Below are 54,667 nucleotides of genomic sequence, written 5' to 3'. Positions count from 1 at the left end.
TTTACTATAGGTTATTATGCGTGCACTATGAAAGGTTACTATTGACAGTTCGCTCGATGAAAGGAGTATTGAGAATTATTAGTAAAAGCAAGTCAAGCATGAAATTTATAGGACCTTATGAGGTCATAGAGAAGATTCAAATTGTCCTATTCTCTAGGTTAGATGAGTTACGGGGTCGTAACTTACTTTTAAGAGGGGTAGAATGCGATAGAATTTCACGCGTTTTCATGAATTTCTCCTCGATGATATCAACTAATTAAGAATTTACATGCTTTTGATCGGTTGTTAAATTAATTTGTGTGATTGTAAATACTCGAAATGAAATATGTAAGAAAATTTTGGTAGATTGAGTATCCTTTTGTTATTGGTGTCAATAAAGTCACGATCTTTGAGTTAATTCTTAGGCTTAACATAATTAAAACACCTTCTTGAGTTATTAGAAATGCAAAATTTCATGGTTAATGTCCTTGTTACTCTAGTTTCAGGGACGAAACTTCTTTTAAGGGGGTAGTCTGCAATACCCCGTGATTTTTTTTTATATAACGTCATTATTTAATATTATAAAAATTATTAGTGATGTTATAAATATATTAAATATTAAATTATATTGAATTAGTTTAATCAATTACTTATATAGATAAATTTCAAAAGCATAACATATTTATAATAGAAATAGATTTGTAAATACTAAAATAAAGAGTAGCAAATTAAATTAATATTTGCATTAAATTGTGAGCACAAAATGACTTTTCTTAGTTGGGTCTTACTAGAAGGTTACACTAATAAGAGATGGGTTAGGGTTTTTAAGGGGAAACCCCTCATCGCCTCACTTCAAAAATATCACGCCTCTCTCTCTTCCTCACGTTCCCTCACCCTCACAAATAGTAGGTGGCACACCAAAGCCCAGTAGCAGCAGCCATGACTTCCTCCACCAGTCCAACTGCGTTTTCCCTTCCTCACGACAGGCACCAGCAACACCGGCTCAACTCCTCCCTCCAAGAGCAGCAACTGTTGTGTTTACTTCCCCTAACCAGTAGTAGCGGTTGTTTTGCCCCCCTACCGTCACCGTGCTCCATCTACGCCACCATCACTACAACAATTAACTATAGTTTCACTCCTTTTTCTAGTCCCACCATTGTAAGCCACCTCTTCTTCCCTTGTTATGATTTTTACTTGTTTCTAATTGAAATTTTAACAAGTTTATGAGTTTTGTGTTGATGATTTTTTTTATTCTAGTAAACCTTATTATGGGTAAGAGTTTGATGGTGTCTTTATAAATAATGATTGTGTGCTATTTTGATGGTGTCTTTGTAACATTCCGGGCCCTCGGACCGCTGGTGACTACTCATGGAGACTGTAGACTGGCCCCACAAACCAACACAAGTCTTTTCAGGGCACTTTGGCCTCACTCTTGCGCACCCGGGAATACTTCCTAGGAGGTCACCCATCCTAAGATTGCTCCCACCAAGCACGCTTAACTGTGGAGTTCTTAGCAAATGGGCTCCCTAGAAAAGAAGATGCACCTTTTTAATATGAGTAGTCTGTCAATTCTTTTCAAGCTAAGTCTGGGGTATTACAGTCTTAATACATGAACAACCTTATTTGTGTTGAATGTGGGAGTTCTGTTAGGCATGGTAATTTCAATTGGCCTTGTTGAAGTTTGTAAGGCTATGAACTTAGTGTCAACTTGTTGATAGACATGATAGTTATTAAAATTACTTGTTATGATGTCTTGATTATAGTTCTTTCTAATTTTGGAGAATGTAATAAATGATATTGCGATGTGATAACTTTAAGATTTGTCATTATCATCATATTAGCACTATATTAACATAGTAAGATTCAAGTGTGATTTGTTATTTTTTTAGGTAACGTTAATTAATATAACTCGAAGATGATTGATTTAAAGGAACGATTTACATAATCCTTTTAATCTTAAATTGATGGAAAGACTTGTGTTGTTGTTGAGTTAATGATCATGACTTGTATTGAACGAAATGTGTGCGTGCTAGAGTAATCGGAAACTCATATTGAATGAGTAATAGTGGTTACTTTAGCTTTTGGTTGGTATGACAAAGTAGATAAATGGACTTATTAGTTCTACTCTTAACTCATATAGGTGCCACTTCATAAGAGGAAGGTAGAACTTTAGTTGGTGATTTTTTTTTTGTGTGACTTTTTGGTCGCGGGGACGCTTACAGGTACGTACACGCAGTAACTAACCCTTATATGTAATTTTCTTTAAGATATTATCATTTATTGTGATAATATGTATTGCATTGAAAATATGAGGTACTAGTGAATACACTGTATATGACGAGTTATTGACTATGAATTCCATGCGCTTAGAATAGTTTAGAAAATGAGAGTGTTAGTAGAAGGCGGGGACCACCCCCTTATTTATTTAAGACTTGGATTGTGCCTTACTTGGAGTTAGAATGACTCCTTTATAGGTGAATTTCATAATTTTCTTGAGTTGCTCAGTGGATTTCGGCGTTCTGCTATCCCAGGGCACTCATTAATAGTCGAACGCGGGAGTTATTCCCATTTGATAAAATATTAGTTTATGATTAGCTGGCGTGATTCAACTGGATTATGTCCGGTTGATTTAATAATCCACTAGGTGAGATCCGACGGGATCACCGTATGAGGGGTATGAGCATACTTTTGTCATTGGGCGTCGGGTGGCCGATACCGCCCTTTGACCGAGGTGTTACCATACGAGCCTTGCATACCCCAATATATAGGCCTCTTCACTGGATTAGTATCCCAGTGTGTTAGTTTTTCCTGAAGGTAGGACCCAAGAGGGTCAGCTAGAGGGGGTATGAGCTCATACTTTGCCATGGATGCTGGGTGGCCGATAACACCCTTGGCCGTGTCACTATGCTATGAATTGGAGAAAAGATCCACTAATAGAATGTTACTCATTGATAGAAAGTTTATTTATTCATAAAAAGCTTACACATTGATAGAACGTTTACTTATTGATAGAAAATCTATTCAATGATAGTGTAGTTTATGCTAGTGGGAAGTGCACCTAAGTTAAGTTACCTCAAGGGAGTTACCATTCCAAAAGATAGACTATGATCACATTTACTTTATAATAGACAAGCTCTATAGGGTCATGTGTTAGGTAGTTTGTTAATGTCTTGGTTAAGTTGATACAACCCGTGTTTTACAAGAGTTTATGTTTTGAAAAGAGGAGTGTGAAGACCTGCATTCTACCAAAGAACACATGGTTCGGGTTGGAAAGGACGTAATGAGATTAAGAAGTATAGGTGGATGATAAACGATTACTATTTGTGCTTGTGTCTTATGAAAATATCTTATGTTGTTTTATAACATAATGTTATCTAGTAGTTGGCCTTATTATATTTGATGCTAGTTTTTGACGCGAACGTGGTTGTGTTTATGTTTGATTGTTTGATGTCTTTCTATGATTGTCCTGCTATGACACATTGGCCTTTGGTTTGATGTCGAGCAGCAGGAGGATCATAGACAGTTGTAGCAGGTATTGGAGCTTCTTTTGCATTGCATTATGAGTGCGAATCATAACCTGTGTCATACCGTTATTTTTTGATTTTGTAGTTCTTATTTATCTTTTGTAAATTTTGATTGTATTTGTTTTGTTATGAGGCCTTGTGTCTTTCTTTGTATATTTGTATTTTCGCAGCGTAATTTATAACTTCATATGGTTCTAAAGAGTTAAGTCATTTTAAAACGCAAGTGTTGACATTGGAACCACGATCCATGCTTGGCATGTTAATCTAAGAAGCCGGCAATGAATCATTCCGTTGTGGTGTGAGATTTTACAAGCAATGATGCCTTAGATTAGTTTAATGTTTTTTTATTATGCTAATTGCTCTACCACATGTTCGAGTTTTAGCAGAGATGCTGCCGAAATTTTCACTCCACCTTTTTAAAGTTAATCTTTAACATTTATCTAAATTCTTTTCCTTTTCTTTTTATGTAACACCCAAATTTCTTCCCGTCCTTCACAATTTTAGTTTCGTTTAAGGGGTTGAAAATTCAGGGGTGTTACATGGGCCCTGGGCACAGGCCCACTTCGCTCCCTCACTAGACCGACCCTGAAACCATCTAATGCTCATGTTTAATAAATTAATAGGTTGAAACAACTTATTGTTATGAATAAACTATTTTTGAACAAACTACTTATAACAAATTTAAAATCTGGTTGTCAAAACAGTTAATAAAATCAGCTGGTTAAATTAGTTTGCCAAATACCTCCATCCATTATATGCACTTTTTAATGTTTTTCTCATTTATCATATCCTACCCTAAGTAGAGAAAAATATAAATAAGGTCTTGAATTATTTTCAAAAGCCAATCTCCTAATAGACTTTATGAGAGACGTTTCTCGAGCCGAGAGACTCTTTGACTGCACTCTACTCTATGAGTATGAGCTATCGTCTTTATTTCCTCTCTAGACCCAACCATAGTTTTTTATGAACGGGATACATTAAATATAATAATGATGATGACTACTCAAGTTCAATCCAATCAAAAATAATCTCTCAAAAAAACCATGTCTCACAAAAAATTTTGAAATTCTAACTTCCATTATCATCTAGCCATTTCTTTGCGTGAGTCACCGTATAAATTAAAAAAAATTCCATCAAATATAATTAAAAAGGTAAGATATTAAAGAAATTAAGAAAAAATAATAAAATAATAAGAATCCCGTTAGATTTCAAAAGAGTCAGGCTCCTATAGTAATACGTGTTAAATTTTCATTGGCTAAAAAAGTTGGAAAATGGAAAATTGACAAAATATTTAAGATAATGAAGACTATTGTTTCTTGTTAACTGTGCACTCACAATTTAAATCTCTCAACTCTCATTACTCAAACCATTACAACACAACCTGCATTCAACAGGTAAGAAAAATAGACAGATAAAAACAAGAATATTCAATCAAGAACACTCTTTTTGCACTTAACAAATTCAAATTCAGGTTCTTAATTTCCTGTGTTTTTCTGGGTTTTTGTTTAATTTTTTTGGGTTTTGTTTTAATTTATGTTTAATGCTTTATATCTTTGATTATTGTTTATTTTGATAAATCTTCCACATACTTTATGCGTATGGTTTGTCGTCTTTTATTTTCCCTACTCTTATCATAGTTTTTATGAGCGGTATATCAGAGCTGATAAAAAAATGATTTTCGATGAGTTTTGTTTGAGGAATTGATGCTAATTAGGGTTTTTTTTATTTTTGTTGATGATGAAATTTGAGGAAAAAGAAGAAGAGAAAAAAAATGGAGACAAAGAGTCAATCCCATTGTTGGTGGTTTGATAGTTACAACTCTTCTAAGTGTTCTCCTTGGCTTGAATCTACTCTTACAGGTTTTTCTCTCTTTCCTTTTTTTTTTTCCTTTTGTTTTGGGAAAAAGAAATTAACTTTGATTATATTACTAATTTAATTGAATGCTTCTATATTTTTCTGGGGTTTAATTTCAAGAATGTATAATTTTTCTGTAGTTATTGTGGAGTGTTGGACTTTTAAGTCTCTGTTTATTCAAATATCGTACTAATTGAGTTTGAAGATGTAGAATGTAAGCAAATTTAAATATAAAAAACTCGTGTAGGATTTACAAATTAAGTTGGTATTCAAATTTATTTGTTTTGACTTGGTGAAAGCTTTTCATCATCATCGCTAAGAGTCTCCTCTAAGATAAAGTCTTAAAAAGGATGAAAAGAAGGCATATTAATACCCTCCACTTGATAAATGAAAGATTTTGTGTTGCAATTGTTGAGAATAAAATTTGGGAAATTAATTTCTTTGATTTTTAAAATTTTGATGAATAAATTTATAAAGCTAAACAAGAACAAATAGTCAATATTATAATAAAAAGGGTGGGAATAAATAGTCTATGCAAGTTTAATTTATTTTATTACTTTAATCACCTACATATATTATTTTTAATGAAAACCTCTAATTTATGGCGTCTTCAAATTTAGTAGTTATAAAATGGAGTCTTATCTACATCTTTTTATCAGATAAGATTTTAAATTCGATTCTCACCTAATTCTTCTCTTTTTATCTTATTCTGCAATAATAGAATAGAATAAAAGAATATGATCAATCAATATTGAATTCACCTCATTAGATGTGATTAATTTCTTAATGGATAATTATGATTTGTGTTCATTTATGGAAAATAATCAAAGTTTACGATATTGAATAAGACAATTAATGTTAATGGCACAATTAATGTTGATTTCACAATCAATGTGTCACGTTCATAATCCTTAGTGGAAACTGAAAAGAGACTAAAGTGTGGAAGAAAAAAGTGAAGTCGACCGTTGAAGAATTTAAAATTTGTTCACTTGTGAATTCAAATTGTGTTGACTTTCTAATGACTAATGAAACTAGTTCTTCCTCAATTCGTCACAGATTGATAATTTTTTTAATTTTGGTCAAGTCTCTTTAATTTTACAATATTTATATTTTAACTTATGTGTCTATTACTTTCTCAAATTTTTATCTATATATATTCTTTTAGGGAAATTTCACATAATTACATCTAGTTTTCATAAAACGCCAGTGGTAGCATTTTTATAAGATTTTTCCACATAGTAGCATTTAGTTTATGCACTATCTAACTGTCATAGCATTTTCTGTTAAGTTCTTGTTAATTTCCGTTTAATTCATCATTTTGTATAATTTTTTCACATGGTAGCATTCAGTTTTTGCTCTCAAATGTTTAATTCACCATTTTAACTTTTAATTCACCGATTAATTTATCAATGCCCTTAAATGCTGTAACAATTAAGTAGATATGTATAAGTGCTTGGAATGTACCTTTTGAGCTTATAAAATGTGCATTTTGAATTCTTTATTAGTGTTTGTAATGCATCTTTTGAACTTTGTAACGCCAATAATTTGATTAAAAATAAAATTGTTACAACATTTAAGGGCGTTGATAAATTAATCGGTAAATTAAAAGCTAAAATGGTGAATTAAACATTTGAGAGCAAAAACTGAATGCTACCATGTGAAAAAATTATACAAAATGATGGATTAAACGGAAATTAACAAGAATTTAACAGAAAATGCTACAACAGTTAGAAAGTGCATAAACTGAATGCTACTATGTGGAAAAATCGTACAAAAATACTACCATTGACGTTTTATGAAAACTGAATGCTATCATGTAGAATTTTCCATTTTTTATTTGCTCACTTTTGTTCCTATACGATTACACGAACAATTGAGTGATTTCTATTGATTTTTTAATGCTTGTGCCAATTGTTATTAGTACAATATCTTAGAAACAAGTGTAGTATGAGAAAATTTAGAGGTGTTCAAAACAGACAATTTAACACGACTTTAAAATGAATTTAATATTACGTAAAAATTAATGTGGACACAATAATCAATTTTAAATCGACTCGAAACACGTAACCCAAAATCGATCCGAATGAACAACTAGACAAATTGAATAGAGCCATATAAAAAATGACGTGGGTTGGCCTTTTCTTTCTCAAATTTGGATGATTTAACATGGAATTGTCTTGCATATATGCTTTTGAACAAGGATAGCAGTACCCCATTAAGTGGGCCACTCCTTTTGTTTGCTTTGCATGTTGTTGCACTTTTTGATGTTATCACTTCTAAATGAGCAAGTGGTTCTTTGTGCTGTACAGTATAATACAGGGATAATTATGTTCTCTACGTTAGATTTTGAATTTAAATGTAGCATTCTTAATGAGACAGAATAGAGAATTACTAAGTGCGACACGATAAATAAGTAATGTTTTTGAGTTATTTCTTATTGATCTTGTTGAAGGTTCAGTAAAATGACCCTCTTTCGAATGCCCCATTGCTAAACTAAATTAAATTGAATGTATTTGATCAAGTAATAAAATCAAATGACAAATCACTTGAATATGACTAGAAATTAGAACAATGTGAACATCCCATTAAAGATTTTATTTCATAATTGTATTTAATGAAAAAAATAAAATTTAATGAGGTTTGACAAATTATTTTTGGTTAAATCATAGATCATAGAGAAATAAAAAGTTCAAAAGCAATTTGCAAGTTTGATTTGTATCGACTAAAATTAAATGATCAAATGATGTTGATTTGGAGTATATTGATTGGCCCGATAACCCGATATGTAGTTTTTTTGGGTAAGCTACCTATCAGGTTGTTCAAAACAAACCCGATAACGAAATATTTACCCGACCTTATAATTGAATCTGACTTGACCCGACTTCTAATTGAATTTAAAATTACGTAAAAATTAATGTGGTCTTAAACCCGATTTTAAACCGATCTGATGACCCGAACGAACACCTCTCTATGCTATATTTAAAAAGCTCTTACTTTAATTTACGTAATGCCTCGACGACAAAAGAGCATTTCTGCTTTAAATTGTTAAGATTTGTCATGATTTAGTTTTTTGTAAGATAACCACTCATGTACTCACATGTGTTTGATATCGTTTTACTTATGTATTGATTGTATTGCTATGTTGTAGAATAGAACTACATATGAAAAAAATAAGCTCTAAGCTTGGCTACTCTTATGATTTAATGTGTCACATATAATGGCAGAACTTAATGAAAAGACAAAAACAATGTTGAAGCTGATTGAAGAGGATGCAGATTCATTTGCACAACGAGCGGAGATGTATTACAAGAAAAGGCCTGAACTTATTAGCATGGTCGAAGACTTTTATCGCGCACACAGATCATTAGCAGAACGATATGATCTACTTAAGAGTGATCGAGCTGTTCGTGTTAAGTCCGCTTTGAGTCCCTCCCTTTCTTTGCCAAACGAGGAATGTGTGTACGTGCTTGAGTCCATGAACTCTGTGAAATCGTTTGATAGTTTCACTGAGGCAACCTACAGTTACGAAGAGGTAGCTGAGTCTGAGGTAGATGATCCGGAACAAGAAGAGGATGGTGCACAAATTGAGCAGGATGGAGAGGAGGTTGTTAAGTCGGGTGCTGAATGTGGGGCAAGTTATGATGAGTTGATGATGTTGAGGGAAAAATTGGATGAATTGAGAGAAGAGAATGAGATTCAAATGAAGATTATAAGGCGAATGGAGGAGGAGAAAGAGGAGCTAGTGACGCAGTTATCGATTAACATCGGTGATCTTAAGGAGCTGAGGAAAGAAATGGATGTTATTTGGGATGATGATTTGGTAGTTGTGGTGAAGGAAAATAATGAATTCTTGGTGTCATTTGATGAGGTTACGAAGTTGAAGGATGAGATCGAGAATATGAAGGTTGAGATGATGTATCAGAAGGAAGAATTTAAGAAGAAAGTGGATGAGGTAAGTTATATAAGGGAGAAGTTTGAAGATGAGCATACTAAAAATAGGTATTTAGAAAATGAAATTGTAAAACTGAGAGAAGAAATGAGAAGAGCAAAGATAGGTGGAGACGAAGAGAAGCAAGAAGTGATTAGGCACTTGAAAAACGCGCTTACAGGAAAAAATATGGAGGAAAAAGAGGCTATTGTGCAACAGAATAATGAAATAGTCGAAAATTTTCAAGACAGAAGCGAGGGAAATAGGCAGCTAATGGATGCACATATATGTGAAGATGAGGAGAAGCAAGAAGCAATTAGGCACTTGAAAGATGCGCTTATAGTTAAGGGTATGGAGAAAATAGAGGCTATTGTGCAACAGAAGGATGAAATAGTCGAAAAACTTCAAGAAAGAAACGAGGGCAATAGGCAACTAATGGATGCACATCTATGTGAAGATGAGGGGAAGCAAGAAGCGATTAGGCACTTGAAAGACGCGCTTACAGGAAAGGATACGGAGAAAAAAGAGGCGACTGTGCAACTGAAAGATGAATCAATCGTAAAAGATAAGGAGAAAAGTGACGCGATTAGGCAGCTAATGGAAGAACTAGCGGAAAAAGATATGGAAATAAGGCAAGTAAGTGTAGCTATGGAGAATAAAATGATGAACGCTCTTGCGGAGAAAGATGAAGAGAAACGCGAGGCGATTAGACAGTTAAGTGCAGCCATGGAGTTACTTAGGGAGGAGAGTAAGTTTCTTAAGAAGTCATTAGTGAGTATTTCACCTAAGAAAAGCACTAGACCTGATTTTCATATGTTTAAGGCTGTGAATTTTGGTAAATTATTTAAATTTACATCTAGTAACCAGACTAATATCGTAGCTCTATAAAGGTAAAAACAGACATTCTTGAACATATTAGTATTTCTAGAACACAGTTTTGTTTCTGCGGACATAGATGGTCTGAAATCTAAGTTGTATAATTTATCCTAAAAGTATACAAAAATATAGTATAATTTGTCATGGTATTCTGTATATTACTGCAGTCTGTATTGCATGCTGATTTGTGTTATGAAGTATTATAGTATTTATATTCCATTATTCATCCTTTTGAAGTAATCTACTACTATAGAGTAATTTTTTTTATGTCCATTTCATAATGTTCCTTTCAAGTGGATAGGACAAATCAAAAAAAAAAAAAAAAAAAAAAACATGAAAGGAGTTTTATATTGATATAATGTTCTTTGGTTTTAATTTACAATGAACAAAACTAAAATGACTCATGAAATTATGTGGACTTTTTATGTGAAGTTGTAGGTGATGTTTGTCACCAAAGGTACCCTACCTCTTTGTTATCACCAACAGACAAAAAAGTAAAATTGTGTATATTTGACACCACGTACCTTGCTTAAGTGACATTGACTTGAGGAAGTTGAAGTAATGAAATAGAATGGATGATAATAAACTACGCACCTGTCCCACTCAATTTGCCTTATTTTTCATTATAATCTGTATTAATATATTTTTCTTATTTTTATTTTGAGGTATAATTCCACCACTTTTATTTTCTATATTAACTTTTTTTTTAAGTACATCTTATTTTAACCCACTATAATCAATTTTTTAATCTTGGCGCCGAAAGCAAGCAAATGAAGCTATTTGGCTCAGCCAGAATTATAGTAAAATAACTCATTGATTTAATCATTTACAAGGTAAGTCTAGGTAATCCCACTTTAGTGATAGTCAACACTACCAAGCGTCATTATCACACTGATCGTAAACTACTTATCTCTTTTGGTAAAAGTATCATCTTTACCATTCAACCCTCCCTAAACCCTTTAGACTCCATCTAAGTAGCAATCACCTAACTACATTGGGGGCAGTGACACCAAGGAGATATTAGTTAGAAGAATTCAACTATTTTCCTACTAGCAACTATTGGCATTATTACTTTTTTGACAAAATGTGAAAATATTAGGTAAATCACAGGATGTGAAGTCACACCTAACAATTTTATTAGATCTCATGGGTCATGGCTTACAGCCTTCAAGCCTCCTATTAATTTACCTATATATTCCCCCAAGTCCTTGTGACTTCACAGTAAAGATGCCTATTGTACCCCTTTATAGTTTTTAAAACTTGAAAAAAGCCTATTAATCAGCTACTTTTTGGAGGAGACTAACAAAGTAAACACAAAAGATCCAACCTTTTTTCATTGAATTGGCACTAAAAAGATCCCAATTCTCAACTATTGCCCCATCATTCACCTTCAGAAAACTACATTAAAGTATCCACCCATTAACCCCATTATTCATTAATCTTTTCCACTCCTACCAAAATTATCAAAAATTTGTTCCCCTTACTTTCAACTCATTTCAAGTTCATCATCATCCTTGTAAGGAAATTACTCTAAATGCCTAAATGGGTCGTTTTGGTAATCGGTATTAAATGGTGGTAATGAAAATGATTTATAGTGTAAACTTACATGATATGTATTATGTCATTTCCATGATAATAAAAATTTAGTCATAAAAAACTCTTTCACATTTGTCATGATAATGAAAATTTGATCATATGTATCATGTCATTCACAATCTTACATTATCACTTAATACAACATATTCAAATGATAATACAATGAAATGAATATATATTGTGAAGAAAATGAGATTGTTAAAATAAAATAACATTAACTTATCAAGAGATATTCCTACGAAAATTACATCAACTATTTATTATCATTCCCCACCATTTAATACTATTCACCAAACAAACAAAAATAGCGAGGAATCCTAATCTAGACGGACTTAAGCCTAAACTAGTTCTAATACCAAAAATAAATTTTGAATTTGCTCAATGTGTGAAATACTCATACAACCAAATGATATGTAATATGTTTATGTAACCAATATATAATAGTAATACAAAATTCAATAATTAAGTTGACAAATCATATCATATCAAAGCCACTAGTATTAAATCTATTAATACTTATATACCAACTTTATAAAAAGTAATAAGCTAAACAATACAAAGTGGGATAGAAGAATCAAAATTTTTTTAATTCTGCTGGTACAATGAGTCAGTGACACTAACACACCAGCAATTAGAATACCTCAAGCTGGATTATCACTGCATCTGTACTGAACCAATTCGACTGCCGTTTTTTCTGGGTGTTATGTTACACATTACACAATTCAATATGGATATCGGGTTTGAGCTAGATTTAAGATTCTCCCCTGATTCATATAAAAAAACCCAGAAACAGCAATGCAAGATTGAGCAAGAATGAGAGCTTGAAAGCAAGAGCAGAGGATTCGGGCGGGGCGGCGGTTGGGGAAATGGTGAATTCAGGATGAGGAGTTGATAGAGAGTCAGGATTAGGGGGACTTGGACTAGAAGGAATGATGGGTAATGAAGAATCAGCAGGTGGGTTTGTGGTAGTTGAAGGAGTAGGAAACAGAGGAGTAATATCAGGGGATAATGCAGGGGATTGAGAAGGAGGGAGAGAATCTGGTAATACAGTTGGTTCAGATGCTATTGTTGATAGTTTAAATGGTGTTTTGTGCGATGAAGTAAAGGAAAAAGTGGAAGTTATTATGAAAATGATTGTGATGAAGGGGTTTAAGGAAGCCATTTAATGGTTATGGAACTGAAATAAATGAAGTGTCTAAGAAAAGGGAGAGGGAATATAGGAGGGATTTAATGATTTGTTTGGGGAGTTTAAGGGAAAAGAAGAGGGGTAATTGAATGATAGGTTGGATGATGAATGTTAAAGTAAGTGGGATCTATCTTTAGTGATAATACAGCTTGGCATGTTTCACTAAGGGACAAGTTTCATATTGTATGTATAATGTAGCTTTTCCTTTTCAAATTTATTTGTTTTTTTGTTTTATTATACTGGTGTAAAAATACGATTTCGATTATGGTCGTGAAATATATAATGTGGTTAATATGGATGATTTTACGGTTAATGCGGCTTATATTTCAGTCGCGGTAAACTTAAGACTCTTTATAATACGATTGCGATACGTTGATGCGGCCTTATTTTTGTATTATAGTTGTGGGTATTATGAATTATGAGTTGTATTCCTTATTCCTTAGTAATTGCGTACTTTGTCCTCACTATTTTTTTTTTCGTTCTAATTTGTTGTGTTTTTTCAACCTAATTTCAACTTCTTCATTTAGTTTTAGAATACTAGATTATATTTCTACTAATTTAGTGGGCAATGTATTATTAAATAAAAAGGTGACACCTTTTTTCAAAATTTCAAACCAAAATTCAACAATTTATTTTAGAGTAACTTAAGATAGAGATTGTAGTCTAGTCTGAAGCACCCCTTGCAGAGTTATTGATTTTTTTCTAAATTCCTTGGTTTGTTTGATCAATAGGAGTGCCGTCTTTGATAGAGGGTTAAATTCGATCTATAATGGATTTCGGCAAAAATAGAGTTACAATTTTACAAGCGGCATTTTAAATCCTACATGATAGCATTGATGAATTGAGATATTGGCACACTCTAAGCTCTGGGCACTAGGCAAATGTCTACCTTGCCTAGATTTACGAAACGACCCTTGCAGTAGCTATAATTGATCATGTTTGCTTATTGTTAAGTTAGTTGCAGAAGCCAATAATCAATGGAGATATCTAATAAAATTAGTTATTAAGTGATAATCAGATAAAAAATGAACTAACAAGTTAAAAGTCAACAGAAAAATACGCATTAAACAACTTTTCATTTTAACCCAAAAATCAATTAAAAAACAGTTTTTTAAACTATTTTACTTACCAACAAACTAAAAGTCCAAACTAACCCACAAGCCGGTGGAAAAGCTAATTACTAAATAAAGCGGACTTATAATGTGACACTATTTTGGCCGATTGCATACGCTTGTAACTGGCAAGGTACATAATGTCGATTTATAATGCTGGAATGTGTCAAAATATGAATAATGCTTTGATTTAGTGGGCTACATGTTGCCCATTCTCTGAAAATCAGGATTCTGATCAAGCAAGCAATACAAACTAACAACAGCTAGTCTCTTGAGAGTTCGTCTCTTTAAAAGACGTATCTTAAGCCCAATTCATTAAAAATTAATGTCTATTTACCGTATTTTTAATGTCTATTTATATTATCCTTAATTCTGATTTATCGTATTCTTAATGTCTACTTATATTATTTTTAATTTCTATTTATAAAATTTTTAAAAATATATAATAGGCCAGCCCAATTAGAGATTGTCTCTCACAAGAATTTATAAATTAACAACTCTGATTAGGTAAAGTTAAAAATATAAAGGATCCAATGTGATCATGATATGATAATTGTGAGTTGATAATTTTCTTTGGATGGACTTAGGACAACTATGGTAACTGAAAATAATTTGAAACCTGCAATATGCAGCAAAACTAGAACACTAAACTACCAGATTTTAGTTTTGGGGGGTTTATTTTGAGTTATTAAACATTGCCACCTCTTTTTATTTTATCGTCACTCCTTCTCTCTATAAAATTACAAATTTGTCTTTAAATCTTAAAAATTTACAACTTTGTCGCTCCCTTAAAATTTCTTATTTATACTACTACTAATAATAATAATAATAATGACAACAACAATAATAATAATAATAATAACAATAATAATATAAATAAAATTAATAATAATTTTTAAAAAAAACGAAAAAAAAATATATACCCAGTCGTAGGAAAAACCGCGAGTCAACCGAGGTCCAGCCGCGGTTTTCTTGCGACTGAACCGTGGTTGGCTCGCGGCTTTTCCTGCGACTGTGTTTTTTTTTTTTTAAAAAAAAATTATTATCAATTTTATTTATATTATTATTATTGTTATTATTATTATTATTATTATTGTTGTTGTTGTTGTTGTTGTTGTTATTATTATTATTATTATTATTATTATTATTGTGATTGTTATTATTATTACTATTATTATTATTATTATTATTATTATTATTATTATTATTATTATTATTATTATTATTATGTTTTTTATTATTATAAATAAGAAAGTTTAAGCGTGGTGGTAAAGTTGTAATTTTTAAAAGTTTAGAGGCAAATTCGTAATTTCATTTGGGGAGTGGCGATAAAATAAAAATGATGGCGATGTTTAAGGATTAGGTTTCTATTTTTAGATGTGCCAATCAGTCTCTTTACAGCTTCTTGAGGTAGACTTTTTTTTTTAAGTTCTTTTTTAGTCTCCTAAGTCCCAACAAAATGTAACAATTGAACTGATTGATATAGTTCATAACGTAATACTTCCTCGAGAAATTACTAGAAGTATAACTGTATATTGCACAAAGATTAAATTTAGTGAAACTATTTGAATTATGTGGATGATATTAAAGAAAGTTAAAATGTGAGGATGAGAATAAATGAAAGTGTTGAGTACATTTTTATAAAAGAAAATTGTTGCAAAAGGAAAGTGACAAATCAAGAAGGAAAATGGGTCAATCTCATAAAATGATAAAAACATAGAGTATTAGAGAAATAAGCAAAGTTTTATGGCTATGTTACTTAGACTCGTGTACTGATGTTGGTCGTTGGATAGTGGTTAGTGTCCAAGTGTTTAATATATCTAAACATTCAATATTGCGCCTAAAATAAAATGTTTAAGTATCATACGATTATCCGAATATCAAGAATCAAATACGAGCATGTGAAGTAAAAATAAAGAAGGTTTCAGACTTCATAAGTATATTCTTGATACTTAGTTAAATTTTTGAGTTAGTTATCACTGATGCCCACTAAAGCAATCTACAAAGCTACTTGCTTTTGTTCATAAGTGTTTTTAGCAAATGTTTTATGGTTGACTTCTTACTTTTAGGTTTTAAGTTTATTAAACCAAAACCAAAAAGCACCTTGGACCTCCTTCTCCTTATACACTAATCTCCAAGTATCAACATACACCAATCAAAGCCTTGCGGAAATGCTTGACCATGAAACCCATGCTCAAGCAACACTAATCTTCATGTACATTGATCATTATGCATCAACATATATACACCAATGACCAATCAGGCCATGTACAAATTCTTGACCATGAAACACATGTTTAAGCAACCCATCAATTTTATTTGCATAGTTGTGATGATAGTGTTTTTACAATTGCTGCGGCACACTGCACATAGCACAAGACTGAGAATTCGTCACATAATTTTAGCACACTACAGACTACACATAGCACAAGACAACGGTGAGTATGTTAGGCAGTGAGAATTCATCACATAATTTTACCGTGGCCCACTCTTGTAAACACGGATCAAGAGCGTTGATTTGCACATACACTTAGTGTCTGGTGAGGTTCACTGTTTCCCAAAACCATATGGTAGCAGGAGGATTAGCCTATCCAATATATATACAAGTTTAAAACCCACTATTGTATCGATGTAAGATCTTATCTCACATGTGAAGTATTTTCCAACAGAATAAAATTTAGGTGAGATAAACATGAATTTTTGGAACCATAATATATTAAAAAAATCTCAAAATGAAAATTTAGGTGGATATTTTAAACCAAAAAAAACAATAAAGCAATATTAGCAATATGCAAATATAACTGTAAAAGTAAGCTGCAAGGGGCTTGGACACCTGGTGGCCCATGTGGCTTCTCCCTTGTTTCATGGATCATTGATAAAACCTGCTCATGAAGTTAAGTACTCCCACAAGGCCACAACAAATAGCAATTTATACAAGTATATAACTAATCTTATGAATTATCCGATAGATCTTTTACTAAGATCTTTCTCGAAAAAGAAAATTTTAATTACTACTTCATCAAAGTGGTTCAAGAGCCGTACACAGTGACCAAATTATTTAAACTTCTAAGCAACATATATCAAAAAGTTGATAATACTCTATATTTCCATTCTTCACATTTGAAACTATATTTTCCCTATGTTGCCTAAAGTGAATTAAGTGTTATGGTTATCAGTCTAATATCCTACATAAAGATAGTATTTGGAAAAGAAATAGCGGATAAATTATATTCGTACCCCTTGAGGAAAGGGCACTAAGAATTTATCATCATTATCTTACTCAATGTATCCCGCTCATAGAAAAACTATGGACAAGGTTTGGGGAGGGAAGGACGGCGCCAACTCATACCTATAAATAAGAGTCTCCCGGCTCGAAAAAGATAAAGAGAGGTAACTATACGAGAAAGATAAATTAAATGCCTATAAATAAAATAAATAAGTAAAATCAACTACAAAATAAAGAAAAATAAAAAACTAATAATAAAAGAAACGAGAGAAGCAAGAAGGTAAGAACACCAAAAGGTAATCTAAAAGAATGTTAGTATTCTAAAATATAGAAAAAACACCAAAAAGGCACTAAAAATTAAACCTTCAAATAAGAAGAGCTCTATAAAATATGAAATAACTAAGATCCACATAACATGAAAGAAGTTATAGAAAAAAAAAAAAGTAAATAGGTAAGAAAATTAAAAAGAAAGTGAAGGGAATGAATCAAAATTTATATTGGTAAATTTGTTGGTTTTTGAGATTTTATTGGTCTTTGTTCGTGAAATCTTGTATTCATACTGCCTTCGTTTTTAAATGAAATTTTTATTTATTATTTAGTGCATTTTAATTTTTTGTTTCCATAATGAATATTTTTTGTCAACTTATGATTTCAATCATATTTAACTCTTATTTTACATTGTTAGACACAATTGTTTTTACTTTCATTTTATAAAATCTGAATACTTTATTCTTTTGGTCCTTACATGTTCCACACTATAGCTAAAATCAATAAAAAAAAATATCTAAACTACAACGAATCTTATTTATTTTTATCTAGTTTTATTTTATTGTATTCACGTGGTTTGTAAATGTTCCTCACTTGCAATTCAAACTAATATATAAAATATTTTCACAATCTACCTTATCATTACCCATTCACAAATACTTCATCTCTTCTTAATTTTCGTGAATATTTCTCATATAACAACATTTAAGATCGAAGAGAGTATTACCTTTATAAATATTAAGGTTAGAATTAGACTTGAAAAATGTGTAAAAAAGTCAAGTGCAACTAACATTGTGAAACAAATAAATAAAGTTGTATAATTGTAATAAATTAGTCCAATTTCAGTAATTGTAAATATTCTAATTATGTTTCAGGTACATTCATACACATAGTAATCAATTTTTATATATTGTTATTATTATTATAAGAGGGAAAATAAATTTCTTACACTACTAAATTAATTGATGATTTTTTTTCTTTCTAATAATATTTTCTTTTTTTGATATCTTTCTTAATTTATATTATCTCCCATTAAGCCATTACCACCTCTAAATAATAAATGTAGCCATTATAATTTGTTTAGTGCTTAATGATTCCCACATTGCCATTTTATTTTTCTTGAAAATTAAAGCATGTTCGAAGCAATATCCAAGACGTAAAGTAATACTAAAAACACATTACTTGACCTCTTTAGTATTTAATCCGGAAAATATTGAATGCTTGTAACTCTTAACATTTGTCTTTCTTCATGTACTAGAAATACTCCTATATTATAACTGCAAATATTAATATATTAATGTGCGCCAATTTAAAAATAGCAAATACATCTAAATAATTATTATTAATTATATTTGTCAATTAAAAAAATATACTATTTTTATAGTTTGCATTAGATTGGTGCAAAATAAAATAGCTTAAATCAAATGCAGCCTCTCTATTAAGCCTAATAGTACATAGTACTTACACACGATTTCAGCTCGCCTTGTATGAGACCGTTTCATTATAATATATGTCCATATAATTAGTTAATTTCTCTAATTGATCATCACTTTAAAATTGTAAATGACAACTTTAACATAATAAATGTTCCTAGATCAGCCCAATAAATATAATTTCACCATAAAACCGTCTTATTTAAAAATTTGTGAAACAATTATTACAAAATGAGTGATAATTAACTAAATAATATTTTTTTGAAGGCAGAGCAATTTTCTAAACATTAAAAAAGTTTAGGTGTGCAAACTAGGTGGACGCCACTAACATCCCTGAACTAATGCTTCATTGCTTTGCATTGAATATAAAGAAAGTACAAACCTCATTTGTGTGACAAGATAATTATTACAAAATAAATAAATAATTTCCTAAACTATTAGTATTATACTAATAATAATAATAATGTACAAATCCTTACAATGCACAATTTCTTAGCATCGACATGTATAAATACATAATCAAAAAATAAAATCAGAGATATTATGTGGTAGAAACATTCAATTTTGACAGTTATATGTATAAATTAACTATATAATTTTAAAAATTGTTAACAATATATATTATGCAATATATTATTAATTATATTCTCTAATTTGGTTAATTTTATTATATATAAATATTAGTCAAAGATACGTTAATGATAGAGATATTGGTCAAGATCAAATATGATGTTATTTTTCTTTAACCAATAACTGAGTTTCATTTGACAAACTCTCTTCGATTGTAACACTTGAAATTTTTTTAACTTTTTAGTATAATGTAGGATTTCCAAACTCATGTGAATACCAATTATATTTCAAATCTCATTATAACTTAATCTATGTTATTATATTTATTTAATCGTTTTATGTTATTTGTTGGTATGACTATTTTTATTAAAAAATTAATTTTAGAAATATCTACTCTACTTTTTCTATTTTATACTTAATTAACTTTTAATTTTATTTTTTACTTCATAATCACCTCATCAGTAGGTTACAATAGTAGTAATGGTATTTTTCTCATAAAGATTTTTTAAATTTTTATGCAAAATTTTATGTAATAAATATTTCTAATCCGGTTAAATAAAATTTTCAAAATCAAAAAACAAATGGACAAATGAGGAGAAATCATACTCTTATAATAAGTTAATACTCACAAGTCACAACTGATTTTACACGTCAACATTAAAAAGAAAGTAAAAGATTAGTTAACTTTTAAGAATCTTGGACAACACAGCCTGTTTGGTATGTGTATGTAAGTTTCTGTTGGAAGCACACAAATAACTTTTTAACTCATCAAATACTTATATATTTTTTTTTCTGCATTATTTTTTATTTTTATTTATTTAATTTATTTTGTATTTTTCCTTATCTAATAATAGTCTTTTTTTTTAATATTATTTACAAGTTTATACTTTTTTTTATTTTAACCATTCATTTTAATTTTGCAACTTGTACAAAATAAAAGAGACATAAAATATTTAAAGCATGCATGTATGTAATGATCCAAGAGTATACGTTAAGTCAACTCCAACAACTATTTTATTCAATTAAAAAAGTATTTTAATATTAAATATTAAATTATATATATTCTATAAATATACTAAATATTAATAACTCGTTTTATATGAGACAGTCTCACAATTTAACGCGCACATATCATCAGCATAGTTTTTTAATTATACACTTTAAAATTATAAGTGATCAGTCAAACAATTAGACTAAATATATATGAGTTAGCTTAATTGAAATAGTTTATTTGTGAATATTAAAAGCTCAACGGTTACACTAACCATTAATTCTATATAAATACATGTTTATAAAACCTGTCATGTGTCTCATTTCTCTCTTTTTCACTCTTTAACGTATGTATAGTTTCCGATCGGAAAAAAAATGAGAGAAACGAGTGTGTTGATTGTCGGAGCAGGGCCATCAGGGCTTGCTACCGCAACTTGTTTAACGAAACTTTCAATTCCGTATATTTTACTCGAAAGAGAAGATTGTTTTGCTTCATTATGGAAGAAGAAGACGTACGATCGTCTTCACCTTCATTTACCCAAACAATTTTCTGAGCTTCCTCACATGAAAATACCTTCAAATTGTCCAAAATATATCTCAAAAAATGATTTTATTGAGTATTTGGATAATTACGTGGTTCATTTTGGTATCAAACCTTTGTACCGACGACTCGTCATTAGTGCTAACTTTGATGAAAAAGTAAATAAATGGAGAGTCATTACTCAGAAAGTCAAAGTCAAAGAAGACAAAGAAGTCAAAGAAGAAAATGATGAAGAAGAGATTGAATTTGTGGGGAGGTTTTTGGTGGTTGCAAGTGGAGAAACAAGTGATGTGTATTGTCCAGAAATAGAAGGGTTGAGTAGCTATAAAGGGAAAGTATTGCATTCAACAGAATACAAAAGTGGTGTTGGGTATGAAAATAAAAGTGTATTGGTGGTTGGAGCTGGTAATTCTGCCTTTGAGATTGCTCTTGATCTTGCTAATCATTCTGCTCATACCTCCATTGTTGTTAGAAACCCGGTAAGTCATTTTTAATTTTCATTTTAATTTTTTCTTCTAATTTCATCTGGTATATATGTAGTATTTGACAACGTAAAATTCATTTGATGTTAGGCAGGGATAATTCGTCACATAGTCAAGGCCACCCGTGTGAACACACTCATGGGGCACCCATGGGTTCAGGCCCACAAATTCACGAATATTGAAATTATTCTTTACCAAACTATATGTTACTACGAGGTTTACTCACCAAATATTAATACAAGTCTAGAACCCAATATTTTAACGATGTAGGATCTTCGTCGTCACATGTAAATTAGTTCCAACTTTTGAAAATAGAGAATTTCATTTTGGTATTCAAGAAATCTATATAATACTTATATAATTGAAATTTTTAAATTTTTATACTTAAGTCTATTTTTCATTGTCATAGAAATTCTACAGAATTGATCTAATTTTATATTTCCAAATTTAAGATTTATCAAAATTTAAATATAGTATCTGGACCAATTCAAGATTTAGAAGCGAATTCAAGTTGTCAAATATGTCATTAGTTTATTTGTTGATTGTGACCGGTTAATAATTATTTGTTGTTGAGATTTTAGTATAATTTAGAGATTTTTATTGATAAAATACATGAATGTATAGTCTTAATTCATAAAAAAAAAATATGAAAGATTTAAAGTTTATTTTACGTGTAGGTGTAGATTCATGTATAAAAGAAGATGAAAGATTTTAATTTATATACATCGTGTACTTTAACAGTCAAATAACAAGAATTCTTACCATTATTAATAAACCTTTTTTAATCCTTTTAGAAATAGAAATATAAAATGATTTGTATTCTCCATAACTTCATTATATTATGCACATATACAATCATTCAAATATAATGTTTATTGTTGATTTTCATAAAATACATGAAGGGCGAAAATCAAGGGTTGATTGAAAACTTATATTATTATTATTATTATCATTATTATTAATTATTATTCTCTCAATTTCTTATTGTTCTTCTCATTTACTTTTTGCACAGTTTTATATATATAATAAAAAATTATAAAAAATACATAATAAAAAAGTATACATTAAGACGAACCTAACTAGATCTCACATGGATGTGTCAAAAACATTAATTAAATTTCTCTCTCCTTATAATGAAATATTTTAAATGAGAAAAACATTAGAAAACGAAGGAAATATTAATCGATAACAATGTCTTCATTTGGCCCCTCTTATGGGGGTTGAGGAAGGAGCGGCTAGTGTAGATTATGTATGATCGAAGTTTAGCAAAATTTATATTTCATTATAATTTATGTTATTTCTCGAGGTATTCCTTAAATAATGACACAGATTTTTTTGAAGTAGGAGATATAGATTAAAATATAGAATATTTTACTTCCTAAGATAAGGAATTACAAAATACTAGCTAGTATATATTTACTTCCCAAGATAAAAGATTATTACTTTGTATTAATTATTTAATCAAATATTTAAGAGAATAAATAAAAGTCAAAGTAAAAAGATAAATTTTATTAGATAGATAATTAAAGAAATTTAATTGTTAGTTAGGTGGAAGAATTAATTAAAAAGTAATGAAAAATAGATAAAACAATAATTAATTCCCTCATCTTGGGTATAAATTTACCCTAAGGGAAGGTGGGTGAACTCTTTTCCACCAAATGAGGGAAATCATCCTTCTTTGTTATTCATTTTTTTAATTTATTCTCATTCTACCACTTTTATAATTATTTCATTTACTTTATTTGTATCTCGAATTACCTTTGTTTCATTATTTGACTTTTTTCTCTTTAAAATATTTATACTAAATCTAAGCAAGTTCGTATTATTAAATAATATAGAGATTAAAAAATTATATATAGTGAAACAATATGACATTTATAATTAAGAAAGCGAATGTAGATATATATAAGTGATAAGGCCATATCCAAAAGCACTCAAATTTATTAAGATGGATTAAAATGTAAAAATAAACAAGTTAAATAAAAGGAAAGAAATATATGATAATAATAAAATATATTGATTACATCTGGTGTTTGACAAGAGGCGTTGGAGAACATGTCCCATGAAAAAGGTGTTGGGGGAGGGTAAGATATTTTTCATGTTTTTCATGACACTTTATTATATATAAGACATTTTTACCCTTAATGGAAACAAATGATAAGAAGAACTAAGGATATATTTGTAATTTTCTTATGCATATCCTCATTCCTTACCAAATAAGAAATTAATTAAGTCTCAACCCTTATTTCCAACCAAGAAGAGTCATTCTCTTAACAATAGATAAGATAAACACTTGTTTAGGATTTAGCGTTAAAGAGTCCTACTCCTATTAAAGTAATAGAAACTTTAAAATTTGTAATTTATGATTAGTTTTTTTATTAATTAAGAGATATATGACGCGTCTACATGTAAAATGCTAATTATTATACATTTAGTACGTTTTTGTTATTTTTCAAACACCCGTTAAAGTTTAAAATTGGCCTCCGTAGAGAGGACCCATTAATTTCAATTTGCCTAAAACCCATAAAATATCAAAAACGACACTGCAACCAAATCTCACCCTAAAATCTCATAATTCTTATTTCCTCTTACTTAACACCCTCTCTAAATCAATAGAGGAAAGAAATAGTTGACTTGGTTTTACTTCATATTAGTTGTTGTTAATTTTCGTTTAATTCACCATTTTGACGTTTATACTCTTATTAAATATTGGTTGTTGTGTTTATAATTTGTCCTAAACCATTTTTATGCTCTCAAATGTTTAATTCATCATTGAAGTTTAATTTACTGTTTAATTCATCAAAGCTCTTAAATGTTGTAACAATTTTGTTTTCATTCAAATTGTTGTCTTTATAATTTACCCTAGTTAGTACATATATATTAGTGCTTGAAATGTACCTTTTAAAGTTTATAATCCTAATAAAATACATTAGGTGAACATTATGGCTTATGTAATAGTGCTTAGGGCACCTTTTGTAAAAAATGCCAACAATTTGAATGAAAACAAATTTGTTACAACATTTGATAGTGTTGATGAATTAACGGTAAACTAAAAGTCAAAATGTTGAATTAAATGAAATTGATAAGAATTGAATGGAAAATACTATGACAATTAGATAAGGTATAAATTAGATGTAAAAAAATTTTACAAAAATGATGCAACTGACGTTTCATTAAAGTTCAATACTATTATATGAAATTTCCCTCCATTTATTGAATCTAATCCTCCTCACCATTAATTTTCATTTTATAAAACAAATGATGCTAATAAAAAATGACCGACAAGTAGTTGATACTATAACCTCCAGAGGACCACAAGTTTGTATTTAACCTCTCACATAAAGTCTATCTAGAGTCTACCTAGACAAGAGTGATTTCACGTTGAATGATAATGTAACATTTTATGTGAATGTTAAAACAAAACTATAAATCCTAATATTAAATTATATAAATAAAATACAATGTTATTTTTTATGTGCAGTCCTTAAAACTGTGTATATTATTTTCCCAACTTAAAACTTAAGTGTGATAGGTGAGACTTTAATATATGTTAGTGTGATAGGTGAGACTTTAATTTATGTTAACTTTATCACGCCCTTTCACACAAAAGCCTGTAAGGTTAGAATTATTGATGCAGCAGAAGTCTTACTTATATTTGACGCTAATAATTCCACTTGAAAGGAAGGGTGGATCAAATTCCAAATTTGACTTGGCAAACTTGTGATACTGTATGCAAAGAATCAATTAAATTAAAAATTTATGTTAAGAGACCAATTAAACCAAAAAGTTCATTTTAAATTCAAATGGAGTGTTTGGTAAAAAAACATTTAGATAAATTTAGCTTATTTAAAAATAATTAGATAGTTCAGTGATCGATCAAATTATCTAATATTAATATTTGGTAAATCAATTGGTTGAATGCAGGTTCACATATTGTCAAGAGGAATGGTGCACATTGCACTCTTCCTTCTCAAGTATTTGCGATTAAAGACGGTGGATAAATTGTTGATCACACTTAGCAAAATTGTTTATGGAGACTTGACGAAATATGGAATGAGAAGGCCCATTGAAGGTCCCTACTACTTGAAAGAATCTTTTGGTAAATACCCTATTATTGATGTTGGCACCTTTTCTAAGATTAAAACCGGCGAAATCGAGGTAATTATATTCTCAAAAAAAATTACATATTTTTCTCGTAATTTTGCTACATTTAATTTTTAGTAAATTTGTTATTAATCGATTGAGTTTGTGAATCAGATTCGAAATGAGAAATATAGTAAATTAATTGAACAACCACATAAATTGAGAGGGATGTGTTTAGTTCACGTTAAAAATAATTAAACAGTAAAAAAATTAGTTTAATAAGCAAAAATCAATTTTACCTAGCAAAAATCAATATAATTAATAAAAATTAATTTTAAATACTATATTCAATTATAATTTATAATTAAAAAATTAATTACAAATTAATCAGTAAAAATCAATTACAATCATTACAAAATGAATGCAGATATTACCGGTGGCTATCACAAGTATCAAAGGAAATGAAGTGTTGTTTAAAGATGGCAAAAGTTATGCTTTCGACGTTATTATATTTGCCACTGGCTTTCGAAGGTCTACTTTTAAGTGGCTTAAGGTATTCCAATTCATTAATTAACATATTTCTCTCTTTATTTTATGTTTTTGTTATAAAATATTCTCAAAATGCTCAAAAATTCGAAATTATTTTAGAAGCATGGGAATATTTTTATATAAATATGTAATTTCTTGTATTGTTTGACATTCTACTTGCTAAGCCTGATACTTTCGTATAATTAAATTATATATATGAAGCAGAATAGGTAAGAATTAAGTTTATATGAAAACCGTAAAAATTATGTTATTTTTTTTGGTAAAAAACTGTTAGTTTAAGAAAAAAAAAATCTGACAAAAAGTGTTACTTTTTCTAAAAGTTTGTGATTTTTTGGCGAAAAAAATTATTACTTTTAAGACAAGATTTTTTTTCCAAAAAGCCAACAATTATGTAAAAAATGTTACTTTTTACACAAAATGTGTTATTTTTTGGCAAAAAATTATTACTTATCTTACAAAAACTAGTTTTTTTAAAAAATTGTAAACCTTGGTGGTTAAAAGCTTGAAAACAATGCAAATTTCTACAAAATAATAATAAATGGTTGGTTTAATATAGGGAGATGAATATTTATTGAATGAAGATGGAATACCAAAGCCTGACTTCCCAAACCACTGGAAGGGTAAAAATGGATTGTATTGTGTTGGCCTTGCAAGAAGAGGACTTTATGGAGCTGCCATGGATGCACAAAATATCTCCAATGATATCAAATTAAATCTTTGAATATTAGGCTATCAAAAAAATCCCAATTATATGGATTGAAATTTTAATAAAATGTTCCTTTGGCTTTAATTATATTTTTATAAACATCAAAATTTTTGTTTCATAGATGTTGTGTTAATTTATCCTGAGGATATATATAATAACATTGCTAGAATTTATTTCCATATTTTATTATATTTGGAGCAAAGTGTGCCTCTTTTTTTGTTTGATGTACTTCTTTCGTCCCATTTATTTTAAATCAAAAAGAAATAGAATGTAATTTAAGAAAAAAAGGGATATCCATAATAAATAAAGAAAAAAATTAAATGTGTGAATTAAATTAAAAGAGAGTTTAAATGTATGAATAAAATTAAAGAATATGGTAGACCATTGTCCAATAATAAAATTGACATGTGACTATAAATAATATAAGGTGAATTATGCTTATATAGTGTATGTGTATCTGGGTATACATAGAGTTGCATATGTAAACTCATAATAATAAGAGCAACTTGTGAGAGACCGTTTCTCAGTGAGACAACCTCAAAACAAGGTGTGCTAATAATCATATTAGTTGGGCTATTCAAATATGTATTGATAGCGTCTCATACAGAATTTAGGAATAATAAAGAATTATTGATCAATTGTTAAAAAGAATTTTACTCTAGTTATATTAATGTATTATGTTACTCACCTAGTTGTACATTTGCATACAATGTGAAATGTACCTAGTATAATGTTATTGCCATATTTACTAGCTAAAAGAAATTTAATTATTGATCAATGTAAGAGGTTAGATTATTATATTTTAATTTATTTACCATGTATAACCTATTCTTAAAATGTGTGTCTTTTTAAATAGTCATTTGCATAGAAAATTAAAAGTATTTAAAATGGAATTAACGTAATTTATATTTGAGAAATTAAATTATGCGTAGTATTATTGGTTGTTAGCCCAATAAAAATAATCTTATCATAAAACCGTTTTATTTTAGATATAAACATAAAACATTATTTTAAATCAATTAAAAATACCTAACTCGAAATTAACCGTCGTGATGATCCATCATTTTGCTTGGAATATTAAAAAAAAAAAGGTTTAAAGTCTTCAATCCAACCGTTTGGATTCGGCATGTGAAAATGAGTACCATCCGCGTCCCCTTTCCTAACACTCCCTTCCTTACTGTACACCAACGGCAATCAATACCGTCCTCAAATGCCGTCATCTTAAATCCCATTAACTTTTCACCCAATTTTTCATCAAATTTTCCTGAAAAACCCCAATTTCAATTAGGCTTACGGGTAATAAGATGTCGAAATTCATTCAACAATGAAGAAGACTTCAATGGTTCCGTTGAGGTCCTTAGAGTCCCTGAAACTTGGCTTGAACCTTCCCAAGCCTTAGAGGTATATCTATCTTTCTCCCCTCAAATTTCAATATTTTGTTTGATTCTTGTGAAAATTTTATTATGCATGTTATCGAGCTGGGTTATGTTACTTGTTTAAGGTTTAGTAGACATTATGAATGAATCATATACTAGAGATGTATCTATATTTTTCACCTTCAATTTGTTGAACATTTAGAGTATATAAATCTAGATTTGTATATACTACATACTTAGTATAGCAGTGGGACTTAAATAAATATATTATAAGTTCAAATTAAATGCCTCAAAGAATTTGATGAATCATTACTTTAATTTATAAGTTTTGTTTGATGAATCTTTACTTTGATTCATAAGCTTTGCTTGGTGAAACATTATTTTGATTCATAAGCTTTGTTTTGTGAACATTACTTTGATTCATAAGCTTTGCTTGGTGAAACATTACTTTGATTCATAAGTTTTGCTTGGTGAAATATTATTTTGATTCATAAGCTTTGTTTGGTGAAACATTACTTTTATTCATAAGCTTTGCTTGGTGAAACATTACTTTGATTCATAAGCTTTGTTTGGTGAAACACTTTTGTTTCAAAAGGAGGTATTGTGATATTTCTCCCACAATAGATTATTGCAATAATGATGTATTACAAATATGTGTTACAAGATAAATCTACACTATTTGTAATCTTTTGTATATGGCTTTAAACTCTTGTTGAATCACCAAGGAGACGATGAAGATATGGTTGCAACAATCAAAGAAGTCGCTCGGAAACTTGATATGAGTAGAAGGCGTTCATGCACTTTCCTATTGTGATATTTCTCCCACAAAGGTGCTTGGGATGATAAATGCAATTCACAATGAGATACAATTTACACAGCAAAATCCTAGCGCAAGGAAATTGCAATAGTAAATACATGTGTTGTGGTGAATTAATAACTTTGATGATATTGAGAGTTAATTACTCTCTCAATATTATCTTATGAAAGGAAGAACAAGAATGAGAGTATTCTTAAGAGAGAAATAAGAAATGATATGGAGATGGGATGGAATGTCCCTTGGCATGCAACCTCTATTTATAGAGCTATGCATGAAACAATACCTCCTTTTGAAACAAAAGTGTTTCACCAAACAAAGCTTATGAATCAAAGTAATGTTTCACCAAGCAAAGCTTATGAATCAAAGTAATGTTTCACCAAGCAAAGCTTATGAATCAAAATAATGTTTCACCAAACAAAGCTTATGAATCAAAGTAAAGATTCATCAAACAAAACTTATGAATCAAAGTAATGATTCATCAAATTTTTTGAGGCATTTAATTTGGACTTATAATATATTTATTTAAGTCCCACTGCTATACTAAGTATGTAGTATACACAAATCTAGGTTTATATACTCTAAATGTTCAACACAATTTTGATGAACTTGTTCAAGAATCATTGAATTAATTGCAATTACTTGATGAACTAGAGATGTTACTTGTTTGGGAGATTGCTATTGTGGATGCCATGATCCGTGTTACCCCCTCTGTCTCTAAGAGATTGCAAGTTTGCAACACTAACTATTAGCAAAAGTATTAAGAAATTAGTAAAGACTTGTGGGTTTTAAAAGTGAGCCAAAATTAGAAAAAAATATGTGGATAAGAATCAAAAGAAAGTGGTGCAAAAAATATTCAAAATAGAAGTGTTGTATAGTCTGTTAAAGAGATTGACTAAAATGGAAAATGTGACAATTTTTTGGGGACAAATGGAGTAAGGGTTTTCGAGTATATCCTTTTGGGATACTTACAACATAATCAATGCACCACTTGTAACCAAAGATGATTTCAAACTTGAGAAGGTAAATATAGGTGTCTATGTCTTAGATTACATACAAGCCACAAGGCACGCAATGAGGCATTTTTGTTAAGCGTTAATTTCCCTTTGTGCCTGGATGAATCTCAATGATTACGGTCAATGTACTCACCCTTTTCCTGGTTAGAGAAAGAGTATGTAAGACTGTGTGGTTTTGTAAACTTCTTTCAAAAACGGTGAATTTTCTTAGAGTTAAGTAGGCCAAAAAAATACTGAGTTTGAAATCACTTGTACATAAATTTTCTAATTCAAGGTGTTAAAATGGAAGAGCAATGCATCCTCTTTTATTGACAATTCAAGAGAAGTATTCAGTATGAAGCCTGTGGGCTATAAGTTGTGCTTGTGTTTGATTTGTTTGGAAAGGTCTTACTACACTTGAGAGTAGAATTAGCACATTTGAGGGCTGTAAACACATGTGATGAGGGGATTTGTTCGGAATCTTGTGTGTTTGGTAAAAATGTCCCACATTGAAAGAATATTAGGGTATGACTAGTTTAGAAGATAGTGGGGGTCTTGGTAGAATTAAGAGTAGAACCAGCACATTCGAGGGGTATACACATGTGAAGAGGGGGATTCGTTGGGTTTCCCTTTTGTGTGTAGTAAAGGGTCCCACATTGGAAAACTAGTAAAGGGGTGACAAGTTTTGGAAGCAGTAGACTATGCCACCTATTACCATGTGGCTTTGGAATGGTTTTCCCATCGACTTACATGATGGTTACCTGTCACAGGTAACAATAAGTGAAACTCATGATAGCAAGTGGAACGAGAAATTTCTCGCTATGGTGTAAATAATCTACAAGTTAGTCTTGGCCCTTGTGTTTTGTAGATTTTGTATTGTGTTTTTGTTAGGATACCTGTGTTTTTATCAAATGATCTAATGGACACAATTTGACTTTACTTGTTGAAGTATAAGAGATTATCTTCAAGTTTTCTCACCTAAGTCACGAATACTTTCTTTTGCAAATTAAAGAGATGTAGAAATATATAAAAGATAGTTGAATACTTGGATCCATTGTTACCAGGAACGACATTCGATTCGGAACGAGGAACGAGGAACGGGAACGGGAACAAGGAACACAACCTATATTAACTCGGGAACGATTGGATACGAAATACATTATGTCTAAAAAAAATTTGAAAACAAAATTAAATTAAAATGATTTTTTGCTTTAAGAAATTGTTTTCAAGTGGAATTTTTTTAGTTTTTTGGGTTTCATCTCGTTTTTTCCTCGTTTTTATTCCTTTAATTTGTAAATGAAGGCCAAAATACCATTTTAAAAAGTCTTCTACATCGTAACGTCACCTTGAGCGATTTGGGTTGCATTTCATGGTGATTGGGAATGGACGTTCTCGGGTCGCGGAACGTGGCTACGTTCCATGTCCATGAAACTATGCTTGGATCTTAACCTTTTATAAACAAAGATGTTGTTTCCGATTGACCCTCGAGAGAAAACATCATCTATAAATTCACACGTATAAAATGTGCACAAGATTTCTTCATTGCTAAAGAACTTTTATTATTTGACTCCATCGAGAGTGGAGACAAACGAGTTACTTTCATGAGCTAGAAAGATACGAAAAGCTTAGCCTTTTAGTGATTAATTTAGAAGTCCTGCTTTACCTGCGCTGTGTAGTAATCCTGTTTCCTGTTTTATCTGTTACTTTCATATTTTGTCAGTAGTCTGAGTGGCTTAGATTGGCACTTAATAAATGGTTAGATGATGAGTATTGTCCTGAACCAACTAATATTGATATTAGTAGGGTCTCTGTGAATTCGTATTGTCCTGAACCAACTAATATTGATATTAGTAGGGTCTCTGCGAATTCGTATTGTCCTGAATCAACTAATATTGACATTATTAGGGTCCTGAACCAATTGATATCGACATGATGGTTACCTATCACAGGTAACAATAAGTGGAACAAGTACACGATAGCAAGTGGAACGGAATTTTTATTGCTGTTCTGTATATAATCTACAAGTCAGTCTTGGCCGGGATACCTGTATTTTATCGTATGATCTTCATGGCTGGTTCATGTTGATGTCTTCTTTTGTTTTTGAATGAGTACAACTGTACTAGTCACAATTTGACTTGTTGAAGTATCCGAAATTATCCTCAAGTTTTCTTGCCTAAGTCACGGACTTTCTTTTGCTTATTAAAGAAATGTAGAAATTTATAAAAGATAGTTGGACACTTGGATCTAACGTTTTAAAAACAAAGATGTTGTTTCCGATTGACCCTTGAGAGCAAACATCATGTGCAAATTCACCGACAAATTCAAAAGTATAACAGTATTAGATGTGCACAAGATTTTTCCGAACTAAAGAACTTTAGTTATTTGACTTCGTCGAGAGTGGACACATACGAATTACTTTCATGAGCTAGAAAGATACAAAAACGTAGCCTTTTTGTGATTAATTTAGAAGTCCTGCTTTACCTGTGCTGTGTCGTAGTCCTGCTTCTTGATTTTTATCTGTTATTTTCATATTTTTTCAGGAATCTGAGTGGCTTAGAGTGGCGCTTCATAAATGGTTAGACGATGAGTATTGTCCTGAACCAACTAATATTGACATCAGTAGGGTCGCTGCGAATTCATATTACCAGTCGCTGTTACAAAAGACGACTGATCTGGGTGAAATATTGTTAAAAATGGTGAGAGAACTCGAAATCATTTCGTACCAAGAAAGCTTTCATGGAGCTTTTTCTTCTGCCAATGCCGCTGTCGATCTAATTGCACAAAGGATAGAGCTTGGTTAGCGCTCTTGCTTTCATTCTTTCTTCTACAATATGTCAATGTATCATGTATATGTGTATGTGACTATAGGATTTGGTTGAATTTCCCTTTTGTAGATGTAGATGTGTGATGTATGATGTATTTAATTGATTCAGCAACTACTAAATTATCCAATGTAGGGACACTGAGCTGATCAAATCATGATGCGAAATATTCTGATTTTATTTAGGTTTTGTGCCTCTTGTTTTCGATGTAAAATATGAGCCTAGAGTAGTAGAACGAGAATGATCGCAATAAGTTATAGGACCAAGAATTCGTTTCTATTGTAGGCACGGTCCAGACTTGAGAATATATAATGATTTTATAGTTTACTTTTCATTGGCTGGTAAGCGAAGGTCTGACCACAACCTACTTATTTCGTTTGATAAGGATATGATCTGCCGTCATTTAACCCTCCTAGCTTTATTGAGCAAAATGTACCGAGTAATAACGATATGACAATTGTCACATACTTCTATGATAATAAGTTGACAAACTTCTCGATATCAGCGACCCTTCAAATGTTCTATGGTTATTGTTTTCTTTAATCTGACGAGGGAACCTATTGATAAAAAATCTTTCAATACTCTCTTCGTTTGGCTTCGCTATATTTTTCATTTTGGTTTGTTGTCGGGATTTGTTACATTTTTTATTTTGATCATAATCCAATCTTTTCTTTCATTCTTTTCAATATATACAATTTATACTTTTATGTCGTTCACACGTTTTCCTATTTTGCCTATAACTATCACTTTTTCTTTTTTTTGATATTCACAATATGTACTTATAGCATGAGATGGAGGGTAATACATCAAAACTTCAGAAGGGATAAAGTGAAAGTGAAATAGTCTCAAACAAAGGTGAAAGTGAAATAGAGAGCACTGAATAATTTGGGTTTTAATGCAACACACATTAAGTTAGAGCTTTGTCGATGTTATGCATTTAAAAGTGTTAAGTACCATGGCACATAAAATCTAATTTGTTTTATCAATTCATAGAAATAAAAGAAAAATCTAATTGACCTCAATCTTTACTTTTATATGAATCTAAATGAACATAAGGAGTAATACTAATTTTTAATTTGACCATGATATTGCTAGTTTGTAATTTCTTTTTAAATGCCTTCAAATAGAGAAAACCCAAAATAATAAAAGGAAAATATTTAAACAGATATATAAAGTGCTACTCTTGCGAAATATCGTCTTTCGGTATCTCATAACAAATAGTCATATGTTAATAATATGTATTAATTGGGCTATTCAACCTATATATAAGGTACATATCACAAAAGAGACCCTCTCATATAAAAATTTGTGATAAAAGAAAATCATACACTATTTTTTAGGAAAGAAATTAAAATAGGAGGAAAAATCTTATAACGCAATTTTGGTCACAAGTGGGCATTTGGTCTAGTGGTATGATTCTCGCTTTGGGTGCGAGAGGTCCCGAGTTCGATTCTCGGAATGCCCCATTTTTACCGAATCTATTTTTTATTTATATAAAAATGTATTCAGGGAGCAGTTCTTTGACATACAAAAGATAAATTACTTAACTTGCTCAGGAGGTGTAATTTGTAAGCTATTAAATGAAGTAAAACCTCCATCAACCACCAAGTTATGACCATTTACATACTTAGCTTCATCAGAACACAAATACAAAGCAGCATTCGCGACATCTATGTCTTCACATATCGCTCCCTTTAGAACACTCGAATCGTGCACTAACTTTACGAGTACCTCATCGTCAACACCCGGAAACATCATCCTTAACTCTTCCATTACAAATGGTGTAGGCACTGCAAAAGGCGATATGCAATTAACCCGAATCCCATGCTTGCTTAGCCCTGCCGAGGTAGACTTAACTATTCCGATCACTGCTGCTTTCGAAACCGAATACGTTGGCTGAGCCATCCCACCCATTATCCCTGTAACACTTGCGGTGCATAGGATGCAACCCTTTTTACGAGGAATCATTACTCGTGCTGCGTGTTTTATCCCTGTTATTACGCCTCTTACATTGATCGACATCACACGATCAAAGACATTGAGGTCGAGATCTGTTATGTTGAGCGGTGTTTTGCACGCAACCCCTGCAGTTTGCAGAAAAGTTAATAAACGGTCTCTTTGAAAGATCATCTCTAATTGGACCGACTCATAAAAGAAAATATAAAAGAAAATATAGAGTAAGAGTACTCATAAAAGAAAATATAGAGTAAGAGTAGGTATTAAGTTTGATGGGCTGGACCTGAGAGGCATCTCTCAGAAAGGTGATCTCTCAGGAGACCGGCTGTTAGGAAAATCTAGATAGTATGAACAACTTTTGAATTCAAGCTTTACTCTTCTCTATGTTCGACTTTGCTTTGCATCAGTTCCGATCCATACCTTTGGATTGTGATCATTTTTCATACCCGTCAAACCAAGAATCCTTCTAGGGACTTTGGATATTGAACGATAACGGGATTTTGATCATACATGAGAGGAAAGTTCGGGGGAGGTCAATCCCATAACCCAAAATGAGGCAAACTAATAGGGACGAACGGAGTATAATATAAGAGTGAAATCACTAAACTACGATTTGCATCCAAGCTTTCCTCTCGTCTATGATCAGCCAAAATGGGTCTCAGATTAGATATCCTTTGCCTCAGTTTCATAACCAAGAATCCTTCTAGGGATATCGGGTATTGATCAATAATAGGATTATGATCACATACGAGAAGAAAGTTCTGTAATTCATCAATCCCGAGTACAAAATCCTGATTTCAAAGCGACTATATCCCCTCACAATAACAATAAAGCTAAATGTGCAATCAGTTTCACATGATTTACTAATCTTTACGCATATTGCGAATTCAAAAGGCGAATTAATTTGCGAATTATGTAACACAGTATACAATACAAAATAGCTAGTAATTCAAAATATAGTATAAGGGCGAAAAAACACACCTGCATTACAATACATGATATCGAGTCGACCATACTTGGAGACAGCTGAATCAACAGCTCTGGCTATATCGGCTTCTTTAGTAACATCACAGGATACAAACGAAGCCCTTGAACCCAATGCCTTTGCGATGCTTTGTCCGAGATCTTGTTGAATATCGGCAATCAAAACTTTCGCCCCATTTTCAACGAATTTAGTCGCTGTTGCCTTGCCAATCCCGCTTGCTGCTCCAGTGATCAGTGCAACTTTTCCTTCCAGCCTACTTCGCAAGGAGTTAGATACCAAATATAGAAGTATGTGAGGGCAACATTTTCATTGAAGGTTGTTCAAACTTACACTATGATTGTTCAATGACTTCAAATAAGAATTGATAACAGCTTGCTATCAGGTGACGTACAATGTGTTGGAAAATAACTCACATGTAATCCCACATTGAAGAATTAGAGATCGGTTGACGAACATATGAATACTTGATGGGCTACTCGTCTTAATTCCTTTTGGTTTTAGGATGAATACTCATTGGGTTTGTGTCCAATCAACTCTCCTCTTCTGTGAGTCTTGTGTACTAAATTTATCACCATGTAATATCTCGGTACTAGGATATAGTGGATATGAGGACGGGCATAAAACGTGTTACATAGGCAGCCAAAGCAAGGTTCACATCTTAAAAGGCATCTAATTACCTTGTATGAATTACAAAGTTAAGGTAATGATGGGCAAGTTTTCATACATTAAGAAAAGAAAACTAAACAGGGCTTTGTCTTCGAATGATTCAATGTACTCTTTAGTCTTCACTATAATAATCATTGTTATCTAGAACGATATTTGATTTGGAATGAAAACGGGATCAAAGAACGCATTTTAAATTGATTATAGAACGATTGGCTACAAGATAAATTATGTATAAAAAAATATATTTGAAAACAAAATTAAATTAAAATGATTTTTTTGTTAAGAAATTGTTTTTAAGTGTATTTTTTTAGTTTTTAGGTTTTATCACGTTTTTTCCTCTTTTTTTGTTTACTTTGTAAATGAAGGTTAAAATACCTTTTAAAAAGGTATTCTACACTGGGATGTCCCATTGAGTGATTTGAGTCGCATTTCATGGTGATTGGAGACAAATATTTCCAGATCGCGAGACGTGGCTACACTCCACGTTCCATGTAACTATGATCACAATGCATGAACAACTTTTTATTACCTCAAATCCCAAATGCCATTGAGTGGTTCCCACGTAAGTTGGGGTTTAAGAGGACGAATGTTCTCAACTTTAGTTTTGTTATATACATGTTAGTTGTTAGTGATGATAAAGATGTTGTTCTTTGGTAGTAAAAATTATCTGCAACTTCACATAAATAAAAAGTATACATGATTTGATAAATATTTTTGTAAAATAATTTATTGAGCAATGTTAGTTTATTCTGTTAAAATTAGGAGGTCAAATCATATAATATTAGTATTTAATAAATTATTTAATTGAAATAGTTTATTATTATGAATAAACTATTCATAAACAAGCTAGCAGCTAGTCATAGCAGCATATTTAAAATCATTTAATTAAAATAGTACATAAAAAAATCATTTATTAAATAAACTACTCCAATCAGCTATCACCCACCGATCATCATAATAATGAATTATTTGACAAGTTGAGTGTATTAACTTATTGGAGGCATAATTCTGATTTCTGACAGCGAGGATACTATGACGAAAAATCAATGCTACAGATACAAAGCACCAACCAGGGCAACCGACATTTTGTTAATAGACTTTATCCACCCAATTTTAGTGTGCATTTATCTTAAAAAAGTACTCTTTGTTTTTCGTAAGATTTTCATTTGTCATTTTTATGCACAATTTATATCACAATTTTTATACAAAAGTATTACTTTTATAATGATTATGGCCCTCACGAATCTTCTATTAACTTTTTTTTTTTCTTTTTTAGAAATATTTTTTATTAGTTGTAGTCCTTATATTTTTTTCACTAACCTTTTAAATTAATACAGTCAACTTATTTGTTGATTTTTCTTAATTCACGTAAACATTAAGGAACGTTTGCCAAACATCTTTTTATTATGGTCCTCACATATAATTTTTTCAGCTATTTTTCTTAATTCACGTAAATATTCTAAAAAAAAATTCATTAAGAAACGAAAAGAGTATTGAAATAGTAAATATTTTTAATTATTATTAAGTGGGTGCATCCTAAAATGTTGTGAACCAAAAGAGAATCTAAGCAAGGTCCGAGTCAATTTATTAAAACTCTACTATTTATATTTAACTTATATAATGTATAAGATAGAAAAATAAAAGCTAAATCTTACATGTAATAAATGAGTGTTGAAATTATATTTTTATCCGAGATTAACATAACACAAGATAAGATTCAATAATATACCAACAGATTGATCTTGGGTTGACTTTATTTTGAAAATAAAGATTATGAAGATGTATTGCTTACCTTCCTCCTTGGTTAGAGAATCCCCTGGTGAAGCTTGTTGAAGCCACAGCTCTTGAAATTAAACCCACTTTTCTGTTACCAAAAATACTCATAAATCATCATCATTACATTTCATTATACACACAACTCATTCATAATTATTACTTTTATATGTGTAAAATAATGCACTTTTTTAATTCGCGATTTAAAAAATTAAAATTAATTATAATTCCTGCTTTTGATTTGCGATACGCAAGAAGATTAATAAGTTGAAAAAAAAGACTTCATTGAAGAGGTGGAAAGAGAGATAGAAACAAACCTTAAGTTGAAGATGAACATTATTATAATTGTTTCTTGTATTTTTTTTCAATTTTCACTTAGTAGAAATAGTATTGTGTACAAAAATGAAAGAGAATCTAGTTTTGAGTGTGAGGTCTCCTTTCTTCTATTTTTAGCTATTAATTGCCTTTGAATGTTCTTTAGCTTTTGCTCATAAAGTGCTAATATATGTGTTTTTAACTATTTGATTATAGGTGTTTGGATGTTAGGTTTTTATATTAGTTTTTTGGTTAATTTTTTATTTTGGCTTGTTAATTGGTTAAATAGATAAAAAGTGTTTGATAAATGACTTTTAAGCTAGCTTAAAAGTTGGTTTTTAAGTCAAAATAAAAAACACCACTCAACTTAGCTTTTTTTTGTTTTTGGCTTGTTGACACAAATTTTCTCTAATAAACAATCAATAGTCAATATCTAAAGTTACTAAACATCTCCATAAAAGACTGATTTTTAAGTTAGTTTAAAAGCCAACAAAAACAAACAATATTTTAGCTGGTCAAATAAATCAACTTAAAAAACTAACCAATAGTCAACAGCTAATTACCAAACACTTGTATCTCAATTAGAAAATAACACCTTTTCGATTAGCATTTAACCTTTTATTTACTCTCATCCTACCGTGTATGGTTTAATTATATACTTGGAGCTCTTATATCAATAAATTTTGTAGCGATTGGTGCAGATTGGCATCACAACAAAAGATGCGGTTGGCAAATAAGCAAATTGCAACTTGATAAAGTCAACTAGTTATATTTTAGTTTGTTATACAATTTAATATATTATCTTAATTATTTATATTTTAAATTATTTATAATTATATATTAAAAAATTTAAGATTGTGAAAATATGTGAATATGATTAAAATTAAATTTTACTTTACTATATTTTTCTTATACATTAATTATAATACTTAATAAGATTGAATAACAAATACTACCAAAAATATTTATGTATGGAAACAAAAGAGTATAAAACAAGTGGAGGCATATATATAGGCATATAGCAAAGGATGTGTGACGTGTCTCATAATTATGGAGTTGTTTTGATTTTATTTTACAATTCTTATTCTTATTTTATTTTTTCCTTTGCTTTCGTTTCAATTACTTACCTACAAAAACAGATTACCATTTTGGTATTAATGTCGTTCGGTACGTGATTCTAAAGATAAGATTATTCATGATTAATTAAAATTTAAAATTATAGGAAAAATCAGCAAAAATATTGAATAATTCTACGTAATTTTCCTTTGATAAATTGATGTAACAATAAGAAAAAAAATACTCATCTATTGGAATTTTCAAGTAAGAAAAGCAAAATATTTTTTATTTAATATATATATATATATATATATATATATATATATATATATATATATATATATATATATATATATAATAGCTGAAGGTCTCATCGTCCTCAATCTTTTTTGCTAAGGGTATAATATGTTTTCTTTATCCCTTCCTAAACCCTATTTATATCTAATTTTTCTATGAGTGGGACATACAAAGGTATGTCGATGATGATGATTTCAAAATTAAATTCTTTTGTAAATTTTTGAAAATTAAAGAAACTTATCACAAAAGTACATAACATGGGTATATACCTAGTTAAAAAATATTTAATTAAACTTTTAAAATAGTTTTTTATAGATAATTGAAAAAAGAAATGGAATACATGTATGTATTTTTCTAAAACATTAAATGATGTAATGTAAAAAAGCCAAAAGTGTATTAATATAGATAATATTATAGTCCTAAATAAGAACAAAATTTAAAATATATTGATAATAATGATGATGTCAATGATATTTTGATATTTTTGATTTACTAATAGTTACTAGTATTATAAGATTATAAAAAACGTTAGAAAATTTAAATTCTCAAAAAAGTGTAAATTCCTACCCTCTAAAGGAATTCATATATAGTGTTTGGAAATAAGTATTTTATTTCAAATTATAGATTTTAATTATAAAATCATAAATAAAAAATTTGAGAATGACAAGGTTTGGATAGTCATTCTTAAATTCTTAACTTTAACTACTTTAAAAGCAATAGTGGAATTTGATCTAAATCTAAATTTCAAATATTTTTATTTGAAATTTATGAGAATTTGACGAAGAAAGTAAATTCTAAGACATTATAATTTTTTTCGTGTCAAAATAGGACATTAGAATTTATTGAAAATGTATTTCTTAGGTCAAACAAAAATCCTTTAATTGAATACAAAAGCTAGAATTATGAGTCACTTGTTAATCTAGTAATTGAGCGTTTAATTCCTAATTTCTTGTGATGAGAATTCAATTCTTTATCTTGGGCTACTAGTATATAAACTAGTATAATACATGAAATTATTTGTATTAAAATGTAGAAGTATTATGATTTTTAAACAATGATATTATCATATATTATCGTTATCAAGTGGAAATTTTCACCGTACATTCATTATTTTAACAATTTGATAATAGATATATTTTTCACTTTTAAAAATATACTACTCTATCCCTTTATTTAGTCGCAATGTGAAATTGGGTGTTTATTAAAAAAAATGGATAATTAACAATTTTATTTTGACCTTTTTTGTAAATTACATAAATACTTTACCTAATAAGTTAACCAAATAACATCTAATATTTTCCATCATCGATTAAATTAAAAAATGTGGATAATAAATTTAATTAAAAAATGTGGATGATAAAATATAATGTCATGTTATAGAATAAAATCAGCTTTACCTTACTTCTTTCAATAAATATAGCAATTAATCAATTTAATTATTCCAATTTCCATATGGCAAACCTTTGTACGGATGCCTTTTCACTCCACTCTTCTTAGTTAATTGTATGATGACAAACCTTTGCAAGGATGTCATGTGAAAATTTTCAATATTTATAGTTAAATGTTTCATGATTTTAGTTTTATTTACACTGCTTTCTATAATTTTTTTTTAACATATATTGAGGAGCTGCTATTTATTTATTTCCATATTTAGTTGAATAAAATTTTATTGTTTTATTTAATCAATCAATCAACTTTACCTTATTTAATTTAATAAATATAGTAAAAACTATATTCAATTTAATTATTCCACGTGGAAAATTTTGGTAAATATGCCTATTGAAATTTTTACCAATCATTTTAGTTAATTTTATGATTTTGTCCGTTCTTTAAAGTTATTCCTATTTGTCATATTGGTTGTTCTATTTGTTGTTCATATAAATAATTTTTCTATTTATATCACACATTATACACAAAATTAACCTTATCTATCCTCATTTTAATATTTTAATAATTTCCATGGTGCCCACATATTTTCAACTAACTTTATTTTAACATTTTTATACTTCTTTCATTTCAAAATACTTGCAATATTTGTTTTTTTACACACTCTAATGCAGCAATTCAATCATATATGGTAAAAAATTATTAAAATTTGTTAGTATAAATAATCTTTACATTTACACGAATCAAACAAATTGCATTTGACTATCTTTTAACTTATTGATTAAAAATTAATAGCAAATTATGAGTAAGTAGTACACTGTTTTTAATGTTGCAAGTAATTTTCAACAGAGGAAGTATGGATCATAATTCAATGTTCTTACATTTTCCCACTAACTTAACAAAAACATTTTTTTAATCACTAATTCTTAAATGAGACAGTCTCACGGTGAGACCATTTCTATTGGGCTGACCCAATATACACTTTTTGTTTTAAAACGATCCTTCTAACTTTAAAGTGATAACTTATAATTTTAATATAATTACTTTTTATAGTTTTAGAATGATTACTTATAACCTTAAAAAAATTATTTATGATGTTATAGTAATCAATTGAAGAAATAAGCTATTATATGGACCCGTCTCATAGTGATACAGTCTCATACAAGACGAGCTGTTTAACATCAAATTTACAATTCAATAAAACAATATACTTCCTCCTTCTACTTTACTTGCTACATTTGACTTTTTACTCAATTCAATAAATTATTTTGATCATTTATATATTGAATTATACATATTTAAAATTTCTAAAAATTTAATATTGTGAAAGTATATGGTTAGACAATTCAAACAAGATCTTACTTGATTATATTTTTTCTTTCATATTATCGGCATTATATAAAATAAACTTGAATAATGAATACTGTCAAAAACCCTTATGTAGCGAGTATTTCAGAATGAAGGAAATATCAACTATCCAAAAGACTTCAATCTTCTCATTTTCGTAAACATTTTCAGATATTCTTGTGAGAGACCGTCTTTTAAAGAGACCATCTCAAAACAAGAAGCCTACATTCTCATTTTCTCTTTAATTTGTATTAATTAGGCTATTTAGTCGATACATCTAATGCGTTTCTCGAATAGACCGTCTCTGAATTGCTAAATATTTTTTATGCGAACTTCTCAAAGAAGGAGCGAGAAACGTACGACATACAAATATAGCGCGCCAAAGCAGAAATGTTTGAACCGCACCTGTTTAAAGGAAAATAAGGATTCTTCTGAGGTACGCTAAACAACCGGAGCGGCGGACCGAAACTTGTCAGTAGTCAATTGTCAATTGTCATCACTGCTGAAATCAAACCAGGCGAGGCAGGCAATCTCCATTTCTCTCTTGTTCTCCCTTTTCTATCTATCCGATATTCTTCAATTAGTATTGAACTATCGTCTATGGCTTCCTTTCATAGTCTTCAACCCACTTTCGAACTTGGTATGGTTATAGGGGCGTAATTTTGAGTATTTCATTCCAATTCTAGTACTTTACTGTTTCCATAGTTGTTAGGGTTTTTTCTCTCCCTTTTTGGGTTTCTGAATATTAATGGAAGGGGTTTCATGAATTTCTTAATTGTTTATGTTGTTTCATTGTGCTGCTTGATCATTTTCTCGTAAAAACAATTTTAAATTTGCTAATTTTGTATCCTTTTTATTTTCTAATTCAAAACTCACTTTTTATTTTCTTGACCTTAGTATTTTGCAAGCAGGTGAATGATGTATAGATTTTTCTCTGCCAACGTTATTTCTCGTTACTTGCTATAATTCTAAAATTAGATGGCTATTCGTTCTTGTAAGTTTGAATTTGACTTGTACCGTGCTTCTTTTAATGGCAAGCTTCTCAAAATTGTAGTTTGTAAGCATATTTCTGGAGTTCTAATGGCTTGTGTGCTTGTTAATGGAATTAACATTTTATTAGGGAAGTATGATTTGTTTTAGATGTTAGTAGGGTTGATGAGTAATGATCACATTATGTGTAGCTTTTTGATTACTAATCAATGATAATTGAAGTTTTGACATGATTAGTTTTAATATATATGATCTGCAAGCACTATTACATTTTAAAGGAAGGATGACGAGCACTTTCATTTGAGAAGGATGACCTAATGTTGGATAAACAAGCTTAAAGTGTTAAATTACCCATTTTGAGTGGGAGTACTATTTCCAAGGGAGAGATTATAAAGTGTTGACATATTGAGAGGAGTCACATTAAACATTGATCATCAAGAGTGACAAGAAGTATCTCCCTCTTTATCTTTGATCAAACAAGATGTAAATTGATCCAATTGTAACATAGCATGGGTGGGGGCCTAAAAAACTGTCTTTATGTAGTCTAAACAACTAAAAAATATACTTTGATTCTTAACGAGGGCAATGCTTTGGCCAAAGAGGGTTGACTCTTCTCATCCTTGTACATGTAGTCAATGCATATTAAAATTGTTTATGCGCTTTCTTTGTTTTCACTTTTTATTGTCTTAGACACCTTGTACATATGACTTATTTGATTATTGATATCAAATGGTGGGAATCGTAATGAAATGCAACATAATTTTGCTAGAATAATAACTTGACAAGGTTTGAAGTTATTCTTGTTTTATTCTAATGAACGTGTAGTTATGCTTTTTTTTTTCCCCACTAGTGAGGCTTTAGTATTGTGGGCATCAAGTGTATCATGACTTATATATTGTTTATTGATTGAATTTTAGGGAACAACATTCAGAAGTAAGGCAGTTCAATTTCTGTAGATGACATCATGCACTTAGCTAATTTCTTAATGGAAACCCAAGTGGGTATTGTACATAATGACATTGAAGAACTTCATAGTCCACATGTTGAATATTCTCAGACTGAAGTGCTGGATGGATATGATACTGAAATAATCCCTGATAGTGATGATGACATAACATACCCCCTTGGTAGCAGACAATTGTCGCGTGGAATTGCTAGTTTTATAAAGCCATCTCGAGACTTGGATGAGGTGAATTCCCTTACTCACTCTCCATGCAAGAAACTGGAAAGTTTGAGTATCAATACTAATGCTCGTGATGGTGTTCCAGGTTAGAATCTACTTCAGTCGTCTATTTTAATTGTTTTATTAGTTTTGTTTTTGTTTGATATGCTAAGTTTGATCATTCTGATGGATGCTTTGGCTACTTTTGTATTACATTTTGATGTATATCAAAGATCATATGCACAAAGGTCCATGTCTGAAGGCTTTCACTTATCCCTGTGTTTACAGTATATTATTGTATAAAGTTCCTTTTGGTGATTAGACTTCATCCTTGTTACTAAATGTCTTGAAGTTGGACATCTTCTTGGAGTTAATGGCTGGAAGAGATCTTTAAAATCACTAAAACCTAAAGCAACTGTCCAACTACTCTCCAAATTTCATATCTATGAACATCTGTTTCCTTTTTGCATTCAACCTATTGCTCTAATTTCTAATCTTCATGAGTTTAGATTGGTGATACTTGCGAGTTGTGTATTCTAAAAATAACAATATGATTTGTATCAAACATTGATATTTTTCTTGTACTGTGGGACCATATGTAGTTTATTACTAATGTTGGCTAATATGAAAAAAGTAAACATCTGCTATTAAGATTCGTACCTCTTAGATTATCCGAATGAGAAGTTTTACTGATATCCGAGAACAATCTGCAAATCACAAAAATGTGAACAAGGTAGAAAGTTTTTCTTAGTTTATGTGTTTAGTACATACATTACATTATACCAGTGCCATCCTGTGCTTAGTAGTTCTTGATAATTTTTGCAGATCAGGATGCATGCATGATTTTTTTCCAGGAAAATTATGGTTTCAGTGTTACTGCTCATCACATCAAGCAAGCTACTGGGTTAAATGTCAAGGATTATGACATATCTGAAACTGAAGATCCATGCTTAGCCAATGACATTGCTTGTGACAAAAAGTGTATCTATAATAGTGGTGAAGTGGGTGAAGACACTAAAATTGGTGAGGGTGGAAGGACCAGTAAATCTGCACAAAGAGATGCGAGTATTGTTTATGTACGTAAAAGAAAAAGAACTTGTAGTCTTGGGGCAAATAATGTAGAAGATGAAAAACGATTAATGAATAGGAGTGATAAGGGTGCATATCTAAGCTATGTTGAATCTCAAGAATCTGAAGATGTCTCTGCAGCTCTTCACTTTGTTGAGCAATATGTTGATTCTACTGCTCTACTGTCTTCTCCACTGGTTGATTCCATTGTAAAGGATAAATCGCAATCTGCACAATGTGTGAACAGGGTTCAACATTTAATTGGGCGGGCAAACCTTCAAAACCTAGAAAAGCAAAGAGGAATCTTTGAATGGGATGATAGACTTGATGGAAATAAAGAATCTGATGCTTCAGTTAATTTTGGTAATATGTCCTTTGGGGTTAAGAAGTATGATCATACATATAAGCGAAGGTCTCGAAGTGTAGCAAACATGATCTCTAAGGACCTTGGGAATGTAGGTGATTTATCAAAGGAGAAAATTGAAAATCATGACAATTTGACGAAGACGGATAATACAGTGCTAATTGATAAATGTGCCAATTATCAAGGTACCGAAAAAATTAATGAGAAGAAAGATGGAAGGGATTCAATAGTGCAGGATCAACAGGTGAATGATAAGTCTGTGATGATGGAGTTTGAAGCATGTGCAGAAGATTTAGAGTACGCATTTGATGTTGGAATAAACACACAAATGGCTGCTGAAGCTATACAAGCTTTGTCATATGCTCCTGCCTTGAACTGCAATGAGGTGTATGCTGATAAGTGTCCACAAAAGATGCTCAACAAGTCTTTAAATATTAGTTATCAGAAGAGAGTCAATGCAGGGAATTGGTCAGTTCCTAAAAAATGTCGTTCAGCATCGAAATGTGCTGTGAGCGAGCCTGAAGAAAGTAGGAAATTGCTTTCTGGAAGCTATAGTTCGAAAATTAAATTATCAACATCTGAAGTAAAAGGAAATTCTAGGAAATCAGAGGATCATGAATTTGTGGATGGACATAACACTAATGATCCAACCATGGTTAATGTTGAGCTGAAAAGGAAGGTAAATGGTGCGCAGAATGTCAAAATGGAAGGTTCCAAGGAAAATTTGTGGCCATTACTTTCAACTGAATATTCCAATCAAATAGTTGCCCGGAAATCCAAACCATTAAACTTGTTCCACAATAACGGGGGTCTTAACTCTACTAATTCAAAAACTGATGTTATGAAGATTGATTCCTATGACAGAAGAAAAGATATGTGCGTCATTGAAGATCAAGAGAACTTTTCTAAGTCTCTCTATATGTGCTTGAGTGATGAAGACTCGGTTCGTCAAGTGGCAGATAAAGTTGCAGTTCACAAATATGTTAGGAAAATTAACCATATGGAGACTAGTCTCCATGAAGAAGATAATATGGGAGATGCCAATATGGTCAGGGTTTCTGGTCCAGTGCAAAAATTGTCTAAGCTTCCCAGCACGAAACTCAATGATAACAAGACCACACGAGCTGCTCAGCAGAAATCATCATGTGCCCTTGTAAATTCGGAAATTTGGTATTTTAAGGACTATCCAAGGGGTAAACAAACGTGCGGATACATGCTTGGGGAATCTGCGGGTTTTCAACATTCTGATTTTTCATCTGTGAAAGTTACTAGGGGAAAACACAATCTCCAAAATTTGAAAGGTCACTTGAACTTTGAGGCCTGCTTTATTCCATCTTTCACTGTTAAGAAACGGCGATCATCAGCATATATCAGTCCGTATCGTTTGTCTTCTCAGAAGAATTCTGAAAAACGTTTTGTGGGACGCCGTGTTGATAATTTGAAGGAGAGTTGCATTGTTTATGATAACGACTTTGGTGCGAAGCCGAAAAACTTAATTGAAGGCATGCTTGGTGGTGTCAGTACTTGGAAACTTCATAAAGCAGATAATACAGGTTTTGAATGCACCATGGATGGTAGAAAACAAAAGACTGATTCCACTCTACTGGTAAAAAATAATACTAGCTCTGAAGATGCTGCACCTTCTAGCATCTTGGTTGATGACTGCCATCAGAAACATGGAAAGAAAAAGGCTTCAACACCAGTTATTACAAGAGAACTAGCCAGACTAGGTTTCAAAGAGTCGATGCCAGAGTTCTCTTTAAAAGATTCTCGAAGGCGAAAGACAATGGCAGACATACGAGTTTTATTCAGTAAGAATTTAGATAAACATACATTGAAGCAGCAAAAAAAGGTTTTTCCTTGATCCTCTACTCTCTCGGTATACATGTTTTTTTGTTCTACTGCATGTTTGATGTTTAAATTAATAAAGTTGTTTATTTTTGCTAGATTTTGACGCGGTTTGGTGTTTCTATGGCCTCTTGTCCTTCAAATGCAACTCATTTCATTGCAGATAAATTTATCCGGACTAGAAATATGTTGGAGTTTATTGCCGAAGGTAAACCTGTGGTGACCTCTATGTGGTTAGAAAGCTGCCAACAAGCTGGTTTTTACATTGATGAGAGAAGTTACATTCTGAGGGATATGAAACGAGAACAAGAGTTTGGTTTTAGGCTGCCCTTTTCCCTAGATCAGGCAAGGAAGCATCCTCTTTTAAAGGTACTCTTCCAAGCTCTATTCTTCTTCAAGATAATGACTTTGATTTGGTCAATGGTTATAATTTTCTTTCTGCCTCTTCTTTATGCTGTTTGATCCTTACCATATCCTTTTTGTCCTTTATTTTCTGCTTGAACAGGGCTATAAGGTCATTATTACCCCAAACACAAAACCTGAAGAAGAAATGCTTACTAGCTTGGTTAAGATTGCGCATGGCCAGGTAAGTATTTGGGTTTCAACTTCTGGAATTTTTGCTGTTGTAGCTTGATGAATTATACAGTTTTGGGTCAACTTATATCAAATGCAATTAGATTATGCATCCATTTTACTGCATTTTGCCTATGAGCTCATTTCGACTGTGAAGAAGAATGATTCAATGATACAAGCATCCCCTTGCTTATAGAATGTAAGACTAGAAAGAAAATATTTAGAAAAACTTTGATTCAGACATCTATATGGGGATTTAGTAACTTCAGTTACTTGATGCCCGCAGCTTCTGCTTTCTTTATGAGGTGACTTGATAGTTGTCAAAGCAATATGTGAGTTCTCCACAATTTGATTATACTGTTGGCTTTATCCGTTAATTTTAGTTCTCTGTCTTACTCATACTTTATCAATCGTTGATGGTAGAGAATTTACATTGTGGTACGTTATCAGGTGAAATGGATACCTTAGTGGAATAATTCTGAAACTTGTGTCAGTTTGCTCTTAATCATAAGAGGAATTCCGTATGCCTAGATTCTTCAAATAAGTTACTTCAATTATTGAAACTTAGGAGATCTTCTGTTTTGTGATGAAAGTGAACTAGTCTTTAAGAGAGATAGAAAAGGACATCATGTCCTACAACTATTTGGTAGGGGCGATAGCACTAAACCACTAACCAACAAATGAGTGGAGTCTCTTATTATATCGAATCAGAATTTTTGAAGCATAGAAAAATAAAGATATGTGTCTGTTGTTTTGGTAGAGCCGAATGGGTTATTGATACACTCATTTTAAAACCAAACCGTATCATATTACTTCAACAAAAGTTGTGTTTTCTTCTTGTTTGGACAGATAAGTTGTCTTGTTGATTTTTTCAATTATCAAAAGTCATTGCCCCAAGCACTTCTCTTGAAGTGATCATGGAAATAATGTTTAGTCTTTAAGAATTAAAAAGTGCCTCAATTATATTCAAGTAAAGCACTATCATAAAAAAGGAAAAAACATGAAGTATTGCTCTTTCTTTAAGACATGGAGCTGTTTTGTGTTTGGAATACTTTGGATGTATTCGAGTCCTTACTTAACGTAATTGATCGAGGGCTCGAGGCCATCCAATTTAACAAATCTATCATAAGGATGTCTTATATGCTATACAAGACCATTTAATGGTTCTAGAGGACAATGCACACTTGACGTTTAAAAATTTTTGTTTTCAACCTTGTTCATGAGCAATGAGAAAATTGTTGTCATTTATGGATTTTAAAAAATAAATTAAACACAAGTGTGATATTTATTCTCCGTTTTGAATTAGTGGCAATCCGTAGAATAATTTTGTAATGTCCCCAAATTGCTTAAAAGAGATTGACATACAACTCATGCGGTCATGCCAACAAGATGCACCCTTTTGTAGCTGATATGCCAAGATATACTCCATGATGAAGCCTTTAAGCTTGTTTGGCTAGATTGGGAATATTATTAAAATGGATGTGTGCTGTGAAGCTGAGATTCATTAGAAATTAGATTAACTCAAGTTGAAGTACCCATGTCGGGTCCTTAGAACGGGGAAATGGATAAGACACTTTGATACTTCTTAGACTTTGGTTATCGTTTTAACACATCAGGCTTCCTAAATGCTAATGCTGCATTTTTTATTCCAAACAAAATAGGGAACCCTTGGTTGTGGTGAAGTATCTTTACGATTTTCTCCTCAATTAATCTTCCCATAGTCTCACAAGTCACACACATCTATCCTTCACATTGTCTTTTTAAGAAGAAATGTTTCAGTATATTAAAGAAGCAAATTGAAGTGAATATTCTGTTCTTGATCCTTTTATTTTTATTCCAAACAAAACTTCAATGATCTTTTCTCTTAATTTTCAGGTAGTGGATATGCTCGCAGATGCTATGATGAGAGAGAACATGATTCTTAGTAATCTGCTAATTTTCTCTTGTGAAGAAGATCAAGCATATTGTCTTCCATTCCTTGAAAGAGGTTTGACCTTCAATTGTCTCCGTTGGCTATCTCTAGAATCTTTTTGTTTAGTTTGACGAGATGTTACTTATTTTCCAGTAATTAAGAGTTTTGTCCAATAAGCAAAAAAGGGAAAGAAAGAAAAAAGAATGGGCTGTTGGGCACTATAACAGCCCACCTTCGAACTAGCTTTAATAATAACACTACACAGCATACCTCTACTAGTTGAAGTAATTGTGACATCTAATAAGAATAAAAGAGAAAGGAGAGAGGTCCCCTTACTTTCCCTGCCTTCAGAACCTTGTGCACCGACATCTTCCACATGCCTAATCAAGGGCAAAGCTAGCTGTGAAAGTTTTTATTTGGCAAAAAGATAAGTTGGTTTGTTTGGGGGGGCGGTGGTAATTCAAATGATAAAAGTAGGTATGTTGTGTTAAAGCTAATTTGAGCTATTGGGAAAACCGGAAAACAGATATTGGGAGTAAGAGCTTTCAATCCATTGATGAACTATAAAGAAAGGAGACTTATGGATATCTGCATGTGTCATAAACTTACTTGAGGAAATCATTGATTAGCACAATCTCTTTAGAACGGGTTTTATATACTATTTTAAAAAATAGAGGTCGTTAACTACATTGCGCTTCCCGTAAACATAATTTTCTTCTTTTTTTCCCTTCTCTCTCATCCTCTCCACTCCCCAGTCGATCCCTTATGCACCCTGCAGGAGGCTTCCGTATAAATCCTATCTAATTCATTACCTCGTATAATTGTGTTGGCTTAATTTTTATCTTGAATATGCCAATAGAGTCGACAATTGCTATTCTTTTGCACCCTTTCCCAACAACTAATGGTTAGTAATTTAACGTTTGATAAATGCTGTTGCAGGCGCATCAGTTTATAGCTCAGAATTGCTTCTCAATGGAATCATTATTCAGAAACTTGAATTTGAGAGGTAAATACTTTTCGTTATACACAATAGCGATGGAATAATGTGTTAAGTTGCTTTGTTTTGTAGATTGTTTGTACTGCATTTTACAAATCATTCAACATCAAATATATAGAATTATCATTCTTTGAATTTGATCTTGTTTGACTTTGACCTGCTGGCCGCTTGTATATATGGTACTGGTGTAATTGGGAAGAGTGTGAACTTTGAATCATTACTTTTTGCTCTTAGAATATCAGAGCAATAAGGAAAAGGATGCTGTGACTGGCATCTCATCGGCTTGCTTGTGAAATGATCAAGAAGAATTTGGTTGATTGGTCATGAAATGTGCTCTCCCGTTTCCCGTTTAAATCCTTGAGTGCTTTGTAGAGGGGAAGGCTTATTTTGAATCTGGTTCTTGTTATTAATGAGGTGGCGAGGCTCATGTAAGAGCTGTACATATGTTGGCTATTTAACACTTTGAGAAGGCTTATGAAAGTGTGGTGTGGAATATCTATGATTTTGTGTTAGCAAGGAAGGATTTGGAGATCAATGTTGATGTTGGATTAAAGGTGTCATACTCATTTTGTGTTGGTGAATGACACTTTTGAGGGAATAGTTTCTTCATTATGTAGCTGCTGTTGATGGGATCTTGTGTTCCTTTTTCTTATTGCCAAAATTGATGTGCTTGGTAGTGTAGAATAGAAGTATTGGGATGAACAATGGGGTAGGATATGAACTCAAATGAACGAGCATCCTTATGTTTGTGTTCAACGCATCAAACTCATTAACCTCAATTCATTTAATGTTTTTGAAATGAAACAAGCTCGGCTGAGCCCAAATGCGAGTTGTTCACCACAATCGCAGTTCATTGTCCACTTACACCTCATACATAATGTGTTAGGGATGATGAGTTTTATTATGATTCTATCTCCTCACCTAGTCACCTTGTTGAGTCCTCTCTTTTATATATATATATATATATATTCTTATTTTGGCTCTTTAATCTTTCTTGTGCCTTGTATCTTGTTATATTAGTGAGCTAAGCATTCTCAAGTTGGCATCTTTCTAGTTTTCAACCTTTTCAACCTGAACTAGTTTGACAAGGTTAAAGTGGCTTATTTAGGAAGGTTACCACAATTCATTCAACATGGCATCGGCAAGGGATAACTTAGCTCACTTTCTCCACCCACGGCTCAACTCCTACCGTGTGTTGTCTGTTGATACAGACTTGGATGCTTCCGGGGAGAATTTGCCTCATCACTACCCCATCCTTCCAAAAAAAGATGTAGTTCTTTCTATTTAGTTTATTTGAACTTATTGGAACTTGTTAAACGTGTGTTTCCTGATATGAGAAATGTATGTTTGAGACATTCACAATAGTACCCATATTTGAACTTCTCGGCCTTTGTTTGAACTTAATTGTTTTCTTATATGAACTTATTGTTCGTTATCTAAACTTTTCGTCTGAAATAAGCCACGTGGAACAAACCTTTTGGTATGATGTTATTTTTTAGTACTCTAATAATCAAGTTTTTTGCAAGTTAAAGAGCTTTTTTGTGTGAATTTTTTATTTTTTTTTGTGCTTTCATCTTATACAGGCATCAACTTTTTAAAACTCATTAATTGGATGTGAACATCCCAAGAACTTCAGCAATGGATGATTATCTCTCCAGCAAGACAAATGTGAAAATGTGGATTTGTGGATATGTATTTTGGTGCAACTTTGATTCCCTTTTAGTTATTATTATTAGGCCTTTATTTTTTCTTCAATGTATATTTCTTTCTTTAAACAGCATCCAATCAAAGGTTTATACTCTATTGGTAATACTGGTGTAAGTGGGAGCATTTTTATAATTACACGTGTAAAATAAAAGTATTTGGGTAAAAAATTCAATGCTAAAAAATGAAATGAGACAAGTAAGATGAACTTACCAATAAGAAAATGGGACAAGTAAAGAAAATAGAGAAAATTTGAAAAAAACAAGATAATTAAACAACTTATTTCCCAAAATAAGCGTCCGTACATCCAAACCTAGGTTTGGCAAGAGTCGCTGTTAGTAACAGCGAAAGAGAAAAATAAAAAATTAAAAGCCCAAAGTTGCTGTTACTAACAGCGACTTAAAATAAAAAAAATATATTATTTTATTATTATTATTATTATTATTATTATTATTTACTAACAGCGACTTAATGCGTTTTAAGTTTTCAGTTTTCAGTTACTTCTTTATTCCAGTTGACGAGGTGAAAGAGTTACTAGTTAACCTTAAAGTCGCTGTTAGTAACAGCGATTTTGGGCTTTTAATTTTTTTTTTCTCTTTCGTTGTTACTAACAGCGACTCTTGCCAAACCTAGGTTTGGATATACGGACGCTTATTTTGGAAAATAAGTTTTCACGGAACTTATTTTGGAAAATAAGTTGTTTAATTGTCTTAGTTTTTTCAAATACTCGAAAATAGAAGGGAGTATTATCTTTGCGTATAAATGTGTACGTCTAACCCTCAATCACAACTTAACACCGCTTAAGTGAGCAACTTGTGGTTGGATAATACATGTGTTTTAAAACATCTTAAGCTCATTCGACAATTTTGCTAAAAGGCAGTATTTTTAATTTTTTTTTGGTCTAATTTCTCAAAAAATTTATTTACATCATAAATTTAAAAATTTATTTATTAATATTTGTTTTAAATGTGACAAAGACATGGAATAAAACTATTTATTTAAAAATGCTGGCAAACATTTGTGCTCGTTTCTTTGTTTTTTCAATAAATTACCATGAAAATAAGTACATAAAAGAAATATTATATATATATATATATATATATATATATATATATATAATATTTCTTTTATCTACTTATTTTCATGGTAATTTATTGGAAAAACAAAGAAACTAGCACGAATGTTTGTCCTGCATTTTTAAACAAATTAATAAATACTTTTACTTGACGAATGACAAGTACAATCATTGAAAAATACTTGTTATTATTAGATTGATGCACGATAAAATAATATATGTCAAGTCTATACAAGACTTATATATATATATGTGTGTGTGTAAAAGTCTTGTATAGACTTGGC

At 30.9% G+C, this 54,667-nt stretch overlaps 6 protein-coding genes and 1 non-coding gene across 13 annotated transcripts; 5 read left to right on the top strand and 2 right to left on the bottom strand.

Moving 5' to 3' along the window:
* Window positions 1-4,742: 4,742 nt before the first annotated feature.
* On the top strand, window positions 4,743-10,354 carry LOC130812661 (protein NETWORKED 4B). 3 transcript variants are annotated; one of them, XM_057678212.1, is made up of 3 exons: window positions 4,743-4,897; window positions 5,260-5,362; window positions 8,582-10,354. In XM_057678212.1, exons 2-3 carry the CDS (start codon window positions 5,275-5,277, stop codon window positions 10,171-10,173), a joined length of 1,680 nt encoding a protein of 559 aa, XP_057534195.1. In that variant the 5' UTR covers window positions 4,743-4,897; window positions 5,260-5,274; the 3' UTR covers window positions 10,174-10,354. The 3 variants fall into 3 exon arrangements, with proteins under 3 accessions (XP_057534195.1, XP_057534194.1, XP_057534196.1); XM_057678211.1 differs by having other exon boundaries at window positions 4,743-4,974; XM_057678213.1 differs by having other exon boundaries at window positions 4,879-4,897; window positions 5,253-5,362.
* A 1,857-nt stretch (window positions 10,355-12,211) lies between these two features.
* LOC130812662 (classical arabinogalactan protein 26-like) lies at window positions 12,212-13,039 on the bottom strand. The gene has a single exon (XM_057678214.1). The coding sequence runs from the start codon at window positions 12,917-12,919 to the stop codon at window positions 12,527-12,529; it is 393 nt and encodes a 130-aa protein (XP_057534197.1). The 5' UTR covers window positions 12,920-13,039; the 3' UTR covers window positions 12,212-12,526.
* A 7,819-nt stretch (window positions 13,040-20,858) lies between these two features.
* LOC130812897 (probable indole-3-pyruvate monooxygenase YUCCA10) lies at window positions 20,859-27,099 on the top strand. Its single transcript, XM_057678536.1, has 4 exons — window positions 20,859-21,561; window positions 25,489-25,722; window positions 26,075-26,200; window positions 26,753-27,099. The coding sequence occupies exons 1-4, from the start codon at window positions 20,917-20,919 to the stop codon at window positions 26,915-26,917; spliced, it is 1,170 nt and encodes a 389-aa protein (XP_057534519.1). The 5' UTR covers window positions 20,859-20,916; the 3' UTR covers window positions 26,918-27,099.
* Window positions 27,100-28,027: 928 nt separating this feature from the next.
* On the top strand, window positions 28,028-33,096 carry LOC130812794 (uncharacterized). Its single transcript, XM_057678401.1, has 2 exons — window positions 28,028-28,303; window positions 32,628-33,096. The coding sequence occupies exons 1-2, from the start codon at window positions 28,037-28,039 to the stop codon at window positions 32,886-32,888; spliced, it is 528 nt and encodes a 175-aa protein (XP_057534384.1). The 5' UTR covers window positions 28,028-28,036; the 3' UTR covers window positions 32,889-33,096.
* Window positions 33,097-34,302: 1,206 nt separating this feature from the next.
* On the top strand, window positions 34,303-34,374 carry TRNAP-UGG (transfer RNA proline (anticodon UGG)). Its single transcript has one exon. It is a non-coding gene; the product is annotated as a tRNA-Pro (tRNA).
* A 1-nt stretch (window position 34,375) lies between these two features.
* On the bottom strand, window positions 34,376-38,798 carry LOC130812793 ((+)-borneol dehydrogenase 1). Of its 2 annotated transcripts, none has more exons than XM_057678399.1 (4): window positions 38,607-38,798; window positions 38,309-38,380; window positions 35,847-36,106; window positions 34,376-34,993 (listed from the first exon to the last, which is right to left on the bottom strand). In XM_057678399.1, exons 1-4 carry the CDS (start codon window positions 38,624-38,626, stop codon window positions 34,449-34,451), a joined length of 897 nt encoding a protein of 298 aa, XP_057534382.1. In that variant the 5' UTR covers window positions 38,627-38,798; the 3' UTR covers window positions 34,376-34,448. The 2 variants fall into 2 exon arrangements, with proteins under 2 accessions (XP_057534382.1, XP_057534383.1); XM_057678400.1 differs by having other exon boundaries at window positions 35,847-36,103.
* A 4,247-nt stretch (window positions 38,799-43,045) lies between these two features.
* LOC130813353 (uncharacterized) lies at window positions 43,046-53,591 on the top strand. Of its 4 annotated transcripts, none has more exons than XM_057679180.1 (8): window positions 43,046-43,216; window positions 44,598-44,948; window positions 45,668-48,126; window positions 48,222-48,491; window positions 48,628-48,708; window positions 50,571-50,682; window positions 51,547-51,613; window positions 53,188-53,591. In XM_057679180.1, the coding sequence occupies exons 2-8, from the start codon at window positions 44,645-44,647 to the stop codon at window positions 53,210-53,212; spliced, it is 3,318 nt and encodes a 1,105-aa protein (XP_057535163.1). In that variant the 5' UTR covers window positions 43,046-43,216; window positions 44,598-44,644; the 3' UTR covers window positions 53,213-53,591. The 4 variants fall into 4 exon arrangements, with proteins under 4 accessions (XP_057535163.1, XP_057535162.1, XP_057535161.1 ...); XM_057679179.1 differs by having other exon boundaries at window positions 43,046-43,330; XM_057679178.1 differs by lacking the exon at window positions 53,188-53,591 and adding an exon at window positions 52,713-53,076.
* Window positions 53,592-54,667: the final 1,076 nt, after the last annotated feature.

This window comes from Amaranthus tricolor, chromosome 5 (genome assembly GCF_026212465.1).
Source record: "Amaranthus tricolor cultivar Red isolate AtriRed21 chromosome 5, ASM2621246v1, whole genome shotgun sequence".
NCBI lineage: Eukaryota > Viridiplantae > Streptophyta > Magnoliopsida > Caryophyllales > Amaranthaceae > Amaranthus > Amaranthus tricolor.
This window is presented reverse-complemented; position numbering and strand designations above follow the sequence as displayed.

What these genes read in the sequence shown, in the direction of transcription:
- LOC130812661 (XM_057678212.1), top strand. Translation starts at nt 5,275, where the DNA reads ATGGAGACAAAGAGTCAATCCCATTGTTGGTGGTTTGATAGTTACAAC. An exon ending in GCTTGAATCTACTCTTACAG is followed by an intron (nt 5,363 to 8,581) that starts GTTTTTCTCTCT and finishes ATATAATGGCAG; the next exon opens with AACTTAATGAAAAGACAAAA.
- LOC130812794 (XM_057678401.1), top strand. Translation starts at nt 28,037, where the DNA reads ATGAGTACCATCCGCGTCCCCTTTCCTAACACTCCCTTCCTTACTGTA. An exon ending in AACCTTCCCAAGCCTTAGAG is followed by an intron (nt 28,304 to 32,627) that starts GTATATCTATCT and finishes ATATTTTTTCAG; the next exon opens with GAATCTGAGTGGCTTAGAGT.
- LOC130812662 (XM_057678214.1), bottom strand. Translation starts at nt 12,919, where the DNA reads ATGGCTTCCTTAAACCCCTTCATCACAATCATTTTCATAATAACTTCC.
- LOC130813353 (XM_057679178.1), top strand. Translation starts at nt 44,645, where the DNA reads ATGCACTTAGCTAATTTCTTAATGGAAACCCAAGTGGGTATTGTACAT. An exon ending in TCTTCCATTCCTTGAAAGAG is followed by an intron (nt 50,683 to 51,546) that starts GTTTGACCTTCA and finishes ATGCTGTTGCAG; the next exon opens with GCGCATCAGTTTATAGCTCA. An exon ending in CAGAAACTTGAATTTGAGAG is followed by an intron (nt 51,614 to 52,712) that starts GTAAATACTTTT and finishes TGGCTTATTTAG; the next exon opens with GAAGGTTACCACAATTCATT.
- LOC130812897 (XM_057678536.1), top strand. Translation starts at nt 20,917, where the DNA reads ATGAGAGAAACGAGTGTGTTGATTGTCGGAGCAGGGCCATCAGGGCTT. An exon ending in TTAAAACCGGCGAAATCGAG is followed by an intron (nt 25,723 to 26,074) that starts GTAATTATATTC and finishes AAATGAATGCAG; the next exon opens with ATATTACCGGTGGCTATCAC. An exon ending in CTACTTTTAAGTGGCTTAAG is followed by an intron (nt 26,201 to 26,752) that starts GTATTCCAATTC and finishes GGTTTAATATAG; the next exon opens with GGAGATGAATATTTATTGAA.
- LOC130812793 (XM_057678399.1), bottom strand. Translation starts at nt 38,626, where the DNA reads ATGTTCATCTTCAACTTAAG. An exon ending in TTCTCTAACCAAGGAGGAAG is followed by an intron (nt 36,107 to 38,308) that starts GTAAGCAATACA and finishes CTCCTTGCGAAG; the next exon opens with TAGGCTGGAAGGAAAAGTTG. An exon ending in TATCATGTATTGTAATGCAG is followed by an intron (nt 34,994 to 35,846) that starts GTGTGTTTTTTC and finishes TGCAAACTGCAG; the next exon opens with GGGTTGCGTGCAAAACACCG.